We start from the raw sequence: 72,089 nt of genomic DNA on the forward strand, positions 1-72,089 counted from the left end.
CGTGAGTTCTTCTTGTTTTAAAGCACAGATCTTGGCCATGTCCTTTAGATGTACTCATTTGATGAGTTTAAGATCTATAGAGTTTAAGAGATATCTGAGATTTCTAAAATTTGCTTCACTATAAATAAAAGTACGAAAGTAAAAATCTTTCCTCACTTCAGCCCATTCGGTGAACGTTTTTACCTCTTAAGAAACACATGCACTGTTTGCCAACCTGCTGGAAGAACAAGATTATCAACACACAGCACAATTCAAACATGAATTCTTGTTTTAAAAGGAAAAGCTGGTAAATTTAAGTGGCTGTATGTAAAGGGTCAGCCTGAGCTGCCGGCTGCCAGCAGAGGGCGACGGCGGCGATTCACTGTTACTCCAGGAGACTCAAAATCCCAGAATACCAAGGGGTAATCAGTGCCAACCAGGCTCACCTGTTGGTAACGGCATTTAAGGCCGTGGCAGACAGGTTGCCCTCGTCACACCTTTGTAGAGGGGTGACTGGTATGGTACAGAGCTGAGAAGAGCTGAAAAGAGCTGAAAACAGAGCACTGCTCTAAGCTAGGTGACAAGAAAAGAGAAAGTGGAAAAAAGGAGAAAGAAACATTGTTTAGATTTAAGACAAGAAAAAAGAGAGGGAAGAAAAAGTAAAGGCTGAAGTTTGGTCACCTCCCCATCTCTCCTTAGAGAGGTGTTTTGGTTTGGGCATTTATTTGGTTTCTTGAATTTTTCCCACCACTTTCCCCCTCTATTCTGAGTGGTGTAATTCCATCTGTCACCTGTGCTCCCTGGTGGCGCAGTGGTAGGATGCTGGGCTTGCAAGGTTCGAATCCAGCTGAGAGTTACTCCCCTCCAACAGTACACAACACTCTCTCTGTCCCCACATCACTATTTATTACCATCCGTCCCACTATAGAAATGCCAAGAAGGTGAATAAAAAAGTCTATTTTCTATTTTTTCATTTCAGTTTTAAGACAGTCCTCTCAGATTTTCCTCTCTGCGCTTGGGTCCGCTCCCTGACCGTCCTGTGACACTGTAGTTCATTCACAAACCCAATCTGACCATCAAGCGATCAAATCTTCAGCTTCCTTTGTTCTGCTTCCATCAGGGAGAAGAGGAACATGGGCATCATGAACACTGTAAGATATACATAAACTTGAAGGGCAATTCCACAGAATTTTCAAAGTTTTTGCATAATTTAGTATTTGAGATGATTCCTGAGGTACAGAAATGCTTTGACTCCCTTCAGAAAGGAATGAGGTCATCCAGACTGCGGCTCTTCCTTATTTCCCTGATCTCTTCATCTTTCCTCTCCTTACATCCAGCAGCCTCTTTTACACTGGCTGAGGAAGAAATACACATCAACAGACACATCAAAAAACATTTTATTAAACATCAAACATGTTTAAAGCATCCATATCTTACATTCAGTACGGTTCACTCATGACATTTGTGTGGTTTGTGTACCAAAAACAGTCCTAATTCATCCTAAAACAATTAAAACAAAGGAAAATAAACCAAAAACTAGAAAATAAATCAAAATAAAACAATTCCCAACAGGAGTTAACTTATTTTCATTTAGAAAATATGTCAAAGTTCAGAGTTTGTGCTGCAGTAACAGTCTCTAATCTTCTTGGAAGGCTTTAAACTAGATGTTTGAACATTGCTGTGAGGATTTGATTTAGCATAGTGAGGTCAGGTACTGATGTTGGATGGTCAGTTCTGGGTCACTTCAACTCAGCCCAAAGGTACTGGATAGAACACAGTTCCACTGCTCCACAGCCCAATGTTTAGCCCACGCTTGGTATTGAGCATGGTGTCCTTAGGCTCATGTGCAGCTGCTCCAGAGCGTCCCACACTAGTAATTAGTAAGGAGGCTTTACAGTATGTGGAAGTTTGTTAACCTCGTCCTTCACCAGGTTTTGACTTGACTTCTCTTAGAATACTCTTTCAACACACTACCAATCAGATTCATCCCCTCCAAGAAGAGAATCACAACCAACATTACAAAATGTTGTTCCCCATATTGAGTGCAATTACACATTTCCACCAGAGAGGTCTCCAGATCCCCAAAACTTACATGGTGTAGCTTTAACCATGCATGTTAGTCCATATTGTTATCTACAGGGTGTAATTAGACTGGGATTTTACAAGGTTAAAACGGTTCTAAATATACGTCTCATTTCCAAAAATGACTGTTTAAAGGGCCCATATCATGGAAAACTGAATTTTCCTTGCTTTTTTGAAATAAAACAGTTTGATCTTGTATTAAAACATTGCTAAAATTTCAAAACTTGCTGTTCACTTCTCAGGCGCACAGCCCATATAAAGAAACTAAGCTGGAAAAACAGCCTGTTTTTGAATTCATTGTTTCTGTAATGTCACAAAAATCAACACCTTCACATTAATCCACCCATTCAGCTCACATCAGTTTAGCTCCACCCCTTACACTGAAGTTATAAGGAGTGTTTCAGCCAGGACTGTTTTTGAAATGAGACACAATACAATCAGCCAAGCAAGACAGAGGTCATTTCCATATATAGTAACAAAAACAGCCTGTTTCATTCTAAGGGATGAAGAGAGTTTTTGGAAAATGATGTTGTGAAAATGAATTAGGACTGTATTTGTAAAAAATCCATACACAAATGTTCTAAGTGGATAAAACTGTATAAACACTGTGTGAAACAGCCATCCTTTTACAGTGTTTTATGAAAGCAAAACATCTTCTGATATGTTGTCGCTCGAAAGAAGCCCAGAGATGGAAAGTTCAGGTGCAGAAAGTAAAAATCCTCACCAAGATTTTGTCCCAAAATCAGAGAATCCAGGCAGTTGGAACAAGATATTCAGGTGGGTTTTAAATGTCTGGATTTGGATTTTCCATTTAGTCCCATTTTGGGGACCTTTATTTTTAAAAGAGCACAAAATAACTTGTATAGAAAATCTGGAGGCTCCTTCTTGTAAAATAAGTTCAAACACCAAACTCACATATGAAGTTGAGGTACTGAAGCGTACTTGATCTTCTGTGCAGTCTCCCTGTAACCTGCCCCACCCTTTCAGTCGATACATCTTCATTTCTGACACCTGAAAAAGCACAAAGATCTGAGCCGCTGTGATCCACCTGCTCAGAGACATGCACAGTGCAGGTGAGTGTGTGTGTGTGTGTGTGTGTGTGTGAAGCTGTTCTCAGGACTGTCACCAATCAACAACAATTTATTTTATAAAGTTTTTCAGTGTGGTCTCAGGTTTCTGGACCCCACTCTGTGTGTGTGTGTGTGTCATATATATATATATATATACACACACCAATCAGGCATAACATTATGATCACCTCCTTGTTTCTACACTCATTGTCCATTTTATCAGCTCCACTTACTATATAGGAGCACTTTGTAGTTCTACAGTTACAGACTGTAGTCCATCTGTTTCTCTGATACTTTGTTAGCCCCCTTTTACCCTGTTCTTCAGTGGTCAGGACCCCCATGGACCCTCACAGAGCAGGTACTATTTGGGTGGTGGATCATTCTCAGCCCTGCAGTGACACTGACATGTGAAAACCTTGTATCACCATTTTCCCGTTTTTCAGTTTTTGACATCATCTGAAAATGCCCATTGTCCTTTTATATTGTGTGTAAATTTCATGATGAAGCGACCAAAAGAAACAGCCCACAATGACTTGGGAAAAAAGTCTGGTTCCATTGACTTACATTAAAAGTTAAGTATGTTTTTTCCTTCTCCTGTAAAGTTACCATTTTGGAGATACAAAGTTTTATTCCGACAACAGCAATATATGTTTATATGATGTATCATATGACTTCATATGCTGTGTTTATGAATGGACGTGTTTAGGTACAATTGAAATGGATTTGCACATCATATAATTTAGAAGTTGTGAGTATATTAGTGAAAAGTCTTCTTCTTACTCGGCTTCACTTTTTGTATTTAATTTGAGTCTGTTCTGAAAAGTAGAACCTACCAAATTCCACTACTTATGCTGATAGATGCTGGATGAAACTCGGTACTTCTTTCTGGACCTGACATTGTTACTCACGTTGTTTTTTTTGGTTGATTTTGTTTTTTTTCTATTTGAGATTATTTAATTGTAGTATACTTTCATTTCAGTGGTTTACTTCCTTCCATTAAAAAATGATGGTTCAAGGGTTCTTTAGTAAAGAAATTGGTTCTGAATGGTTGATTAAAGGGTTCTTTGCATGGTGAAATGGTTCCATCAAATGGATTGATGGAGAATATGTTGTAGTTGAAAAGCACCAAAAAGGGTTCTTCTATTGTAACGAGCTTGACATTGTAACAGTAGAAGAACCCTTTTGGTGCTATATAGAACCGTTTTCAAAAAGGTTCTATACAGAATTACCTACAACACAATCTGAAGACCCATTTCACCATGCAAAGGGTGTTCATATAGGGTGTTCTATATAAAACCACTTTCTTTACTAAAGAACCCTTGAAGAACCATCAATTTTAAGAGGGTACCGACCATCAAGATACAGCATAAATGTTTGGCTGAAGTTTAAACTTACACCTGAAATCTGTAGAGGCATCTGGAAGTCTCCTCATCTCAGCTGAAAGCAGTGGATGGTTCTTATTCCTTCTTTCTTTCATTATTCTTCCTTTATTTCTTCTGGTATTTCCTCTTCTACATGTTCCTCTGTCAGATGGTGGTGCTCCTCTCAGGCTTCTCACCACAGTAGCTCTCAGAACTCTGTTACTGGACGGTGTCCATCTCAAATTTCCATCTCAAGGTTTTGTACTCAGCCGTAAAGTCTCCAGGAATCAAATCTCGTCTCAAGTCCTCAAAGTCCTCCTTGCCAGCAGGTTTTTCTTCACCTTTACTGAAGAAGATTCCTCTCTGCATAGACTTACTGAACTCAGTACTACGCCTGAAGCCAGATTTCAGTAAACAAGAGCACAGTCCACAGTTTGAGTGATGTCGGAATATCTATGACGTGGTTTGCTGAGCACTGCTCTCATTGGTTCATGGTCTACAACTCGGTGTGTGAATCAAACAAATCCCGACATGTCTTGTCTTGTTATCTTTCATACCATTCATACTGATATGTGCTTTGTGGTAAAGGTCACTAATAAACACAAGGAGTCAGTTTAGCAACAGTTTGTATTTAAAAAAAAATAAATAAATAAATACTCGGAAAGTAGAAATTCATTAAAATACACTGGACTGATGACTATTTATTAATTCATTTCTGATGCACAATGAAAGTGAACTGCAGTGTTACACTCTCCAAGATCACAGCTCATTTATAAATACACCGTATTAAAACCAACCTCAGGTATCAAGCATAGAGTGCTTGAAAGTAGTCTTGGGACGCTCTTTGAATACTCTATATATATATATATATATATATATATATATATGTCGGGTCCAGAAATACTTGGACAGTGACCCAATTTATGTAATTTTTCCTCTGTACTCCTCCACAATGGATTTGAAGTGAAGCAGACAAGATGTGATTGAAGTTTAGACTTTCAGCTTTAATTTAAAGGGTTTAACAAAAATCTTGCATTAGCTATTTAGAAATTACAACCCTTTAAACATAGTCCCTCCATTTTCACAGGCTCAAGTAATTGGACAGTTGAAATAAGCAGTTTTATGGCCAGGTGTGACCCGTTCATTCGTTTTTGGCCATTTGAGATAAATTAAGGAGACAAAACGTCTGGAGTTGATTCCAAATGCTGAATATGCATTTGGTAGCTGTTTATGGGAACTCTCAATATGCTGTCCAAAGAGGTGCCAGTGCAAACAAACCAAACCTGTCAGAGATAGGAGAAATTTTAGGAGTGGCCAAATCAACAATTTAGTTAGTCTTTAAAAGACGGGATGCACTGGCGAGCTCAGCAACACCAAAAGGCCTGAAAGACCACAGAAGACAACTAAAGTGGATTATTGCAGAATTTTTTTATTGTAGTGAATAAAAAACCCTTCACAACATCCGGTCAAGTCAAGGACATTCTAGAAGAGGCAGGCGTATCATTATCAAAGTCTACAATCAAGAGACGCCTTTATGAATGTACCGGTAATGCACAAGAACAGAAAGGCCAGATTAGATGCGGCCAGTTCTGGAACAAGATTCACTGGACAGACGAAACCAAGATTAACTTGTACCAAAAAATATGGGAAGAGGAGAGTACAGAGAAAGAAAGCAAGGACTCATGATCTGAAGCATATCACATCTATCAAACATGATGGAGGTAGTTTTATGGCATGGACATAAGGCTGCCAGTGGAACTGGGTCACCGGTGCTTATTGTTGGTGAGTGCTGATAGATGTAGCAGGAATTATTGATCAAATTTTTTTTCTATTTTTATTAGAATAGGTCAATTGCTCCAAAATTACTTGGAATCAAATCTCTTTCATTAACTTGCATGCGAAGTAAAGAACTTTTTCGCCTCCTCCTGTAAAGTTACTATTCTGGAGATACTTGGTTTGTTTGGACAGCGATGAAATATTAAGAAAAGGAATGGGACTAAAGACAGATCCCTGAGGCACACCTTGAGTAACTGGGGCATTAGAAGATTTGTGTTTACCTATAGTAATAAAGTGCTGTCGATCAGTGAGGATCTAAACTGCTGGAGGGCTGTGCCAGGAATGCCGACTGAAGAGACGGAACAGAACTTGGAAGCGGTGCAAAGCGTGAGATGGAGAAGAATGATATCACCTGTGTCCCACATTCTTCTACCAAGGTAAAAAGCATATTAATGGTTGTAAACAGGGCTTTGGTGTTTTTGCTGCCCTTACTAGCTGAGTAGTAAGAATAGCGGGCAGCATTAAAGGCATCCCGTGTAGTTGCAAACGCTCAGTATAAGCTTCCTAATGGACAGTGAGCCCAGTTTTCTTGTAGTGGTGTTTGAAATGCCAGCTTATGGTCTCGATCTGCCTGAGTTCAGAGGTGTATCATGAGGAGGAATGAGCTGCCAGTACTGGCCTGTTCATTAAGGGGGCATGACCATTTAAGGTTTAGGAAATGCTAGAATTATAGAGAGGAACCATGTTATCAGGATGTCTAGTGATACAGCGATTACATTCAATGAGTTGATGGTCAGAGATACCAAGCAGCTGCAATCAGTGATATTATCAAGGCCAGAAGAGCAGATCAAATCCATGGTGTGTCCATGAGTGTTACTGGCAAAGTTTACATACTGAGTTCATTAGAAGCACTGAAGAGTATGCGGGAATTCTGTGGTAAGACAGCAGCTAGTATAAACATCATAGTAGCGTAACAAAACTGAGGACAATGTGAGCAGCTTCAGTTGACACGTGGATCTGGGAGGGTGATAAACTGCCCTGCTGAAACACTGAAGTCATTAAGTTTGTGATATCAACCAATGTAAAGGATCCTAATGACTTAACAGGTGACCACTGGCTGATTCTAAATGCATTTGATTGTTTCCTAATGAAATCTAAAGAATTTGATGCTAATGACACATTCCAAAAAAGTTGGGACGGGGTCCTGTTTACCACTGTGTTTCCTCACCTCTTCTTTTAACAAACTCCTGTAAGCGTTTGGGAACTGAGGAGACACTGCTGTAGTTTAGAAAGTGAAATGTTTTCACCATTCTTGTTTGATATAGGATTTCAGCTGCTCAACAGTTCGGGGTCTCCTTTGTCGTATTTTTCATTTCATAATGCACCAAATGTTTTCAGTGGTGACAGATCTGGACTGCAGACAGGCCAGTTCAGTACCCGGACTCTTTTAGTCCAGAGCAATGCTGCTGTAATACATGCAGAATGTTGTTTGGTGTTGTCTTACTTGAAATAATCAAGGCCTTCCCTGACAAAGACGCAGTCTGGATGGCAGCATATCTCAAGGATCCTGTTTATATTTGGTTTCTTCTTTGTGTTTTAGAGTTTTAACTTGCACTTGTGGATGCAGTGATGAACTGTTTTCACAGACAGTGGTTTTCAGAAGTGTTTCTGAGCCCAGGCAGTGATTTCCACTACAGAATCATGTCTGTTTTTAATGCAGGGCTGCCTGAGGGCCCAAAGATCATGGCCAGCAAATACTGGTTTTTGGCCTCGTCCCTTACATACAGAGATTTCTCCAGATTCTCTTTATGTTTTAATGTTATTATGTACCGTAGATGAAGTAGAAGTTCTTTGCTATTTTATGTGGAGAAACGTTGTTATTGAATTGCTGCACTATTTGATCGTGCAGTCTTTCACAGAGTGATGAACCCCTCCTCATCTTTACTTCTGAAAGACTCCGCCTCTCTGAGATGCTCTTTTTATACCCAATCATGTTACTGTCCTGTTGCCAATCAACCACCAGGTATTTTTTAGCATTACACAACTTTACCAGCTTTTTGTTGCCCCATCCCAACTTTTTTGGAACGTGTTGCTTGCATCAAATTCAAAATGGGCAAATTTGTTTTAAAAAAAAACAAATTTCTCAGTTTCAGTGTTTTGATGTCTTCATACTATTTTAAATGAAATATAGGGTTTAAATCATTTGCATATCGTTGCATTTTGTTATTATTTACATTTTTGCACGGCGTCCAAACTTTTTTGGAAATGGGGTTGTAGTATGTGAACTCCCAGGCTTTCAGGAGTTAGCAAACCTGTAGAAAATCAATGAAATGAGAGTGAAGGTGTGGCTTAGAGCTACTTTGACTTTTAAAACACTCAAATATTTTGGTTTGCCATTACAAGAAGCATCTGCTGATGTGATCTACTGACAAGATCTCTCAGAACAGCTACATGAGCTAAATGTTGTTTTGTATAAAGCTGGAAAGGATTACAAAGTAATCTTAGAGTTTTGATATTCGTCAGTCTACAGTTGGACAAACTGTCTATAAATGGGGTTTAATGCTGTGTCTACTGGCCCTAAAACTGGGCGTCCAGCCAAGATCACTCCAAAGGCACAATGCAGAACGCTCAGTGAAATAAAGAACGTTAGAGTAGCTGGAGGCTTGAAGGAGTCACTGGAACTGGTTAACACTTCAGTTCCTGCATCATACAAAAAAAACAGGAATGGTGTCCATGGCAGGACACCATGGAGGAAGCTGCTGCCAAAAAGAACACAAAGAGCATCTTGACAGTCCAAAATGCTTCTAAACAGAAAATGTTTTATGAACTGATGAAGCAAAGGTTGAGTTGTTCACAAAGAAACACACAAGTGGTTGTTAGAGAAGGAGGTTTGACCGGTTATTCAATCAAAGGGTTCACTTATTTTTTCCACCAGCACTGGATTCAAAGGATTTAAAGTTTTACTATTATATGTAGAAGTACTAAGTACAAAGAAGTTCTTACTTGAATGCTTCTCCATAAACTAGGCAATTAACATTAAACCGGTGCAACATTACAGTAAAATGAATGCTAAGTGTCTATAAATGTCTAAAATAAATATTACAAAGAAATATTAAGTGTCAAATTAATACTGCATATGTCTAGCAACATGTCGCTGTTGTCAGAACCTCCATTTTTTTGTCATTTTCCAGTTTTTGACATTTGAAAATACCTGTTGTCCTTTACATTGTGTGTAAACTGCATGATGAATGGACTAAAGGAGACGGCCCAAAATGCTTGGAAAAAAGGTCTGGTTACATTGACTTACGTTAAAAGTAAGATGTTTTTTCCTTAAAGTAAAGTTCTCATTTTGGAGATATGAGGATGTTCAACAGCGAAAGACAACAACAGTTAACATGAAGCAGAAAAACTGATGACAGAGCTAGCAGCAGTATAAAGTGTTGCAATGGTAGAATACGGTTATTGCAAAATAGCGATACCAATTAAAGTGACAGTACAAAGTGATGAGCATGGGAGAGAAAAGTACGTAAAATAGTAAATAATAGTGTAAATTCTGATTTTATATTTATATTAATATATTATATTAATATTAGGGGCGGCACGGCAGCCTGTGACAGGTCACACTGTGAATTTATACCCAGTATATTAGATGTAAACAATCATCCAGCTTTTATCAGGTCTCGGTTAACAGATATGTGTATGTTATAAAGTTAATGAGGAGCAATGCTTTATTCATAAGGGAGCAACAGTTTGATCCTTCAAAGTTTAACAGCTGCAGTGAATCCCAGAGCAGGACAGGCCTCAGATTTCCAAAGGAGATGAAAGAGGCTATGAGTGGTGACTAGTGATGATCACTGTAGCACATCTGGACCAAGAACTGGACCAGATTGAGGGAATAGCTGTCACCCAGGGATTCCCAATCCCAGTCCTGGCACTTTTTTCTATTTTCCCTGCACTACCCAACCATTGAAGAGCTCTTTAATTCATTAAGTGGGTTGAATTTAAGTGTGGCAGATGAGACAAAGCACAAAAATGTGCATAGTGTGGGGTCAGCAGGGCTGGAAACCCCTGATATAGCTGAAGTGCAGTGTATGTGTAGGTAGTGCCTGAATGACAGTGGTGGACGAAGTACACAGATCATGTACTTGAGTTAAAGTAGAGATACCCAAGGTAAAATATTACTCCAGTAAAAGTAGAAGATCCTCCCTTTAGACCTCCACTGGAGTAAAAGTACAAAAGTATTTGCCTTCAAATGTACTTAAGTATCGAAAGTGAAAGTACTAAAAGTTTAATTATGGCTTTAATGTCCTATTATCATTTTTGTAAGAAGACTCTGCTTCATTAACTCATTTTAGGTGAAAATACTCCAGTGTCTCTCTTGGTAAACCAGTCTTTTAATAGAATTTCATGAAGTAGTTTGACGCTGATGTCTATTAAAATGATCATAATCACAAAACACTGAAGGCAGACAGTTTCCATTAGGTAGAACCGAGTGGCCATGAAATAACATTTTACAAACAAGCAAAGTTTCAGTTTAGGATTCATTTGCAACTTAGTTACAAGTTTAAGTTTAATAAAAACTTGCTTTAAACTCAGATTCACAAATGAGTTTTCTTTACTAAACTGCATCTGTAGGTCTCTGTTCATAAACATAAACTAGAAAAAACAAACTTACTATAAAATGAAATAGTGTTTGTATAAATTCAGAAAAAAGACACGTCAGTCACAACTGCATATGGGTACATATTTCTATGTTGTGGTCTGTTTACTCAAAGTTAGGTTAGTTCATCATTTATGTTGAATAGACTCTCCCAATATTTTACGCTGCTGCACTGACGTTGAACCGTGTGCTGCACTGGGTCGGTATGACCAACAGGTCAAAACAAGCTCAAAACAAAGTGACCGCTGTGCCCTGATTGGTGTTTTTGCTTTGCGCTTCTTTCGTTTTGACGTTACATTTTTATACATACATAAAACAAAAGGAGCGACAGATTTCTCATAATGTAGTGGAGTAAAAAGTGAGATATTTGACTTTGAAATGTGGTGGAGTGAAAGTAAAAAGTCACCCAAAATGGAAAAACTTCAGTAAAGTACAGATACACAAAAAACTACTTAAGTACAGTGAAGAATTACATTTACTTAGTTAGTGTCCACCACTGCTAAAGGAACGGTGAATGTAGCATCACCGACTATTTCAGGCAAAATATGAAGGACGTAAATTGCAGAGGCTCGACGTGAGAGTTTAGTTCTTGAATCTGTGAAGTTTGCCATATCAAGGATGAAACAAGAAAGCAGTCCTAAAGCTAACACTTCAACAAAGCCTCGGGCCTCTTCTTTACATCCCATACAGTTCTCAGTGAGTCTGTTGCAGAGCATCTAAACTACACTGCGTTAAGTAGATTACAAGGCAACTGCATCAGTCAAGAATAGCAAACACTACAGCATTGCTGACACCACATTGGCACACAAACTAACCCTACACCCACAGGTAACTGAGAGGATGGGGAAACTGATCAGATGACTAACTGATGGACACAGCTAACCGAGGGAGTGGAAACTCATTCATCAACCACGCTGTAAAGGTGCCAGCGCAGCTAAAGAGGACTTGTGGCAGGCAGGCCAATGTTAAGGAATAGCAGGAACGACAACAGTCAGCTTCCCAAAGGACTCAACAGTCCAGTGAATCCTGTGTGGATTCAAAGTCACAACCATTGAACTTATTTCAGGTTATAGTTTATTCCTGACAAATTAAAAACAGATCAGAAAAGACAAAGCGGCGACAAACGGTTCAGAGCCGGTGAAAAACGGCAGCCAACACGCCAGAAACCCTCTCAACAGCAATGATAATCCACATAGGAAGAGGTTTGGGGTCATGGTGGGAGTTGAATGCACAAAATCTGTGGACCCTCTGTCAGCACTGGAAGTACACAGCTCCATGGTCAGCAGAGCAAAGTCTTGGGCATGACCGTCTGGCAGGTTCTCAAATGGGACAGACACAGCACTGCAGTTATACTGAAGGCTTAGAAGCACCTGCTTTTCTGCAACAGCTCAAAAAATACCGCCTCCATAATCAATCATCATCTCTGTCTGTTTTGTTCTGGGAAGGCTTCACGTCAGATGCTGGAACATTGCTGTGAGGATTTGATTGCATTCAGCCACAAGAACCCCATATTGACTGATATGTGTGTGTGTGTGTGTGTGTGTATGTGTATGTGTGTGTGTATATATATATATATATATATATATATATATATATATCAGTTCTACCTAATGGAAACTGTCTGCCTTCAGTGTTTTGTGCTTATGATCATTTTAATAGATCATCAGCATCACTAATTAATGACTAATTAATGAATTACCAAGAGAGACTCTGGAGTATTTTCACCTAAAATTAGTTAATGAAGCAGAGTCTTGTTACAAAGATGATAATAGGACATTAAAGACATAATTCATCTTTTAGTACTTTTACTTTCGATACTTAAGTACATTTGAAGGCAAATACTTTAGTACTTTTACTCAAGTGGAGGTCTAACGGGAGGAACTTCTACTTTTACTGGAGTAATATTTTACCTTGGGTATCTCTACTTTAACTCAAGTACATGATCTGTGTACTTCGTCCACCACTGTCATTCAGGCACTACCTGCACATACACTGTACTTCAGCTATATATAAAATATAATTTGTGTGTGTGTGAAGTGCATTAGACAGGATTTGGATGATTTGACATTTTCTATACATGTATTTGATAAATACTTTAACATACATTTATTTTTGTATTTCACATTTCTATGTGCAATATTTTCCCATGCATTTTAAAATATATTTGGTTAATATGGCAATATATTGTTTGGAATGTATTTAGGCATGGACTGCAATGTATTTAAAATATATAAAAATACATGTCTATATTTTTTTCTCCATATGGAGCATTAGTGAGGCCAGGTACGGATGTTGGGTGGTCATTCCTGGATCACTCCAGCTTATCCCAAAGATATTGGATGAAGCTCAATTGCTCCAGAGAACACAGTTCCACTGGTCCACAGCTCAGCGCTGGGGTGTTTTATATCACTCTTGGCATTTTCTGTGGTGACCTTGAGCTCAGGTGCAGCTGCTCCAGAGCATCCCTTTGTTTTGACAGTGCTTTTCTATGAAGATTTTTCAAGCCGTGTGTGTGTGTGTGTGTGTATCAGCAGTGGACGCACCTTCAGGTTGCTGAATTCACTAATAAGAAGGGGTATCTGGATTCTTTTGGACATAACTGGTTTCGTCCATGGGGATTAATTTTAATTCTAGGCTACAATTAATTTTAAAGGTGACTCTCCTTTCAAAATGCTATTCAGTTCAGGACTTGGTCTAATTCCTTCCCGGGAAATTGACCCACGGTGTACAGTGAGGGGAAACGAGTATTCACGTTCTTAGATTTTGAATATACTCCCAGTGCACATATCCACTTCAAATGTACACATAATATATTTTGACTTTTACTTAATAAAAAAATATGAACAAGCATGTTTTTATTAGCAAAAACAAACCTCTTATTCTCCAGGGTATATTTTGGTTTGTCCATCTGAATTTTCATGACTAAATCGTAAGGCAAATTATTCAGTAACTGCATGAAAATAAATACAAATTTTTATTTTATTTATTTATTTTTTTTTTTTTTGTAAAAGTTCCCCTCAAATGAACAGAACATGTTTTATGATCACACATATTGCTATATGCTTACAATGTACTGCTGAAAGCCAAAAATCTTAGACGCTCTTTGTATTATTTTCTAAAAATACTTTTTACAGAGCAGATCACTGAAGAGACACCGTCTGTTTATAGTTTATAGCCCAGATTTCTGGAAAAATGGGTCGACTTTCAGTAGAAAAAAAAATTCAGCTTCTTTTATTATAAGGGTTTAAAATTACATCACCCATCTATTTGACTGGAAAGAAGACAGTTACAGCCTCATATGGCCCCACCTTTTGAATGTAGCTTATGAAATATGAAAGTTATGAAGAATATGACAAAGTGTGTTTTGGAACCACCGGTGGTCTCAAGGAGCTGAGAAGGTTAAAATTTAATTGACAGGTAAAAAATTATTCAGGCATCACAAGTTAATAACATTTGTACTTTGTGGCAAAGCTGTTGATGGCAGCTTTGAGACGTCTACAGTAATAAGTAATGTCAAAGTTCTCAAGGTTACAAGGGTCACTCTGATGGACTCAAATTTCAAAATCCTACCTAAATTTTTTCATGGAAAAAACACCTTCACCTTTTTTTTTTTTAGAATCCAGCACGGAGTTATTTTGTTATTTTTGTCTTAGTCTTTGTCATGGAAACATCCGTCATCTCCCCAGATTCATTTCTTGCCGGTAAGATAAAATTCTCCCCTAATATGTTGTAGTACATTTCTCCATCTGATGACATGTAACCCCAGTACTGTTTGCAGTATAAGCATCCACATATCATGATGCTCCCACCTTCATGCTTCACTGTGCATGTTCTGGGGATCATACATGTAACCCTTTTATTTCTAAACATGATGAGTGAATTATTTCCAAAGACTTCTGTTTTTGTTTTGCCTGACTAGAGTACAGTTTTTCAAATCAGTTCTGATTTGTCTAAATGCTTGTGTGCAAATATTAAATTTGCTCTTTTAGCAGAAGAGTTTTATTTATATACGTACAAAGTCAAAAGACATTATGGAATTATTGGAATTTATATAAAAAATTATCACTGTCTGAACACTCACTACTTTCTCATGAAAAATGAGTTTAATGTCTAAATACTTCTCATCTTCTATGGCATTTTAGCTTTTGGCAAAAAGTCCAACTCAGATTCCAAAGGAAGGAATATAAATCAAGCTGAGAATGAAAAACAGTGGTTTTATTGGATAACAAAACTATAAAATTGCTCTTTATTCTCAAGGCACCTCATGGTTTTCTATTAGACAGTTCATGCACTTTCCAAAGCTAAAAGCTAACACAGTGCATTCCAAAAAATACTATTAAAATGGTAAAATTATAAGGCAATAATACTATCTACAACTATCTAATATGTGATGGTAATATGATATACAGGATATGATAAATATATGATATGATATATAGAATGTGATAAATAAGATGTGAATATGACAAATAGAAAGGCAGCAACATAAGTACTGCAGTGCAGTTTACTATTGATTTTTGAGGCAGTAGCTCAGATGCAAAATGGCAGCATGTTGTCTTTGTTTTCCTTTGGCCAGTAGGTGTCAGCAAAGTGCATTAAGAGACGTTTTAAATGACAGTTTAAAATGGCAGTAGGTTTGTTCACAGACTTCTTCTCAAGCACAGTCTTAAAAAACAAATAATGAAGAAACATTGACTGTAGCAAATTAGAGTCCATCACAATGCAGCCATTCACACCAAACACACTGAGATCCAACCATCAGATGAGCTTCCTTCATCAAGGATGCTTGCACTGAGGGAGGCCTGGTAGAAACATGAAAATGGTATGTGTTATTAGATAAAATTGTGAAGAGCAGGGCCTTCAAAAACTCGACAGATCAGTAATTAAATTTATACACAGGTTCTGTTGAACTATTTAGACAACTGTGCTGTCAGATTGGGAGATGTTGTTAAATTGCATGAAAACAGAAATGGAAAAACCTTCAACACTGAAGCAACTCAACCACATTTATGATTTAAATCAGTGAGATGTAAACAGTCATTCGGAGTGGTTTGATGTGAAATAATTCATTGTAGAGAAACGTATCAACTTGCGGTCCCTAACACAAATGTGCAGTATCTTCTATGTATATGTAGTGAATGTGTGGATCTGAGTAGAAATACAAGACTTACAGCTGAGCTCAATAAATCGTTCTAGGCTCTTGGCTCTTCTGATCTTTCTGATGCTTCTCTCGTTTCTCATATCCTTTTCCCTGAGACCTTGAGAAGAAAACACTGGTTGAAAAGCACAACAAACCTTTTCACTAAGAAATTAGTGTGGTCTGGTGTTCTGGAGTGCTAAAATAGTTTACGCTCCTGACAGAGCAAACCCTGAAAACATGCAAGAGCCTTTCTTCATTTAAAAGAAGTTCACCGTAAAACTCACAGCTTAGTGTAACGATGCGTTCCAAACTCTGACTTCGTCTGGCTTTTCTTTCTGTCCTAAATTCCTCTCTTTTCACAAGGAATTGTTCATCACAGTTCTGGTCACCTGTAACATCACCAAGATTCATTCTCACATGCTGTTGCCATATTAAGTATTATTGATTATGAAGAGAAAGGCAAGGAAACTAACACTGAAAGTCTGTTTGCATAGAAATGAGATCACAGCTTAAGTGTCCACACTGACTCCCTCCAAAACCTCCTTCAGGATTTGTTCCATCATCTGTGTCTCCTACAATGAACAGAAGAGACTGAATTGTTGATTGTCTGCTTGGAAAACGAAGAAAATGGAGAAAAACAAAGAGCTTTTGTGCAGCTTCCGTAAACGAATATCAGATATTTTAAAATTCTTAAGTATAAATTCTAATATTTATTTATATTAGAATATATTATTTATATTGCTCATTTTCAACAAACAGTGTCTAGTTTTGCACTAGAGTTGCTAACAAGTAAAGAAAGCTTAGACCTGGTCAGCATGGAGCTAACTGCATGTCTAAATTCTCATATATTTGGCTTTGTGTAGTTGTTCAGTAATTTCAAAATGACTTGCTTATGTGGTTTCTGACACTGTATGGCATACTGTTGTCAATAGACCTGAACAAAAAGTATAGACAACATTTTGGCCATTTTGCCAGTGCAAAACTTAAAAAATAGCAAACCTTGGACAGGAAATATGTAATGACTAATCAACTGCGTGTGGGGTAAAAAGAGGCTCTTTTCATTTAGTTTATTCCTTTAAAACATTCCTTTAAAAAAGTATTTTACCAATTCTTAACATAATGGGACAGTGACATCATCAGCTAAAGCTTCATAATCTAACCCTAGACAGACCTTGATGATTCAGTTTGTTCCAGGAGGACGCTCTCTCTTCTGAAGCAGGTGGACATCTTTCTTTTGGAGCTTTTCCCTCTTCTTTCATAGCTCCTACAGTGGAGGAAGATAACACCTTCAGCAAACATCAACTCACACACCAGTAATATCAAATAATTAAGCAAGCAACTCAGAGTTGTGAGAAAAATGACGCTCACCTGTAGGACTGTTCACCTTCCTGTTGTGTTGGGGTATCCCTCTGTCACTATTCTTCTTGCTGTGCTGCACTATCCCTTCATCCTTCTTCTCGATAAGTTTGGGTGTTCCTTGATAATTCCCCTTCCTGCTGTGTTGGGGTATCCCTCCTTCATTGCATTCCCTGCTGTGTTGGGGTATCCCTCCATCATTGCCCTTCCTGCTGTGTTGGGGTATTCCTCCATCTTTGCCCTTCCTGCTGTGTTGGGGTATTCCTCCATCTTTGCCCTTCCTGCTGTGTTGGGATATCCCTCCATCTTTGCCCTTCCTGCTGTATTGGGATATCCCTTCATCATTACCCTTCTTGCTGTGTTGGGATACCCCTCCATCTTTGCCCTTCCTGCTATGTTGGGGTGTCTCTCCATCATTATCCTTCTTGCTGTGTTGGGGTATCCCTCCATCTTTGCCCTTCCTGCTGTGTTGGGGTATCCCTCCATCTTTGCCATTCCTGCTGTGTTGGGGTATCCCTCCATCATTTACCTTTCTGTGGTGTTGGTGTGTCTCTCCATCATTTCCCTTCTTGCTGTGCTGGGGTGTCTCTCCATCTTTACCGCTCTCGCTGTGTTGGGCTGTCTCTCCATCATTTCCTTTTTTTCTGTGTTTGGGTGTCTCTCCATCATTACCCCTCTTGCTGTGTTGGGGTGTCTCTCCATCATCACCCTTCTTGCTGTGTTGGAGTGTCTCTCCATCATTTCCTTTTTTGCTGTGTTTGGGTGTCTCTCCATCTTTACCCCTCTCGCTGTGTTGGGGTGTCTCTCCATCATTTCCTTTTTTGCTGTGTTTGGGTGTCTCTCCATCTTTACCCCTCTCGCTGTGTTGGAGTGTCTCTCCATCATTTCCTTTTTTGCTGTGTTTGGGTGTCTCTCCATCTTTACCCCTCTCGCTGTGTTGGGGTGTCTCTCCATCATTTCCTTTTTTGCTGTGTTTGGGTGTCTCTCCATCATTACCCTTCTTGCTGTTTTGGGGTGTCTCTCCATCATTACCCTTCTTGCTGTTTTGGGGTGTCTCTACATCATTACCCTTCTTGCTGTGTTGGGGTGTCTCTCCATTTCCTTTTTTGCTGTGTTTGGGTGTCTCTCCATCATTTCCTTTTTTGCTGTGTTTGGGTGTCTCTCCATCATTTCCTTTTTTGCTGTGTTTGGGTGTCTCTCCATCATTACCCTTCTTGCTGTTTTGGAGTGTCTCTCCATCATTTCCTTTTTTGCTGTTTTGGGGTGTCTCTCCATCATTACCCTTCTTGCTGTGTTGGGGCGTCTCTCCATCATTTTCCTTCTTGCTATGTTGGGGTGTCTCTACATCATTTCCCTTCCTGCGGTGTTGTGGTGTCCCATCATTACCCTTCTTGCTGTCATCTCTGTATTGGGATATCTTTTCATCTCCTCTCAAGTTGTGTTGTGGTATCCCTTCATCATCTTCTGTCTTGCTAGGCTGGTGCATCTCTCCATCCAAATCCTCAGTCCAGTCAACACCATCCAGCAGTACTGGGTCTTCCTGATGCTCCCATTGGTGCCTTTCCTTGGCTGGTTGCTGCTGGTGCCCAGGAAACACCAATGTGTTCTCATTTTGATCGCCTGTCTTTGGCTGTTTTGAGAATAAAATTCTCTTCAGGCTCTTATTTATGAGATATAACCATGTCACAAACAGGAACTGGATTATGAACAGTGCCCAGTCGATGCTGACACAGCATATGATGAAATAAATTGATGATGTTCGAAAGGAAGGGTTCGGGTTTCTCCAGCAGATAAAAACCTGAAGAACATCAATCCTGACTGCACCTGTAAAAAAAAAGAAAACATTTTTTTGTTATACTGATACAAGACTAATTGGTCATTAATTGAAGGCTGTATCTACATGATTTCTAAAAACTAAAAATGTGTATATCAACGATTTTTAATATTCACTCACCTTGTTGATGGCTGTCGATTTGACTATAAACGACTATGAAACTCTCTGTCCCATTCCTTAGGTGGCCCCAATTTTGAGTAGCGTTCAACACAGTAGACGACTGCAGCTGGTTGTTTTCCTCTTTTTTAATCAGTTCTGCCTCCTGGGCAGCTTCATCCACATGTGTTTCCTCTACCTGTCTGAAGGCATCCTCATAAGCATCCCTCACTGCAGCCCCACTGCAGTCTGTCTTGTTTGCTGTCTGCTCTTCTTTGACATCAATCGGCTTCTCTGTTTTCGATGGCTTCGGGATGATCCTTGTCTTCTGGGTCAGCATATTTCTCATCACCATTTTGCAGGTCAGACCCCTGCAGATTAGGTTGTTCCATCACAGTGAGCCCTTCAGCTCTGTTTGTGTCATTTGAATCACTTTCATTTTGTGTGTGCAGTTCTTCTTCATCATTGCTGGTCATGGATAGATTTCTGCTTGAGGCATGGCTCAGACATTCATCCTCTGACTGGCTTCCCAGTCTGTCCTCACATGCCTGTTTGACAGTGGGCTCCTTCTCAGACCACTCATACTCTCCTACATGCTCTTTCTGCTCTACTGATTGCTGGTTCTGCATTTCCTCCCTGTTTATTTGTGATATTTCAGCCTCGAATTCAGCATAACGTTCCTCATATATTCTTGTCGCTAAGCCATCAGAAGGCATTTCTTCATCACTAGAAAAGTTACAGTCAGTTGTTGTGACCTTTTCCTCCTCAAACTCTGCTTCTTGTACGCCCAGTTCACTGTACACATCTGGTATTTCAGCTCTGTCCTCTGGGTAAAACCCAGGTAAAGCCTCATTCCCTTCATCTTCCATGTAGATGTTTTCAAGTGAAGGATCCTGCATGTCCACCTGAGGCTCCATCTCATTTTGTAAAGGTTGATTGCACTGGAGAGTATTTTGCTCAGGCAAAAAGTCTGGGTATTCCTCCTCTTGTCTCAGTGATTTGACCATATATTTCTCTGGCCTGAGACAGATTTCTCTCTCTCTCCGTTCACATAGCTCCTCCTCCAGCTGTGCCAGTCGTTCCATCATCTCTTTCAGCTGTTCTTCCAGCACATTCATTTTAAGGGCCTCTGTCTTATGCTCTACCATTGCTTTCTCTTCCCAACCGCTGTCAACCATCTGGAAAGTCTTCCCACCATTTTCTACAAGCATCTGATCAATCTTGTCCAGCAGCTCCCTGACCTGCTTTCGGTTGTCAATTTTCCGGTTGTTGAGGGCATGGTACCTCTGCTCACACTTTTCCACCAGGGCCTGGAGGGGCCTCCCACTACCTTCCAGGTATCTCTCCAAACTCATCAAACCTAGCAGGTCAGCTTTGGAAAACAGAAGTATGGTGTGTCTCCATATGTTGTCATCAAACAGCTTCAGCAGCCTTTTTGCAACCTTCTGGTTCCATTCCATGTCAAGGAAGATGGGAACAGTCAGCAGAAGGGCGTGGGGGCCCTGGCCTGTATCCCAAGACACACGGCCACATCCTCTCTCCAGGATTCGGAGTGGCACCTTTGGGTGGCACCCTGGCTCCCAACCAGGGGTGTTCACTACAGTCACTCTTCTGCCCTCGACATCTCCTGACCCCACCGTTAACGGCTCTGGAGAGGTTCCATCAACCTGGAATTCTGATCTGCCCAGAATGGTGTTTCCAGTTGAGCTCCTTCCTGACCAATCCTCTCCAAGGAGAATGATGGACAGGCGTGAAAGAGTGCTTCTCTGCTTCGACAGCGTCATGACTGGATTATTATGATTTCCCTGAAATATCGTTAAATGATGCTTTAAACAGTGCATGGAAAAACACTTTGAAACAATCCAGCAGAAAACCTTCTATTACAGTACTGACATATGTACAGAGAGAATGTTTTCTTTAAACATAGCTCACATAAACTGAAAAATGCCACAAATTAATAATAACAGAAAACCCCAATTTGCTCCTTGACAGAACCATGAACAAGTAAATAAATATTTAGTTAAATAAATAAGGTTGTTGCATAAATATACACATTTTACTGCCAAACCTGGAATATCCAAAAAAATTATAATGGGATTGGCTGGAACAATACAGTGCATCATATTGTACTGAATTATATTATACATATTGCAGTGTATCATATTGTACTGTTGTATTGTGATTAGCTTGTGGCCAGTGTGTTAGCCTGGAGCTAACATATTAGCTTGTGGCCACAGCTTTAGATTGGGATACTATAAATCACAGGTTTTGTTTCAAAAGCTAAAAATTGGACCATCACCATATTAACATACGGCACATTTTCAACAACTCCTTATTTTTGCTGTAGCAAAACATATATTGAATCAAGACCCCACTGTAATACTCTGAATTTAGTGTATTGTTACAATACTTATCACTGTTTTAATGTTATTAATTCTTTCTTAGTGTATGTGTCTCATTAAAACTGTAGTAAATGTCCCTGTAACAGTAAGACAGATTTATCTTCCATGCTAAACTGCAGTTTGAATACAGAAACAACACACAGCATGATATGGATAAAAACATTGGCCTCAAGAAAGATGGACCAAACCTACAGCCAGGCTACAATTCTTTTTATAGTCTGACTTCCTCAATAATGTATTTTACAGCATAAGGATCCACAAAAGTAAAGCGGAGGGCAGACTGACTGAGCACTTATATGGTCTTGATTCAACGGTCTATGGTCAACGTCAGAAACAAAGCATGTTATAAACAGGGGTGGACAAGGTACAATGTTTCTGCACTAAAGAGGAAGCAGAAATGCTCTTGGTTAAGTATAACTTGAGTAAAAGTAGAAATCTCCTGTTTATATTTCTCTCCTGCTTATATTTATTGTAAAAGTACAGAAGTAAAAAATAGTTTAAATGTACTTAAATATCGAAACCAAAAGCACCATGAGTTATTTCAGTCATTATATTATTTTGATTGTCACTTTCTCCTGTACAAAACTCCTCAAAACCTCAGGCTTAAGACATACTAAGGCTTATTATTAGGTCATAGAAGTGTGTAATAAGACTTTGGGCCTGCTGGCCATGTAAGGGGTTAAGTATCAAAACTTATATTCATCTGATTTTTCAACATTTCTATGTAAGTAAAGGGTTGAGATGTTAACAAGGACATTCAGAGTGATTTTAATGAGAAATGCTTACTGACTCACAGAGAATTGTTCACAGTGGTGGTGACAAGAACCAAACGTCTGAAGGTTTTAAGGTCTCTAGAAGCTCCCTCACGGAAAGTTATTCCATCAAATGTAATAACTTTGTTAAAGAAAACAACAGCCACACTAGCTGCTGGAATCGGGAACCACATTGTGCATCACTGACAGCACAAACAATCCTTTTTAGTCCTGTCTGGTGGTTTTAAACACAGCTGTCTACCTTCCAAGCTGACTTTGATCTGTATTTCGCTTCAATATTGTAAATAATTGCATAAATGTTGGAGTTAGCGGCGGTAGTCCAGGTTGGTGGATTTTTGGGCCTACTCTGCCTCGGACATAGAGGCCTGACCGGATATCAACCTCTCCAACCTCTCTCACTTCCTTATACATCATGCTAAACATGCTAAAACAGCCCCTTGTGAACATATTTCAGTGGTCACAGTGATTGTACTCTCCCAGTTACTGGAGCAGCAGAGAGAGTTTTACAAAGAGATTTTACCTCAGCAGCAAGATGACTTTAAGTGCTTCATTCAGCTGATTGTAGAGGGAACAAACAAGACTGGATGGAGTTATTAGGGATGTACAGGAGCTGAAGGTCAGCTTAGAATTAGCCCAAGACCAATGCTGTCAAGCAATCTGGGATCTTAAAGATCTTCAATTTTTTCTGTAAAGACAGTAGTTCTATAGAGAACCATGAACATTGAGCTCTTTGCATGGTGAAAACGTTCTTCATATTGATGGAGAACGTGTTGTACATGGTTCTATATAGAACCTATTTGAAAATGGTTCTATATAGCACCTAAAAGGGTTCTTCTACAGTAACAATGTCAAGCTTGTAATGATGGAAGAACCATTTTTTGCTGCTATACAGAAATGAATTTTAAAAAGAATTCAGTTTTTCTGTTAATTCACATTTTCTGACTGGCATTTAGTTCTAATTTCTATCGGTATAATCTCCATGCCTTTGGAGTTAGATATGGTCAGCAGAATAATCTACTGGCCATAAAAAGTCACTGTATGTTTGTACTTTGACACACACAGAGCATTTCTCACAGTGGTGGACGAAGTACATAAACCATGTACTTGAGTTAAAGTAGAGATGCCCAATGTAAAATATTACTCCAGTAAAAGTAAAAGTTCCTCCCTTTAGACCTCCACTTGAGTAAAAGTACAAAAGTATTTGCCTTCAAATGTACTTAAGTATGGAAAGTAAACGTACTAAAAGTTTAATTATGGCTTTAATGTTCTATTATCATCTTTGTAACAAGACTCTGCTTCATTAACTCATTTTAGGTGAAAATACTCCAGTGTCGCTCTTGGTAAACCAGTCTTTTAATCATTAATTAGTGACACTGATGTCTATTAAAATTATCATAATCACAAAACACTGAAGTTTCCATCAGGTAGAACTGAGCAGCTCTGAAATAACATTTTATAAACAAGCAAAGTTTCAGTTTAAGATTTATTTGCAACTTAGTTACAAGTTTAAGTTTAATAAAAACTTGGTGTGCTGCTTCACGCTTCTTTCGTTTTGACATGTTACGTTTTTATGCACACACAAACCAAAAGGAGCGACAGATTTCTCATTATGTAGTGGAGTGAAAAGTGAGATATTTGACTTTGAAATGTGGTGGAGTGAAAGTAAAAAGTCACCCATAATGGAAAAACTTCAGTAAAGTACAGATACACGAAAAAACTACTTAAGCACAGTAAAGAATTACATGTACTTAGTTACTGTCCACCACTGATGTCTCTTTCTCTTAAGCACAGTCTGAATGAACGAGGACTGAAATATGGGATAATGGAGAAGCTGCTCTGTGTGGGTGAACAGGTAAAACAAGCCTGATTTGTGCACTGTGAGACTTCCTGTCCACCTCCCTTTACCACTGGCGGTGTCACATTCACCAAATCCAAAATGAAATTTACCAACAAATATAACTTTTTTAAGTCTTTGCTGGAGGTGACACTTCAGTTCACCCATTAAAGCTGCATGCGCCTGTATGTGGGCCCAGAACTACAGCACTGTGTAAAATCTCTACTCAGAACAGCCTCAGCAACTAAATATAAAAGCAGATGTTTCAGTGTTTAGCGTGTTTTCTTAACTTTATTACCACTTCTACTCTTTTCCGGAGACAAAGAAATCTGCAGTGATATTGTTTTACACCTACAAAGTTCAGTATTAGGAGTTGGTTTAGCATTTTATGCTTCTTAGGAAGGAAGTAATGCCAAACACATTCACACTGACATTGACTGGAAATGAAATAAATGCAGGGTGATCTCTGACTTCTGCACATAACTGACATATTAGTCAGTAGTTAGTAGTTGTTGTTAAGTAATATATTGTAAGTCTAAAAAAAAAAAAAATCGTAATAGGTTTTATTGAATACTACTACTATTAATAATAATAAGGTTTATTGAAGACGACTACTACTACTACTACTACTACTACTACTACTAATAATAATAATAATAATAATAATAATAAAGTTTATTGAATACTACTACTACTACTAATAATAATAATAATAATAATAATAAAGTTTATTGAATACTACTACTACTAATAATAATAATAATAATAAAGTTTATTGAATACTACTACTACTACTACTACTACTACTACTACTAATAATAATAATAATAATAATAATAAAGTTTATTGAATACTACTACTACTAATAATAATAATAATAATAATAAAGTTTATTGAATACTACTACTACTACTACTACTACTACTACTACTACTACTAATAATAATAATAAGGTTTATTGAATACTACTACTACTACTACTAATAATAATAATAATAATAATAATAATAATAATAATAATAATAATAATAAGGTTTATTGAATATTACTACTACTACTACTACTAATAATAATAATAATAATAATAATAATAATAATAATAATAAGGTTTATTGAATACTACTACTACTACTACTACTAATAATAATAATAATAATAATAATAATAATAATAATAATAAGGTTTATTGAATATTACTACTACTACTACGTATTATTATTATTATTATTATTATTATTATTATTATTATTATTAGTAGTAGTAGAAGAAGAAGAAGAAGAAGAAGAAGAAGAAGAACAACAACAACAACAACAGGCCTGCTGTTTAACCCTTTAAATGGCCAGGACAGGCCCAAAGCCCAAAATGTGTGTACATATATATATGAGTGTATATGTGTGTGTGTGTGTGTAAGAACAGTTCAGTCAGTTTGCACTGAAGGCCCTGTAGGTACTGAGTAAAAAGCCTTAGTGTGCAATGGGCCTGAGATTTAGGGGTTAGGGGGTTAACTCACTCTGAAGTCTGTGGTTGATATTATAAAGTAGCCTGAGCTTCTCTAAAAGCCAAACTTTCCTCCTCCAGTCCACATGAAATCAGCCCACATTCACTGAAGCGCTACAAACATAACATTCGCTGCAGTTTCTGGTAAAGTTGTGAAGTTTCTCACCTGTTCGGAGCCGTTTTTCCACACTTCAGTCGACGGCCAGCTCCTGAAAATTCAGAACTCCGGTAAGGTTTTAGTTTCGTTCTGAGTGGCGGCGGCGCTGACGTCGTTCCGCCTGTTACACAGCGGATATAAATAGGTTCCTCACATGAAGAGTAAAAAGCCTTGTGTTTCAAAGAGCAGCAGGATCAGGATGTTTCTGCACAGCTGAGCTCTGGACTCGTTATTCATTCACTATTAAAACAGCGCTCAAACAGCACAAATACTGATCAAAAACATTGAACTGTTATAGCATATACATTGCCATTTTATCAGCTCCACTTACTATATAGGTGCACTTTGTAGTTCTACAGTTACAGACTGTAGTCCATCTGTTTCTCTGATACTTTGTTAGCCCCCTTTTACCCTGTTCTTCAGTGGTCAAGACCCCCATGGACCCTCACAGAGCAGGTACTATTTGGGTGGTGGATCATTCTCAGCACTGCAGTAACACTGACGTGGTGGTGGTGTGTTGGTGTGTGTTGTGCTGGTACGAGTGGATCAGACACAGCAGTGCTGCTGGAGTTTTAAACACTGTGTCCACTCACTGTCCACTCTATCAGACACTCCTACCTTGTCGGTCCACCTTGTAGATGTAAAGTCAGAGACGATAGCTCATCTGCTGCTGCACAGTTTGTGTTGGTCATCCTCTAGTCCTTGATCAGTGGTCACAGGACGCTGCCCACAGGACGCTGTTGGCTGGACAGTTTTGGTTGGTGGACTATTCTCAGTCCAGCAGTGACACTGAGGTGTTTAAAAACTCCAGCAGCACTGCTGTGTCTGATCCACTCAGACCAGCGCAACACACACTAACACACCACCACCACATCTGTCTCACTGCAGTGCTGAGAATGATCCACCACCCAAATAGTACCTGCACTGTCAGGGTCCATGGGGGTCCTGACCACTGAAGAACAGGGTAAAAGGGGGCTAACAAAGTATCAGAGAAACAGATGGACTACAGTCTGTAACTGTAGAACTACAAAGTGCACCTATATAGTAAGTGGAGCTGACAATGAGCGTAGAAACAAGGAGGTGGTCAGAATGTTCTGCCTGATCGGTGTAAATATACACCAGAAGCATAGTTAACATTATTGTAATATCTTGTCTTCAGTGTTTAAGCCATGTGCTCTTTGTTTACATTTTTCTGTGTGCTTTTGTTGTTATTTTGGTTCAGTCTCCTCTCTGGTCCTGCCCCCTTGTAATTGTGTTCATCTGTCTGTAGTCTGTAGCTCCGCCCTCTCGTTCTTCCCAGGTGTTCCTTGTTTTCCCTCTGTGAGTTTAAACCCCCTTGTTTGGTTTAGTCTTTGTCTTGCATTTTCTCCCTGGTTTCTGTTTTTGTTACTTCATTGATTTGTTTCTTTTGTGAACCTTTATTATTCTGTTTTTTGTTTGTGGACTTTAAGTTTTGATTTTGTAATAAAAGCAACTCTCATGGGCGTCCAGCCTCTGTGCCTCTAACATCGCAATTATAATCAGAATTTCAGATATTTTAATTTTTAAAATGTATATACACGGTGTCCCAAAAAAAATGACATTTCTTAGTCTAATAACGCAGCCACTTCTCCCTCAAATGATCTCAAATTTTAACAAAATGTGTAAAAACTAACCAAGTTTAATTTTTATTTTTTTCAGGTTGAAGAATGATGTTCACTAGAAACGAAAAGGCAGTTTGTGTGTTAGAATATGCTCAAACACGGTCAAACAAGAGTGTCCAGCGCGCATTTTCGAGAAAATTCAATACAAATGCACCAACTGGAAAGCAGATTTGGACACAGCACAAAACATTCAAAGAGGAAGGCTGTCTGTGCAGCGCAAAGGGGTCTGGACGACCACCAGTATCGGGAGACATTACATTTGTGAAGCTGTGAAATCGGTTATTAAATCTACATCCCTCTGAATTTCTGCTCGAATTTTGATAAATAAATCTTGTTTTGTTCAACATGAAGCCTGTTTAATTCGTTTGTCTGGACATGTAGTTACTCAGATACTCACATCTCAAATGAGGCCAGTTTTTTTGGGACACCCTGTATAAGGGTCACAGTTCTAAATAACCATCTTCTTTACTAAAGAACCCTTGAAGAACCATCTTTTATAAGTCAGTACTTATTTACACTCCCATGCAAATCAAATAAGTCAAGCCTAAAACGCATTTTTTTCCTAGTGTTTTTACTGGTGGTTTTGTGCTGGTCAGAGTCCAGATTTAGACTCTACAGTGAATATTTTGTCTCACGTTAAACACAAACTAGCTTGGCGATGTTTTTCAGCTGTTTGAAGCCATCAATGCTGGATCGATACTGACTCTTCTTTCTGTAAAAGTACTTAATTTAATAATTTTACACACAAAACCTCAACATTTAAAGGAAGTAAAGGGAAAACTCTCCCACGCTGACTTGCTGCATCTGTTTGTTTAACTCTTTCTAATTTGCTGGCGAATAATTTGTTGTCCAATGACAAATGTTGTTTTCTCAAGATCACAACTTAATTGTTTTGTGAACTCAAAATAACAGCCATTGTTTTCTCAAGATAACTTGATAATCTGGATGATCACAAGAAAAATAAGTTGCAATCTTGAGAAAACTACGGAGCCCTGCTTGTGACATCCTGTAGAAATAAAAATAATGTGTGGTCACGACTTAGTAAGACGTGGGAGTATTTTCCCACGCCTCACTAAGTCGTGGCCACGCATTATGATCTCGTTCCGTCGCATTAATAAGGCATGCCCATGCATTATTTTTTATTTACATAGGATATCACCAGCAGGGCTCCATTGAAAACAACTTTTGTTGTCTTGAGATCACAAAAGACATTAAACCATAATCTCGAGATAACAATCCAGAAGATTATCACTACCTCTCTGGACTTCCATACTGATCAATGAAACACTGTGCAGACTGCTTGAAGTCAAGTGGACAATGTGTACAGCAGCTGAACGCATATACGTGCTGGATGCCTGCGCGCGCTGCTGTGTACGTACGTGCGTGCACGTGAAGGTATGTGGCGGGGGCAAGGGTGCCGACAGACGGGGTCAGATGAATGAAGTTAGAAGTCGAGTCCGAGAAAAGCTCCAGCTCGGGTGTGTCCCGAATGAACTCGAGCACACTTCACACAACTCAGACTTTATCAGCTTTATGCGCATAAAAAAAATGTTCTACTAAACGACACGCCTGTTAAAAACAAGCACTTAATAATAACGCACGGGCGCAGTCAGTGGGCGACGAAATGGCTCCACTCGCACTAGGTAGGCGCCCTAGCTAGGGCGCAAGTGCGCAGATTGGAGCGTTCACGCGTCTCGTCTTATCGACGTCATCAGCAGGCAGCGGAGCGGCAGCAAAACAAAACAGCCGCCGCAGCTGCGGTGTCAGTCCGGGTGAAACGCGCCGTATTCCGGGAAGGTTTTCTGTTTTTACATGAAGCTGTGGCTGTTTAGGTGTAGCTGCAGTGGCGGACAGGCTGACGGGTCTGGGACTGAGGTGCTTTTCTGGTTTCTGGTCCTAAACTCTGCTAGTCTGCTGCGGTTCAGCCGTTGGAGTGGCGGAGCGGCGCTGCGGCGTTCAGAGCTTATTAAAAACCTTTTTTTAGTTTTATTAGATAATCATCGCGCCTGGGAGGCTTCAGGTTACTCACAGTCAGAGTGAGGGGAAAAATGATGCTTAGACTGCGGCTGGATGGCGTTACAGTGTAATATGATGGAGATATATGTCTGAATATTTATATATAACTCCAGTTAGAGTGTTGCTTTGCTTCAACAAGCTCACCAAGTGGGAGAAGATCATCCAGAAGATCCTGCAGGACGGTTCGACAGTTCCCACTGCGCTGAGCACAGAGGTGAGTGTTGTTACTGCAACTTGACTAGAAGTACAAAAGTAACGTTAGCAGCTCCGAAAGCTACTTAAAGTGCAATCTTTAAAAGATGGTTCTTCAGGGGTTCTTTAACAGTTCTGTTTAGAACCGTTTAGAGATCTGTGGGTCATTCTACAGAAACGTCCATTTTTTTGTGTCCCTAGGGTTTAGATAGGGAGATATATTACACTTAAACATGTTAGGGTTACAATTTATTTATATTTTAAAATAAAATAAAAGTTATTTTAACGATTTCACCTTCTTGAGCCTCAATTTAGCAATACTGGTTTTTAAATCAATTATCTAGAATTCCAAGCACCACGGAAGAGCTCGTCCTCACAGTCATGTGTGAAGGCTGAGGCCATATTTTGAGGTAAAAACTTGTTTTTCTGCAATTTTAACTGCAATAATCTATACATGACTATGAAATATATGATTTAAATGGCACGAAGAAAATAAATGATAAATAAATATTATAAAATACTCAAAGTTCCCCAGGAGTCGTGTCACTGCGTAACAAAAAAATCTCTTATTTTGAAATAAAAGTCACACTGATGACATCACTTGACTTTTTTACCTGTTTTCTGAGGGTCTGTGAAGAAAAGCACATGGTGAGTCCGCTGTGTCTTTCAGTTATCAGAGATTTTCTCATTTAGCTCATGATTTCATATGAAGCGTTTAGCTGAAGTCACTGGTGTGACCGACTTTATTCTGAGGTAAGTGTGGAAAAAATAGAATACAAATGGATAAAATTACGTATTTTAGTGGATATTCCATGATTGACAACATGTGGTTTGATTTTTAATTAAAGTGTCTCTGGTGTTACCTTTGTCATGTGTAACACCAATGACGATCGGTAACACCAATGGCGATCGGTAACACCAGTGGCTTCTATGGAGAGGTAGAAAAGCTTCTGTAGAACGACCCCCATATAGAATCATTTGCAGGCTTAAATGGTTCTTTGTATAGTGAAATGGTTCTTCAGATGGATGGAGAATGTGTTGAATATGGTTCTGTATAGCATCAGAAAGTGGTTCTTAAATTGTTACAAGCTTGACATTGGAACAACAGAACGCTTTTTGGTGCTACGTAGAACCATTTTCAAAAAGGTTCTGTATAGAACCATGTACAGCGCATTCTCCATCAATCTGAAGAACTGTTTCACCACGCAAAGAGCCGTTTATGCATAAAATGGCTCTATGTAGAAATTAAACAGAACTATTCCCTTTACTAAAGAACCTTTGAAGAACCATCCTTTTTAAAAGTGTGGAATTCATTCTTTAAGATGTAAACAGTCATTCAGAGTGATCTGGTGTGAAACGCTCCGTTCTAGAGTCAGAATTGTTCACAGTGGTGGTGATAGGAACCAGACGTCCACCTCTAAAGGCTCCCTCACATAAAGTTACTACATGAAATGGTTATGAATTCACTGCCTGATGTCTGAGACACTGTTTGAAGGTAGATTTTGGCCTAAAATATTTTTTTACATAAGGTTGGGAAGGGTGTTGTGAGGCAAAACAGTCCCAAAAAATCGTATTTTTTCAGATTTACCACTATTTTACCATCATCAACATTCCATATAAAACTCAGAAGACTCCTGTAGGTTCACTGGTGGTTTTGGATAGTAAATAAAATGGTTATATCTGTGTTGTAGTCATGGTGACCCCTGGTTCCTATCACCACCACTGTAAAGACATCAGACTCGATACATTTCTCTGTAATAAAGCATTTCACATCAAACCACAATTATGCAGACATTTTGAAAAATTACTTATATAATTGCATTGGAAGTGAATCCAGCAGATATCACAGGAGTCAGGAGCTGAATGTTAATGACAGAAATTCGACAGAGTGAAAAATTGACTTCTTTCCCCACAAATATATTTAAGTAGAAGTGAGTTATGAATTCTATATGCTTCTTTTTTCTCAGGCATCTAATTTAGTTTCTTTCACTGAAACAGCAGACATGGTTCTGTCCCTGGTCAGCCTGTGTGCCCGGGAGGTTGTGAGTGATCACAGTTCTTCACCCTCTTGGCTGAGCTGTTTGCCCCGGGAGCTCTACCGCCCCCTTCTGGAGGCAGCTTTTGCTCACTGCCGCCCCCTGGCTGTAGGTGAGCTGGTCCAGCGCTGGCCTGAGCGGACGCTGAGCGTAGGCGGGCAGAGAAAGCACGGCCAGATCCCTCCGAATCGCCTGTGCATCCAGGCTCTGCTCCTGGCGGCGGTCAGGGGTTTGACGGACAAAAGGTACGGAGCTACGTACATTTATGTTTTAGTCAAATATCTACCAGTTTGATTGTAACGTGTTTCAGGTGTAGTTCCAGAGGAGATGTTGCGAATAGAGTTGAGTCAAGTTGAGCCGGTACAATGGTGTGGAAAAGCGGCTGAAGAAAACCTATGTTAGTTTCAGAGATTTTGCACTAATATCTGGCCTCTTTTTGAAAATCCACACTTGTGTTTTTTGTGTACTCGTGTGCTCCTCCTGCACAGCTAAATATTTACCAATTACAGAATCGTATGGCTAAATATCCACTAATTGGAGAACATCATGGTTAAATATCTACAACCCCATTTCCAAAAAGACTGGGACACTGCGCAAAATGTACATAAAAACAAAATGCAATGATGTGCAAATAATTTAAACCCTATATTTAATTGAAAATAGTACAAAGACTACAAATCAAATGTTGTAACTTAGAAATTTTATTGTTTTTTGAAAAAATATTTGCCCATTTTGAATTTGATGCCAACAACATGTTCCAAAATAGTTGGGACGGGGGCAACAAAAGGGCTGGTAAAGTTGTGTAATTCTAAAAAAAACAAAACAAAAAAAAAACACCTGCTGGTTAATGATATGGGAATAAAAAGCATCTCAGAGAGGCGGAGTCTTTCAGAAGTAAAGATGAGGAGGGGTTCACCACTCTGTGAAAGACTGCATGATCAAATAGTGCAGCAGTTCAAGAATAACGTTTATCAACGTAAAACAGCAAAGAACTTCTGCTTTTCATCATCTACAGTACATAATATCTTTAAAAGATTCAGAGAATCTGGAGAAATCTCTGTATGTAAGGGACAAGGCTTTGGGCCCTCAGGCAGCACTGCATTAAAAACAGACATGATTCTGTAGTGGAAATCACTGCATGGGCTCAGAAACACTTCTGAAAAACACTGTCTGTGAAAACAGTTCGTCGCTGCATCCACAAATGCAAGTTAAAAGTCTAAAATGCAAAGAAGAAACTGTACATAAACAGGATCCAGAAACACTGCCACCTTCTCTGGGCCCGAGCTCATTTAAAATGGACTGAGGTGAAGTGGAAAAGTGTCCTGTGGTTCAACAAATCAACATTTGAAATTCTTTTTGGAAATCATGGACACTGTGTGCTCCAGGCTAAAGACCACTCAGCCTGTTATCAGTGCACAGGTCAAAAGCCATTATTCATGATCGTACAGAGGTGCATTAGTGCACACGGCATGGGTGATGTGCACATCTGTCAAAGCACCATTAATGCTGAACAACATATACATGTTTTGGCAACATATGCTGCCATCCAGACGACGTCTTTTTCAGGGAAGGCCTTGATTATTTCAGTAAGACAGTGTCAAACCACATTCTGCACGTATCACAACAGCATTGCTCCATATTAAAAGAGTCCAGGCACTAAACTGACCTCCCTGCAGTCCAGATCTGTCACCCACTGCTAACATTTGGTGCATTATGAAATGAAAAACACGACAAAGGAGACCCCGAACTGTTGAGCAGCTGAAATCCCATATCAAGCAAGAACAGGAAAACATTTCGCTTTCAAAACTACAGCAGTGTCTCCTCAGTTTCCATATGCTTACAGAGTGTTGGTAAATGAAGAGGTGATGAAACGCGGGTAAACAGGCCCCCCGTCCCAACTTTTTTTGGAATGTGTTGTTGGCATCAAATTCAAAATGGGCAAATATTTTTCAAAAAACTATAAAATTTCTCAGTTTCAAAATTTTGTATGTTGTCTTTGTACTATTTTGCTTTTGATTTACATGATTTGCACATCAGTGCATTCTATTTTTATTTACATTCTGCACAGCGTCCCAACTTTTTGGGAAATGGGGTTGTACCAACTGGAGAAAAGTATGGCTAAATATCCACCAGTTGGAAAACAGTATGGTAAATATGGCACAGCTCACACCAACTACTTTCTTTCCTTCTTTCTTTCTTTCTTTCTTTCTTTCTTTCTTTCTTTCTTTCTCTCTCTCTCTCTCTCTCTCTCTCTCTCTCTCTCTCTCTCTCTCTCTCTCTCTCTCTCTCTGTCTGTCTCAGGTGTGCTCTGCAGGTGTTGGATCTGTGTGGTCTGCAGTGTGATGAGGGCCGGCTGGAGGACTCGATGGGTGGATGGTCTCTGACTGTGGCTCTGTGCTCCACCCTGCTGCAGGCGCGAGCCGCCGCCTCCAGGGGGCATCGCCGAGACGGAGAGCGAGAGAGGAAGAGAGGACTGCACACGGAGAGAGAGAGAGACGGCATGGTCAAACGAGACCGAGGACTGGAGAGCAGGAAAAGGGGGATGGAGGGAGAAGAGGGAGAGAAGGTGGACTGCAGGGACAACAGAGGAGAGGAGGTGCGAGAGCAAAGGGATTTACCACCACCGTTACTCTTATTACTATTTTTTTATTATTACTATTGTTATGATCATTATTATATGTCTTGTTCAATTTGATTACAGTTCTTTAGACAATCAATCAGTGCATCATCTCAAATTTCACCACAATCCGATTCAGCTTTGGTGAGGTTTAAACGTTTTTTTATCTATACAGAATACACAAATGTGACTGGAGGAATGATTTACACAGTGGTCAAAGTTAGAAATCATTTATTTTTAAGGGGCAGTTTTTTCACCATCAGAATAACATTTTAACCTAATCAGAATATGTTAAGTCAAATACTGTCAGCTATAAAATTGTGTAAATACAGTAAATAAATGTACATACAGTACTGTGCAAAAGTCAGAGGCCACCCTTCATTTATTTAATTTTTGAAGAGATATTTCTGATATTGAGATAAACGATAATCCACTTGCTTAATGAAGGAGAAAGTTAAAGGAAAATAAGTGGAAAAGAAATGACCTGGAACAACCACCTGGAACAGGACTGAAACTAATGATGGCAGCACAAAAGCAACACAAACAACCGTGGAACGTTCTTTAACTTCAAGAAGCCATTTGCCAGTAAAACCCCACATACTGTGAAAAAGTCAGAGACCACGTTGATTTCATTTTCATTCAAAACGGCAAAAAAAGTTAAAATACGTGGAAAATAATTCAAAAACTGATTAAAAGCTACAGAGGCATCGATGAGTAATCGGGATTATTTGGATGGTGAGAAGCAGAAAATGCTAAACCAACTTCTAAGACTGAACTTTGGAGGTGTGGAAAAAAATCATTGTATATTTATTTGAAAAAAATGAAAGCGAGTCTACTGAAAAAAAGGGTGGCCTCTGACTTTCGCATGGTACTGTATTAAGAAGCAATTAATATGATACTTTATTGAAAATTATTGTAATCAACTCTAAGATTGATGCAGGTGACAGTTTGGCTAAATATTCATAAGTATTTTACATCCCTAATAGAGTCTTATATTTACTGGGTTATCAAAAGTTAAGGATTAGAATAAGACAAAGTGGCAAACATTGCAAATATACAAGAAACAAGCATGAAATGAACAACGCAAAATTATAATTACATTATGATTACATTATTATTATAACAACACAATAACAGTAATAAAAAAAATAAATGTTGGTCTTTCAGAGTATAATTCAGACGAGAGTGTTCTCAGAGGAGGAGACGGTGCGTAGTGTGAGGAGGAGGATGGAGCTTCAGAGGAGAAATGACCCCCAGCAGAACGTCTCCAGCTCCGGCTCCTCCAGCCCAGACTGGGACCAGACAGTGGTGGTACGCGTTCGAGCCGATCTGTTCATAAACGCCCGCTCGTGGGAGAGGGTCCGAGGAGCGCTGAGCCTGCCTGGCCCGATGAGGCTTTACTGCCGATATTTGCGGGTCGAGGAGCTTCCGGCACCTTCAGTGGCCTCTCTTCTGGAGCTACTTCCCAAAGATGGTCTCCTGGGGCTGGATATCCGCTACTCCAGCCTGGGCGTGTCTGGCCTGGCACTGCTGCTGCCTCTGTTAGAGCCGTTTCCACTGCTCCACTCACTCAGACTGCACTACTGCAACCTGGACCTGCAGCGCACTCAGCCGGGGCAGCAGGGGGCGCTGCAGGACATGTGTCGTGGGCTCAGCGCTTTGAAGAGGCTCCGCAGGCTCAGCCTGACCGCACTGAGGCTGCCCGGACATCTGCGACTGCTGCTCAGGTACAGACACAAATACACAAATACGGGACGGGTGTGGGATCCAGAAAAGTCAGTGTAGGAGAGTGTATTTGAGATCCAGGGGATCTTTCACAAAACAGGATTCCTCAGTGAAGCTGGATGTATGATGTATGTCTCTTCAGTCTCTCCTCTCTCGGCATTTCAGGAATAGCCATTGACTGGTTCAGTTAATACTTTGCAGACAGACAGCAATTTATCACTATTGGTAAACAGAGATCGTCTGAAGCACCTGTTACCCAAGGGGTTCCTCAGGGGTCCGTTCTTGGCCCCCTTCTTTTTAAAGATTATGTGTTACTCCTCTGACAATTTATCCGCAACCACAGTTTCAGTTTCCATTGCTATACTGATGATGTCCAGACATGTCTCAGCACGAACACCTCCTCCCCCCACCAGGCTCTGGTATCATGTATCCATCCGTGAATTGAAACTGTAAATGAATAACAAATTTTATAAAATATATACAGAAAATTTTTATTGGTAGGTTCCAAATCTCTGGTTTCTGCATTGTCCAGCTACACTATTGACACATATTGCAGTGAGACACTGGGTCCCCAATATCTTGGAATAATGTTCGATTCCTCGCTCGCAATTAATGACCATAGGAAGTCCCTATCCCAGTTATCCCAGTCTCCACAATATTGTCCATCTTTGGCCGTTACTCACAAGCAGTGTGCTTTCTAAATAATTTTGGTTCTGAGTATCCAAATAATTTCGATGTTTGAGTATTTTTGTCTCTCTTCTCTCTCCTATCTCTCGTTTATTTTCTCTCTCCTTCTCTTTCCCCGTCTTTCTTTCTTTCTTCTGTCTTGTTCTTTTGCTCAATCTTTATTCTATCTTATCTCTCTCTGTCTCTCTCTGCAGTTCCCTCTCTCAGCCTCTAGAGGTGCTGGAGCTGCCGTATCTCAGCCTGACTCCGGCGGACCTGTCCTACCTCTCCTGCAGCCCTCATGCCTCGTCCCTCAGAGAGCTGGACCTGAGTGAGAACAGGCTGGACGACTCGTCCGTCCCATCACTGCGACGGCTCTTTTCTCAGGCTGAATCCTGCCTGGCTCAGCTCTCTCTGTGTGGCTGCGGTCTCTCAGACGTCCTGCTGGGGGCGCTACTGCCCTCTCTGTCATGCTGCAGGACCCTCCGGACCCTCAGGCTGGCCCTGAACCCCCTGACCCGGAATGGCCTAGTGTCTTTAGCGTGGATGGCTGCAGGGATCCCCTCGCTGCGGTTGCTCCTGTACCCCTACCCGCTGGAGGACTATGAGCCTGGCCTGCCTCCGCTGCCCTCCAGCGCCCAGCTTCTGGACTGGCCACTGCTGGAAAAGTCAGAGGTCAGGGAGCTGACGCTGACGCAGCTGGAGGAGGTTCTGACGGCCAAAGGCCGCCAGCATGACCTCCTGTTGACCTCAGACTTACTTAAATATAGCACTGACCTGGCAGGGGAAGACTAGAGTCTGAAAATGGAGCACGTCTTCATTATGTGTCTATTTCCTGCTCTAAATCGATGAGTGTCAACTCTGGCCTGCATATTGTTTATCCTGCTCTAACATACATGATGAATTATTAACAAGCCCTTCCAGAGCATTTCTGCATAATTCAGTGGTTAAGATGTAAACAAAGTCATTCTGAGTGGTTTGGTGTGAAACGCTCTGTTCTAGAGAACCTTATCGAGTCAGAACTGTTCACAGTGGTGGTGATAGGAACCAGACGTCCACCTCTAATAGCTCCCTCACAGAATGCTATTACATGAAATTATTATGAATATGTTTCTAAAACACTGATTTATAAAAGGTTTGGGGGGGTTTTGGGCCTGAAACGTGTTTTTAAATGCTATTAACCGTGGAAGGGTACTTGCAGGGCGTTGTGAGGCAAAATAGTCTCCAAAGAAAACTAATTTTTCAGATTTAACATTATTTTCCCATCATCAATATTCCATATGAAACTCAGAAGACTCGTGTAGGTTCACTGGTGGTTGTGAATAGTAAATAAAATGTCTATATTTGTGTTGTAGTCATGGGGACCCCTGGTTCCTATCACCACCACTGTAAAGACATCTGAACCATTTCACACCAAACCACTCTGAATCACTGTTTACATCTCAATGAGAATTATGCAGAAATTAAAAAAAAATCAGTGGACTTCCCCTGTATGTAGGTGCACTGAAAAAATGAATGCATCAAATTCACTTGCATACGTCATTTCCACATTATTAAAACATATAATAAACACTAGGGATGCACGATCGGCTAAGATTGGAATCAGCTCATATTTTCAGTAATCGGGAAATTTATTGTTTTTATTTTGGCAGATTTGCGTTGCAGTTTTATGAGGTGAATAACATGAGGCAGGAAAGAGCACTGGCGCCAATATAGCATATATATAGCAATATAGCATAATTATACAATACAGCATAGTTATACATGACTCATTGTGCCAAATAGCCAGTAACTACTTACATACGCACTCCTAATCAACATATCGCCGTTGTCGGAAGAAAACCTTGTATCTCCAAAATGGTAACTTTACAGGAGAAGCAAAAAACGTACTTTACTTTTAATGTAAGTCAATGGAACCAGACTTTTTTTCCAAGTCATTTTGGGCCGTTTCTTTCGGTCCATTCATCATAAAATTTACACACAATGTAAAGGGCAACAGGCATTTTCAAATCATGTCAAAAACTGAAAAATGAGGTTTTGTTCTGATAACAGCGATATAGTCCTTATCACAACATAGCATTGGCCATAATTGTGTGCATAAATATGTTGAATATACACTCTTAAAAAAGATGGTTCCTCAAGGGTTCTTTAGTAAGGAAAATGGTTCTATATAGAACCATGAACATGCCAAGAACCGTTTGCTGGATTAAAGGGTTCTTTGCACCATGAAATGGTTCTTCAGACTGATGGAGAATGTGCTGTAGATGGTTTTATATGGCACCCAAAAGGGTTCTTCTATTGTTACAATGTCAAGCTTGTAACAATAAAAGAATGCTTTTGGGTGCTATATAGAACCCTTTTCCAAAAGGTTCTATATAGAACTATCTACAGCGTATTCGTGCACATTTTCCATCAATCTGAAGAACCATTTCATGATGCAAAGAACGCTTTAATCTTGCGAATGGTTCTTATGATTCTATATAGAACCGTTTTCTTTACTAAAGAACTCTTGAAGAACCATCTTTCAAGAAGAACAGGACCAGGGCCCACACTCAGATGGCTGCTCGGGGTAGGTGTGCTGGTCTAGGATCTGTTCGTGTCAGTAAAGTTATCGTAAATAAGAGAGGAAACTGATCCTAGATCGGCTTTCATACTCGGAGAACCTTTGTGAGTGTCGGGAACTCCTGATTCAGTGTGTTAGAACAGAGAAAACATGAAACCATGCAGTCCAAGAGTGGGAATGAGCCACATGGTGCTGGTGGATTTGCTGTCTTTATTACTGGGTTCTGAGCAATAAGTGCTCCTCCGTTCTGTTAATGCGCTGCTCCACAGTTCCTCTAACTCTGAATGTAGCTGATCAGTCCAGACATGCTTGGTGGCTGTAGGTTCCTTCTGTAGTCTTGCACGAGGCTAATGTCGCTAACAAGTAATGGAAGCTTATACCAAAACAGCGTCATGCTAACTGCTTGTTTACATCATCACTCACTCACCTCAGTGTGGAGCTGTTCAGTATCTCTAATTGACTCAGTTATGTGGATTCATACACTGTAAGACACACCGTTCACTATAAACATGGACAAAATTACGCTTAATTACAGTTAGCACCATGCTAATCGGTGGAATATAAGCTTCCATTACTTGTAAGCTACATTAGCATGGTGCTAACTATATACCTGAGTCATCACACATACAGTTAGCACCATGCTAATCGGTGGAATATAAGCTTCCATTACTTGTAAGCTACATTAGCATGGTGCTAACTGTATGCTTGAGTCATCACACATACAGTTAGCTTGTTAGCTGCAGTGGAGGCTTATATCCCAGTGGAAAAACTAAAGAAGCAAACTTCAGACACCAAACACGTCTCGGCTGATCAGCTCCGTTTAGGATAAGAGGGAAAATGTTAAAACTGTCGCTTTAACCGTCTCTCAGGTTCCACACAGGAGGTGCTTGACAGACTTGAAAAATGAAGCTTTCAGTGTAGCTGTTTATCCACCTTCAGCTCCAAGAAAAACACACCGCACTTTCTTTTAATAGCTGGGGTCAAACTCAGCGCTTTTTCCTTCATTCGTAACTTGTCAGATGGAGATTCAGTGCAGTTCCCACCAGTAATTAGGTGTCCAGCTACGCTGCCGTATGTAGGAGCTGCCGTTTGATTTGCTGTTGACACGTCCCAGTTTTACACCTGCTCCTGTCAGACGTTTGTGGCCTTCGCTGCTCCTCCGCAGTGGCTGAGCGGCGTGTGTTCTCAGGTGTTGAGTTAAAGGAATGTATTATGGAGCAGCTCAGAGGTTTCAGCACTGTGGACTGATCCTGGAGTCAGCAGTGCGTCTGTACATCGTCAGCACTGTGACTAACAGAGATTACTGACTGTTTATATACTAGAACTCCAGTCCCAGTGATGTGTTCTGTATATGATGTATTTTCTGTGTAAGCCCTGCTGGTGACCTCCCTACCTTTTAAAGATAACGAGTGGCCACGACTTACTGAATGACTTAATTATCTAGATTCTGTGCCTTAATAAGTTATGTCCACAATTTATTTATCTCATTCCCACACATTACTAAGCTCTGTCTGACTTAATTACCTCGTTCCTACACATTACTAAGTTGTTCATAACTTAATATCTCATTAATAATGAAATAATCAAGTGTCATAATGTCTATGACTTAATTATCTCATTAAGTCGTAGACATTAATTATGAGACTTAATTATCTCATTCTCACACATTAAGTTCTGTCTATGGCGTAATTATCTCATTCCCACACATTACCAAGTTCTGGTTACAGCTTAATTATCTCATTACCACACATTACTAAGTTCTGTCTATGACTGAATTATCTCATTCCCACACATTACTAAGTCCTGTCTATGACTTAATTATCTCAATAAGTTAATAATGAGATAATTAAGTCTCATAAGTAATGTCTATGACTTAATTATCTTGTTCCCACATATATATATATATATTAAGTTTTGGCTAGGACTTAATTCTCATTCTCACACATTACTAAGTTCTGTCTACAACTTTATCACATTCCCACACATTACTAAATAATTAAGTTAATAATGAGATAATTGTCATAGTTAATGTCAACGACTTAATTATCTCATTCCCACATATTACTAAGTTCTGTCTACGACTTCATTATCTCATTCCTGCACATTACTAAGTCCTGGCCATGACTTAATTATCTCATTCCCACACATTACAAAGTTATAATAATGAGATACTTAAGTCTCGTAATTAATGTGAACAACTAAATTATCTCATTCCCACACCTTGCTAAGTTGCGGCTACAGCTTAATTATCTTATTCCCACACATTACTAAGTCCCAGCTAGGGCTTAATTATCTCGTTCCTATGCCTTACTAAGTTCTGGCTATGACTTAATTATCTTGTTCCTATGCCTTACCAAGTCATGGCTATGATTTATCTTGTTCCCACATCTTACTTAGTCATGGCTACACCTCAGTACAGACATGTCAAACTGGAGACCTTCCAGGCCAAAATACTGTGGAGATCGGCGTTTACCCTCATCCAGCGCTCTGAATTCAGTGAATGAAGGCTTTGCTGATTGGCTGATGAGCTGAATCAGGTGTGTTTAATGAGGCTGAAGTCTGCAGTGTTTTGGCCTGCGAGGACTCGAGCCCGACACATGCGCCTTAGTAAGTTCTGGCGATGCACTGTTCTTATTAAGAAGGGATGTCGCCAGCTGGGATTCCTAAGAGTCATGTGGAGGAATTGTTTGCAAATACAACAAACATACAACATAAAGCTACAGAGTTCAGACTGTACTCAGTGTAGATCTGTCAGCTGTATGAATCTTCACCTTTTCATGCTCCGAGTCTGAAACAGAGTGTAAAAATGAGCTGAAGACGACGCGACAATCTTTGAGATGATATGAATTTACCAAACTGATCAGCTGACATTGGTTGAGATTGCAGACGTTCACACAGGAGCAAAGTAGATCATATAGTTTCATAACAATCAGTGCCAACATCTCGTTTCATGCTGTAAAAATGAATGTAAAACCATATATTGTGTTCCTTACCAATGATTTGTAGTTTTTGGTGTTGTTCCTCTTCTGGCAGCCGAGCCTCAAACTGCTCCATTCTGATTTAGCGCTATTTAGCATGGTGAGAACTTTGCATATTGTGGCCTCTGTGACCCTCTGCAAACTACGCTTACCCATAAACCCCTTCTCTGCGAATACATTTACATGCATCATCACAGTTAACCTATGAAAAATAACAGACTCCCAAATTCAACCCATGCAGCTAATATGAAGCACATTGGGCAGTCCAGGCAAACAACACATGTATATGTGTGTGTGTATATATATATATATATATATATATATATATATATATATATATATATATATATAATTTTTTTGCAGTAAGCTTTCGGTTTATAATGTATACAGTCTGAATGTGATGAGGTGTTTTATACTTTACACAATCAGCAGTGTCTGTTTAGACTACAGAGGAGGCAGAACATGGGTTACAAAGCAAGACTGACTTGCTTAGCTGGACGACTTAAACCAAAGAGTCATATTTTACCTACGAAGTGTTTTTCTTCTTTACTGCACCATATAATTTAACCCCTTACTTCTGAAGGGCCCCTATTTAGGCCTGCGTTTCTCATCACTCTCATAACTACGTATTTGGGTCATTCTACAGAAACGTCCACTTTTTATCTATCCGAACAAGTCATTGGTGTTACTGATCTTCATTGGTGTTGCACATAAGAAAGGTAACACCAGTGATATTTTTAATTAAAAATCAAACCACATGTTGTCAATCATGGAATATCCACTAAAATACGTAATTTAATCCATTTGTATTCTGTTTTTTCCACACTTACCTCAGAATAAAGTCGGTCACACCAGTGACTTCAGCTGAAAGCTTCATATGAAATCATGAGCTAAATGAGAAAATCTCTGATAACTGAAAGAGTCAGTGGACTCACCATGAGCTTTTCTTCATAGATCCTCAGAAAATAGGCAAAAGGAAGTCAAGTGATGTCATCAGTGTGATTTTTATTTCAAAATAAGAGATTTTTTTGTTACGCAGTAACACCAGTGACACGACTCCTGGGGACAACAACTTTCATTATATATTTTATATTATTTATTTGACATTTGTTTTCTTTGTCATTTAATTCATATATTTCATAGTCATGTTTAGATTATTGCAGTTAAAATTGCAGAAAAACATGTTTTTTAAAATATGGCCTCAGCCTTCACACATGACTGTGAGGACGAGCTCTTCTGTGGTGCTTGGAATTCTATATGATTGATTTAAAAACCAATATTGCTAAATTGAGGCTCAAGAAGGTGTAATAGTTAAAATAACAGTTAGTTTTATTTTAAAATATAAATAATTTTTAACATTTTTTTTCAAGTCTAATGTATCTGTAAACACTAGGGACACAAAAATGGACGTTTCCATAGAATGACTCATTTACTAAATAACTCACAGTAGTTCATACAAAAGTTTTTAGAGAACTTGGGATGACAGAATTAGAGTTAAAGGGGTTTATTCAGCCGATAAAAAGCTGATGAATTCATCCAGGTGCATTAAATCAGAAAACTGTGACTCAGGTTGTTCTGGCTGATTTCACCTCATGTCTGTTATATATGTGCACATGTTGCCAAAGCATTAATAAAATGTACCTGTGTGCAGTTTATACTGCTGTACAATCACCTGCCTGCTGTAAATGTAGCACATCTCAGCCAATGGGTGCTAAAATATCGAACATGTCCTCTGTATCCATGCTTTCCAATAAACACAAACCAAAGTGTTTCATATCAGAAAATGTGTGATTGTCTTTTGTCACTGGGGTGTTTATTTAGGTTGAACCTGAAAGCTGTACCCTGTAAATATTTTAATGTGTTGAAATTTTGAAGTAAAAATGTTTAAGGTGTTAAAATGATGTCATTGTGTTGCAGAGCTACATTGTTTTGGATAATGTCATATTGAAGTAACAAAAATGGGCCTTCATCGTTCCTTCATCGCTCTTGTATCTTGATTTGTTCCCTAAGATCTACCTTGTTTTTATTTACAAAAATCAGTCAGAAATCATGTTTAAATGACCATTTCCAAACTCTGCTTATCCCTTAGAATTAAACAGTGTATTTTGGTTACTTTTAACATGTTTAGTCGCTGTCCAACAAAAAACATGCATCTCCATTTTTGTCGATTTTCAGTTTTCTACTTCATTTAAACACACAAGCTGTCCTTTACGTTATGTGATGAATGGACCAATAGAAATGCTCGAAAATCACTTGGAATAAAATCTCTTCACATTAACCTACATTGAAAGGTAGGAGTGTTTCTGCCTTCTCCCGGAAAGTTACTATTTTGGAGATACTTGTTTTTCTGTGGACAGAGACGATCTTTATTTTTCCTGTTCTCATTTGGGTTTAAATGCTGTAGTAAACTCTTTTGATAATACATTTGTTTTTCTATGACGTGGATCCTAAATGCTTTTAGCAAAAACTAATGACGTATAGGCAGCTGAACCCTGTATGCTGTCACTCACCTTCCATTTCATTAAAACAACATGTAAGTACAACATATTACTACTATTATTAGACCAGTTTTTAAGTAGATTTTACTCAGAAGTATTGGTGGTTCAGTGTTTAAGCAGAGAAAACTATAATTTCCAGCAGATTTTGATCAGTGAAGATTGACTTTGGGTTAGAAAACTGAAAGCCGTTGAATGTTTAGAAATATCTGAGTGTATTATTTTATTAAAGATTAGTTAGGATACTCCAGTGTAGTTCTGAGGAAAGAGATACAGATTCCTGACAGTCCCTTGAGTTTCTTCCTCGGTTGTCTAGTTTAGAAGGAGTGACTATCTGTAGTACTGGACGTAGGATCGCTCCAGCAGGAAGTAGCGTCGTGGTGAAGGTTCCTTCAAGCAGTGTGAGTCCAGAGAGAGAGGGAACGGAGAGAGAGAGATACGAGCAAGTGGAAGAGACAACAGCCGAGTGAAGCCCATCAGCAGCGGCCTGGAAGGAAGGGGTGGCAACCAAAGCTCTGAGGAGGGCAATAAAGACTTGAGTAAGATCTGAGGTAGTAACACCATTAAAGATGAATTAAACCATTCAGTTTTGAACCAAACTCGACTGTAGCCCACAAAATTCTGTCTGAACTCGACTGTAGCCCACAAAATTCTGTCTGAAGTCGACTGTAGCCCACAAAATTCTGTCTGAACTCGACTGTAGCCCACAAAATTCTGTCTGAACTCGACTGTAGCCCACAAAATTCTGTCTGAACTCGACTGTAGCTCACAAAATTCTGTCTGAACTCGACTGTAGCCCACAAAATTCTGTCTGAACTCGACTGTAGCCCACAAAATTCTGTCTGAACCGACCGTAGCCCACAAAATTCTGTCTGAACCGACCGTAGCCCACAAAATTCTGTCTGAACTCGACTGTAGCTCACAAAATTCTGTCTGAACTCGACTGTAGCCCACAAAATTCTGTCTGAACCGACTGTAGCCCACAAAATTCTGTCTGAACTCGACTGTAGCCCACAAAATTCTGTCTGAACCGACTGTAGCCCACAAAATTCTGTCTGAACCGACTGTAGCCCACAAAATTCTGTCTGAACTCGACTGTAGCCCACAAAATTCTGTCTGAACTCGACTGTAGCTCACAAAATTCTGTCTGAACTCGACTGTAGCCCACAAAATTCTGTCTGAACTCGACTGTAGCTCACATAATTCTGTCTGAACCGACTGTAGCCCCACAAAATTCTGTCTGAACTCGACTGTAGCCCACAAAATTCTGTCTGAACTCGACTGTAGCTCACATAATTCTGTCTGAACCGACTGTAGCTCACAAAATTCTGTCTGAAACTGAATGTAGCTAGTAATTCAGAACAGCACCTAACCCCCAGTTGCTCCCTGGGTGCTGTGGATAGGGCTGCCCACCGCTCTGAGGAAGTGTGCTCACTGCCCCTAGTGTGTGTGTTCACTAGCGTACATGTATGTGGGTGTTTCACTGCATGGATGGGTTAAATGCGGAGGTCTAACTCCTCTGTGAGCAAAACACAGTTGGATCATGGTTCTGAATTCAATTCAATCTTTGCTGTGCTGTCTAAACTCACCGCGTGGTTCTCGAATCCGAGACATGCTGTATGTCTCTCCCAGGCGCTGCACTGCCTTCCATCTAAAAGAGCCAGATACAGGGACTTAGCTCAGCTTCTTAATCTAAGAGTTGTAATCTTTGTTAGTGGATTCTTTACCACAGGATGTAGAGATAGTCATAGTCTTTCATAGCAGTCTCTGTTTTTATGAGGCCAGTGTGTTTTTAAGGATATTAGATGCAACATTTTATTGTAAATTCATGCTTTGTACAACAGAAGCTTCACAGAAATGTGGGTGCGGCGCTCAGTGAGCATCACTGAGTGGGACAGTGTTATAAAAACTTCCTAAGAGCATAAAGAGGCACAGAGAGAAGCCAAGACACAAAAGGGGAAGCTCTCTAAAAGCAAAAAGCATCTGGGGATCACAGATTGTGTCAAAAATATCTAATTTGAGCAACGTTCCCCCGTCATACTGTTATTTAAAAATGAGCACGTGAACATGTTGCACCGGTAAAATCATTAGGCAGTGTTACTTGTAATAACAGTGTTTCTTTGTAATAAGCGAGATAGATTTATTTATAGTTGACAATTTTGCTGAGTCTGTACTTTCTTCTTTTCATATTGTACCACACTTATCTATCTATCTATCTATCTATCTATCTATCTTTCTATCTGTCTGTCTGTCTGTCTGTCTGTCTGTCTGTCTGTCTAACATCAGCCTCTAGCTCCAGTGTAAAATTACAGAAGAAACTTGACTGACTGATTACACAAACCGGCAGAACTACAAGTGGAAAGGTTATAAACAAACTTTTAAATATGTTTTTAACAAGTTAAAGCAGTTGTCCTCCTCCTACGTCGGTATGCCAGGTGGTTGCTAAAGTGTTGCTAGCATAATTGAATGATGGTGACATAAGAGAAGTGTCTAGAAACATCTGGCCGCAGAGTTTATGCTGACTGTGGTGGAATAAGAGGGAGAGATATAGACGTTATATAAGTGGTTTCAGGAAGTTGAGCATTCCCCCATTCATTCCTATGAAAAAAAAAACTAGTTTTTGAATGAACGCTGTATAAACACCGTAAGGTAAATCGGTTAAAAACACAGAAGCAACCTATACGGTTATAGGCTCTACGATCCTGCCAGGTTTTGTGGTTCTAGCTCAAATGCTACAGGAGGAGAAGCGTTGAAAATTTTTTGAACAACATTGAGAAGAAAATAAAGAACGGTAAGTTGGCTTTTTCATGACAACACACTTAAAAAAGATGGTTCTTCAAGGGTTCTTTATTAAAGAAAATGGTTCTACATAGAACCATGAATAGTCAAAGAACACTTTGCTTGATTACAGGGTTCTTTGCATGGTGAAATGTTCTTCTATTGTTACAAGCTTGACATCATAACGGTAGAAGCACCCTTTTGGTGCTATATAGAACTCAAAAAGGTTCTAGATAGCACGAATTACAGGACATTCTCCATCACTCTGAAGAACCCTTTCATGATGCAAAGAACCCCTTAAAGCATGCAAATGGTTCTTTGAGTGTTCATGGTTCTATACAGAACCACTGTTGTTACTAAAGAACCTGTGAAGAACCATTTGTGTAGTGAAGATAATAATAATAATAATAATAAGGTTATGAAGAGCACTGTTGGCTTTGTCAAGCCAATTTAATGGTAAATTCCAGTAACAGTGACCGTGTGGTTACATGCGTACCTGTATGCCTGCGTGTCCAGCAGCACCGTGTCTCTCCTGCCCTCTGGTGGTGTTTTCTTAGGTTGCACCTGCCCTTCTCTCTGCAGGCAGCAGAAATAGCGCAGAACCTCCACAGGGGAGACCGCACTCTTGCCTCCGGAGCTTTGAGGAAGTTCCAGATGTTTGTGCACCTGGAAAACACAGCAAACACACCTGAACACAAGGCAGAACACAACACACCCACAGGTCAGCCGCCGGTCAGTCTGTCATCCAGACTGATCAGTAACTAAAACACATTATTTAGGAGCTTGTCCCGGTTTGAGGACATCTGAAGGTAGAAGGTGGTATTAATGACCGTCTGCTTGTGTTTCTGTTGTTGAGAATCCAAAGTCCTGCCTTTATTTTTCTGTGGTTGCTCTTCTGTTTTTTCGTTCTCTTATCTCTTGTAACGTGGTGAGTAAAGGTCAGTTATTTGCTGTTTCCTGTCTCTCTCGAGCTTGTACTGTACATCAGCGCTAACAACAACAACAACAACAACAAATCAAACAGGACATACAGGAAACACTAATTTGTTTGCCACGTTGACAGACTGTGTTCCAGATTGAGCTTTAAGATCATCTAGTGCTGCTTCTCCATGTTCCACGTATGAACGTTGTAAAGAGCAGAGAGGCAGTGTTTTGTTTTTATGCCCCAAAGATCTGGAACACATTACCGTTAAACGTCTGTCAGCCTCCCTCTGTCAATGTTTATAAGGAACAGTTCAACATGTTTATTTACTTTTGTGTTTAACTAGTTTTTTATTGTTTCCTTTGTTTTTACTGGAATTTACTGGAAAATACTTGTATTTTCTCATTAGCAACAATTTTATTGTATATTGTTTCCTTATTTATTTATCTGTACATCTTGTGTTTTTTATTATTTAAATTATATATATATATATATATATATATATATATATATATATATATATATATATATATATGTGTATGTATTGTGTAATTATGAATATACCCCCTTTTCTGCTATTTATTATTAGTTTATTTTATTTTTGATTATGTTTTCTCTTCTTCTGTTGTTTTTACTTTGTATTGTGAAGCACTTTGAGCTGCATTTTTAATGTAAGAAAGGTGCTATATAAATACACTTTATTATTATTATTATTATTATTATTATTATTATTATTTTGTGTTATATGTTTTTAATGCAAGCTGAATGTAAATGTTATTTATTACATAAATCCTTACTTACATCCTAAGGCTGATTATTACTGTTCCTGATGTTTAACTACATGGACTGCAATGCAGCTTATTTATTCTAAGGCTATAGAAATTTAGAATATTTCTAGGAATGTGTGTTTTATTGTTTTGTGATTTGTGTTGATTTTTGTGTTCAGTCTTCTTCTGCAAAAATATTTTGGCTAATTTTCTGAGCGCATACTCTACAAAAGTATCCCCTACAGGGAACAAACTGGCATTTTCTGCACAATTTAGTGCACAATTTTTATTTATTTGCTGAACAAATTGGGAAAAACATACATACATCATCTAAACCACTTATCCTTCTGAGTTGCGGTGGGGTGCTGGAGCCTATCCCAGCTGTCATTGGGCGGAAGGCAGGAAACACCCTGGACAGGTCGCCAGTCCATCGCAGGGCAGACAGACAGACAGACATACACATTCACACCTAGGAAACCAGAGTACCCGGAGGAAACCCATGCAGACACGGGGAGAACAGGCAAACTCCACACAGAAATTACCCTGGTCGCCCGGCCAGGAATTGAACCCAGGCCATTCTTGCTGTGAGGCGACAGCGCTACCCACTGCTCCACCGTGCCGCCCTTATATAAAATATAAATGTAAATATATTTTTCCTCCAGTGTGTTAAATTCAGCAAATAAACAGTAGGATTCCCTTCATATTAGTGAAAAGACTCTCCAGAGTGTGGCAGCAGCGAGTTTGAACTTTAAAAATACTTATTTTCAATTTAGTTTTACTACGAAAGTGATGTTTATATCACAAGCAAGTCTCTAAATGAGACTAAACTAAACGCAGCAAACATAACAAACCGACCGCCAAGAAAAGTTTACAGCCTCTTCCTCACTCTGCACTGGGGTAAATCTCTGACCTCACGACCACTTGATTCGATTACGATTCTTAAGGAAATTCAAGGCTCCAGAAATTTTAAATTGTGATACGATTCAGTTATTTGAAATAATTCAGGATTATTTTCAAAAATGAGCCAAATAAACAAATGTAACTGGTGGTGGTAAATGATTTAAACCGCTCTGGGTCAGTAATGTGGAAGCGGTCAGTATCTCTGCTTTTCTCACTCTGTATTCCTCGGTCCAGCTGTGGAGCCACTGACCGACTGCCTCCCGCAGCGCGTCCTGAGGGTTCGGCTGCTTTCGAGCCTCAGAGTCCAAGAGCTCCAGCTGTGGAGGCAACCACTGCTGAGTATCGTCCACTCCCAGAACCTGCAGCATACACGCTGCCAGACCCCTGAAGAGAAGGAGAGAGAGGGACAGAGAGGGGTGAAAGAGAGAGAAGAGTCACATGAAAGTGACAGATAAACAAACATAGTCGTATTCAAAACTTTTGGCACCCCTGGTAAAATGTTTTTGTTGATTTTATGAGTGTAAATAAGAGATACATCCTCTACAGAGACACACTTCACACACAGTTATTGTTTATTTGCTGAATTTAACATAAAAAATAAAATAAAACACAAAATAATACATAAAATGTAGCCAGTGCAAAAGTTGACCATTACTGTCCAAAAAAGTCATAATGCTAACTTTACAGAATAAGGCAAAAACATTTATTTTTAATGTAAGTCAATGTAAAATGTAATGAGATATTTCTATTTGTCTATTCAACATTTGACACTATATATATATATATATCGCTGTTCTTGGAAGAAAAGCTCTTATCTCCAAAATGGTAACTTTACAGGAGAAGGAAAAAACATACTTTACTTTTAATTAAGTCAGTGGAATCAGACTTTTTTCCAAGTCATTTTGGGTCGTTTGTTTCGGTCCATTCTTCATGAAATTCACACACAATGTAAAGAACAACAGGCATTTTCTAATTATGCCAAAAACTGAAAAATGACAAAAATGGAGATAGGAGGTTTTCTTCTAACAGCGATATATATAAACTTACATGAGCCAAAACAAATAGGAACTGCAGATGCTTCTATACAAAGACCAGCACACTGCATGACACAATTAACCCTGTGTGGTGTTCAGTCTGTGGGACCCATTATCATGTTTATCAAAAGAAAAAAATGTGTGATTTATTCTCATTTCAACCTCAGATTCTTGGCCTTTGCTCAACTTCTGTGAGGAACATATAAAATAACCCATTTTCAGGGTCTTCACACTGTTCACCCCCCACACATTTACATTACACATGTGGTGTTGGGCTGAACCTGCAGGGAGTAAAAGTGTGGAGGTGCTATGTTCTTCACTCTGTTCTCCTCCTACATGGCCTGCTGTTAGTGTGTGTGTGTATGTGTTTGTATATATGTGTGTGTGGACAACATGGACAGGCTGCTGACTGGCTACAGCTGCTAAAGGAGAACCCTACGCTGGACACTTGGGATATTTTAAACGTTTGGTATTTTTACATAAATTGTTATGGCTGTATTGATTTAATAAACAATAATGTGGTGGGTCCAGCAGACCACTGAGTAACAAACACATCAACACCACACCAGGGTTAAACAGTTAACATCATCCTACCATGCATGTGTGCTCTGTGGCAGGTATGAAATTGCTGAGCAGGCCCAGCTGACCTTGATTTTGGAGTAAATAATTTTTAGGATTTCAATTCCTGTTTAAGTGTAAATCCAGCAGTTTAAGAGGTTAATTCAGAGACGTTCTGAAGGCTTTGTGTTTGATTTTATAGAGTATGTATATGTGTTTTTTCTTACTGTAATCCGAGCTGTTTGTCTGCCAGCAGGCTGAGCAGCTCCACCATGAGCTCAAAGCTGTGTGGATTCACACACACCAGGAAATTCAGCAGCTCCTCCACGAAACGCTGCTCCTCATCTGACTGCAAACACAAACACACACACACACACACACACACACATGACTGACTACAGCATAGCGTGACTGTGACTGGCACAGAGATGTGTGAGATACCGCAGCAATGGCCTAGCAACACCTTAACAGCCCTCTGGGATACCATAGCAACGGCTTTGTCAACCCGACCTGAAGTTCGTTCACAAACTTTCCCCTTCTAGTTATGCAGAGTGTTCTCTATTAAATCGAATGTGTCTCTGATGCTGAAAAGTGGTTCAAAATGATTGCTGTGAATAAAAGTGGTAAACTTTCTGGACACTCTATCAATGGCTTTATTTTCAGCTGAGCTCAGTGGACGGGTAGCTATGGCCACAGTGCAGTCTAAGGTAAACAGATTCAGACCCTAATCCTCTCAGTGATCATGTTGTCGTGCTGCCTAGTGCCTAAAAACAGTGCACCCATCTGAAACGTTGAGGATAGTCTGAACCAATCAAACCTGTTTTTTTTAAGGTAAATAGTTTGATTGGATAAAACTTCAGTAACGCTTTATGTGGAGTGGTCCTTTGTAGATGATTAAGAAACTCAGATTATCAGTAACACATCAATAACATATCAGTGAAGTAGCAGTAGTGAAGCATCTGAATACAGTGAAGTAAATGTCTTGTAGATGTTCTGTTGGCTCTAATCCTAACTTTAACCTCAACCCACAACCTAATCCTAACCCTCACCCTGGCCCTAATCCTCATCCCCAACCTTAACCTCAACCCAAAACCTAATCCTAGCAAGCCTAGGTATTGTAGTGAGTCAATAACTAAGTTTGCATTGGCAGTTTTCACTGTACAAATCACACATTTCCCCTCTTTTACATGCTCCAAAAGACTTTTAAACACAGAGAGCGTTTACATGCACTCAATAATCCGATCATAATCAGATTTCTGCAGTTATCTGATTATTCAAATGGTCATGTGAACGCCATATTCCCATCTAGAAATCTGATTGGAAAGTCCGATAAAGAGAGCTGGATTTTAGCTCAGTAATCAGATTTCTCAGTGTGTGTAAACTCTTACTCTGATTTCTTTCAGATATCTTAGTTTGTGCATGTGTGAGATCAGACCGCGGTTCCAGAAATGGATAAGCAGTGTTGCTGCGAGATGCAGCAAAACACTTTTGGAGTGATGCTGAAACCGACATTTACATCACGTCTTCTTCTGTGAGTACAAATCTGCAGATATCCGATTACTGCCTGACTCATGTAGACCCGGAGTTTTCCCATTATCTGATTACCCAAGAGCATATAAATGCGCTGATAGGATTACTGACAAAATCTGATTTTCTGCAGTTATTGGATTATTAAGTGTATGTAAACACACTCAATGATACTGAAGATTAGCTCTGGTATTAGTATTAGACTCACAGAGAATCAGTGGTGCTGCCCATCTCTAGTGTGGTTACCATGTTACGGTGCAGGCAGGCGTGTAGTGATGTCAGCAGGCCGTGTGTGATGAGCTGTGTGTTCAGCAGGTTTTCTCCATGCAAAGTGATGATGGCTTTGAGCACTCTCAGCTTCTGATCCACACTGCAGCACTTCAGGAAGTCCAGCAACTGACCACAGAACTCAGCTGGACTCAGAGACTCAGGAATACACTGTGTAAACAAAGGCTTATTTTATTACTGTTATTTATTATTATGGCATTGCAACATTTGTTCCTCCATCCAATCAGTGTTTTTAAAGCATGCTGTGAGTATTCAGATGATTCATTCAGATGAAATGAGTGTTTCAGTGGGTTTTCTAGAAGAATCAAGATATAAATAAAAAAATAAATAAATATTTTTCTTCATAATAATGCAGGCCAATCTTACCACAAACCTGAATTCCAAAGAAGTTGGGAAAGTATGTGAAATGCAAATAAAAGCAGTTGAGACAGAGGCAGTTTAAGACTAGGAACGTTGTGAAAAAAAAAGCTCATTCTTAATCCACTAGTTCAAGAACAATGTACCTCAACGAGCAGAGATTTTTGATATTTCACCCTCTGCGGTGCATAATATCATCAAAAGATTCAGGAAACCTGGAGAAATCTATGTGCGTAAAGGGCAAGGCCAAAAACCACAACTGAATGCCTGTGACCTTTAACCTCTCTGACAGCACTGCATTAAAAACAGGCATGCTTCTGTGATGGACATCACCACGTGGGCTCAGGAATACTTTGACAAGCTGTCGTCAATAAACACTGTCTGTTGCTGCATCCACAAATACAATGCACAGTGGAAGCCTTATATGAAAAACAATCAGAAACACCGCCAACTTCTCTGGGCTCGAGCTCATCTGAAATGGACTGATGCGTAGTGGAAACATTTATTGTCGTCTAATGAGTCAACCTTTCAGATTGTTTGTGGAAATAATGGATGTCATTCTCTGAGCTAAAGAAAGAAGGACCATCCAGATTCTTACCAGCATAAAGTTCAAAAGCCAAAAAGTTTAAAAAAGGGAGGATATTAGTGGGTAACTTGTCTGTGAAGGGACTATTGAGGCAAAAACATACAGTATTTGACAACATAATGCTGCCTTCTAGACCAGTGGTCCTCAAGGACCCCAGATGGTCCACATTTTTGCTCTCTCTCAATGTTGCAAGTTAAGCTTGAGCAAAAATGGAAACACTGGTCCCCAAGGACAGGTCTGAGAACCACTGTTCTAGATGATTTCTTTTCAGGAAAGTCCAGGGTGATTTCAATATGACAACACTTTGCATGAGGGTGAGAGTGCCAGGCGGGCCTGCCTGCAGTTCAGACCTGTTTCCCACTCAAAACATGTAATATATAATAAAAGAATGGCAAAAATATTCTGTGCTTCAGTCCCCAAATGATTATTACGTGTTGTTAAAAGGAAAGGTGATGTAACACAGTGGTAAACATGCTCCTGTCCCGACTTATTTGAAACATGCTGCAGGCATCAAATTTGTAATGAGTGTATATTTATTCGTTATTATATATTTATTATTTATTTGAAAAACAATCATAAAGGTAAAAAATTGAATACAGTTTTAAGCTGAATAGAGGTCAAACAGAACATCAAATCAAGTTCTTTAATATAGCAATGTAAGTATTTTGTCCATGATGTGCAGGCCCAGTACACACATGTCCATTTGTCTGTGTGTGTGTGTGTGTGTGTGTGTGTGTGTGTGTGCGTGTGTGTGCGTTCTTGTAGTGCTATACTTGTGAGGACCCTATGTCCTCAATATGATAGGACTATATGACATTATGTGTTGTTATCACCGCAATTACTTTCTTTATTTGAAAACTAAAAGAGCAGAAAAACTGCCTTTTGGATACTGAGGTTAAGGCTAGGGTCAGGTTTAGGTGTAGTGTTATTTTGCTACAGTAACAGAAACATTAATGGAAGTCTGTGGATGTCCTCATTTGTATAGCAAGACAAACAAGTGTGTGTGTGTGTGTGTGTGTGTAAAACTCACCCTCTGGTCTGAGTATATGCCGTGAAACCACGGCTCCCCCAGAAACCGCTGCAGGAAAAAGGGCAGCTGTGGAGAAGGAGTGCGGGGGGGTGGAGGAGTGGCTGGTTTGGGTGGAGATGGGAGTGGAGTTGGAGTTTTAGGTGGAGACGGGAGTTTTGGAGGTGGAGCTTGTTTAATGGGAGGGAGGGGCTTTCGTGAATGGGAGAACAAAAAAAAGAGGAGACAAAGATTACATAATCATAAAACAAACATATATACACTGTCCAAAAGTATCAGGACAACTATTTCCCCCAGAGACAAGGATATTCATACGAATTTGACTCTTCTGTTCTGGGAATAAAAATATAGGCTACATGTCAGAAGATTTTAGCTGGGATTTGATTCCTTTCAGCTAAGAACATTAGTCTCGGTCCATTAGGTCTGGATCACAAACGGTCGAAGGTGTTCAATGCAGTTTTATCACTCCAACTCAGCCCAAAAGCGTTTAATGGAGAACTTCTTTACTTCATTTAACTCCATGCATGAAGCTTTGGCACTCCAACACATCTCAGACATGTTAAACAGAGAACATGGCTCCACTGTTGCGAGCCCAATGGAAGGGAGCTTTACATCCATAGCTGATGTTTGGCGTTGGGCATGGTGACCTTAGGCTTGTGTGTAGCTCTAGAGAATCCCATTCTACTGGCGGTGCTTTTCGATGGAGACTGCAGGCTGTGTTTGTACATTTCTACATCAGTAGCAGCCTTAAATATCCAAATCTAATGTAGACGCGGTGTCTGGATACTTTTGGACCTTTCCCTTTCTATGCCTAACCCCAAACACAAGCATCTAAGACACACCTTCAGTGTATATTTGACCTTCTCTCGTGGGGGCCGAGGTGGGAGTGGACTTGGCGGTTTCTGGTGGCGTCTCAACACGTTCGGCAGGGCGCATAACAAATTCCTCCTCTTCCTCATAGATGAAGCACTGCACCTCATCCACCTCACTCTGTCCAACATTAACAAACAGCAGCAGGTTATAAAAAGGCGATGTGACCATCACAAGCATAACTACTATGTTTTGTATGGTAAATCAATGTAGTCAGAATGTAAATTGTGTCTGCTGGTTCAGTATGTAGTTTGGTTGGGTTTTGCACTGAGAGATACAAGGTTAATGTAGCTAATAATGGAGGCTCATAATCTACCAGTTAGCATGGTGCTGACTGCATGCCTAAATCATCACATCCTTGTCGAGTTGTTCAGTATCTCTAATAGACCTGCTTGGATTCTGACACTGTATGGACAAAATTACAGAGAATATTCAGTCTTTAAGGTGGCTAACACTGCTGGTTTTAGCAGTGATGTACTTTTGTGCATTTTTGTGAATAAAAACACGACCTGGCTGACATTTAGAGTGAGGGAAAATGGTGTAAATTGGAGTTTTTACTGAACTACTGCTTTAACTGTCTCTCAGATCCTCACATGAAGCCTGAGAGTTATAGTCATGCAAACATACAGACGTCCATTACAAAAGATTTGTATTCATCTGTGGTCGTGAATCCTCACTTTCTCTGGGTGGGTAGGATGGCCATGTAGACTGTAGTCCATCTGTTTCTCTGCATACTTTGTTAGCCCCCTTTTGCCCTGTTCTTCAGTGGTCAGGACCCCCATGGACCCTCACAGAGCAGGTACTATTTGGGTGGTGGATCATTCTCAGCACTGCAGTAACACTGACGTGGTGGTGGTGTGTTAGTGTGTGTTGTGCTGGTACGAGTGGATCAGACACTGCAGTGCTGCTGGAGTTTTTAAACACTGTGTCCGCTCACTGTCCACTCTATTAGACACTCCTACCTTGTCAGTCCCACCTTGTAGATGTAAAGTCAGAGACGATAGCTCATCTGCTGCTGCACAGTTTGTGTTGGTCATCCTCTAGTCCTTCATCAGTGGTCACAGGACGCTGCCCACAGGACGCTGTCGGCTGGATATTTTTGGTTGGTGGACTATTCTCAGTCCAGCAGTGACACTGAGGTGTTAAAAACTCCAGCAGCACTGCTGTGTCTGATCCACTCATACCAGCGCAACACACACTAACACACCACCACCACGTCAGTGTTACTGCAGTCCTGAGAATGATCCACCACCCAAATAGTACCAAATAAGTTAAATACAGTATGTATATTTTAGCACACCATTTTTATTGTTTTGCTGAGTTTAACATATTGGAAAACAATAAAACATAACGTACAAAATGTGCATTAATAACAGTAACTGTGCATTAAAATGTGCAGATGTGTGTCTCTGTAGAGGATGTGTTCACTTATTTACACTTAGAAAATCAACAGAAACAGGTAATATGACCAGGGGTGTTCAACCTTTTGCGTAAGACAGTGTATTATGTAATGGACCCGTTTAAATCCTCACACATTCGTCTCAGACTGTACTGAGTACTTAAGCACTGACAGCTATGCTGCTGAGACTGGTTGAATTGTGTGCTGAGCGACACTGTAAAATGAGAACAGAGTTGTATCTGATGATGGTTTAAGCAGTGAAGCCTTCACCCCTCACCTCCTCAGACTCGAGGCCGAGGTCGTCCCGTAGCTTCCACAGTTTAGGGGGCACAGTGTTCTCCACTACCACGTCTGGCCACAGCTTTCCCACCAGCACAGAGTTGGGGATGAAGCCCGGCGGGGCCTGGGGACGAGGGTCCGGTCCGCTTTCCTACAGGAACAAAAAATGAATGAATAAATGAATGAACGAATGAATGAATGAATAGACAGGAGATATATTGTATGTAGGACATGCTGTTTATGAATATGAATAGATATGTTAATAAGGACACATGGTAAGCAGTGCACCTACCGCAGAAATAATTTCCAAAATACACAGCTGTATGCAAAAGTATGGGCACCCCTGGTTAAATTACATGTATTTGTTGATTTTCTAAGTGTGAATAAATGAACACTTCCTCTACAGAGACACACCTCTGCACACTTTAATACACCATTACTGTTTATTTACTGAATTTAACAAATTAAAGGAAAATAAAATATAAAATGTGGCCTATGCAAAAGTTATGGAACATTTTATATTTTATGCTTTGTTTCCAACATGTAAATTCAGCAAATACATAATATTTTGCAGAAGAAAATGATATATTATTTTTTATATATTTTAATTTCTCTGTAGAGGATGTGTTAGCTTATTTAAACTCAAAAAATGAATATAAAAAATATGCATTTAAGTGCTGGTTGTTATGAATATTGTATAGGTTATGCTTCGATGCTTTTGTATGAACATATGTCACATTTTGGTCCTGGAATTCCTAATATTTCTAACATGTATGATTTAATATAATATGGAATTTAAAAAATAAACGCAAATAATGTATTTTGTGTGTGTGTGTGTGTGTGTGTGTGTGTGTGTGTGTGTGTGTGTGTGTGTGTGTGTTTCACCGGTGTCTGTGTCCTGTCTAATTTCTTGACCAGGCTGCGGTTGGGGAAGAAGCCCTCTCGGAGTGTGGGAGGGGTCAGAGGTCGTAGTTTAGGTGGTTTGGGTGGAAAGAGAGCAGCATCCAAGTCAAACGGGTCATCGTCCGGAATCTACACACAAACACACCCTAATGACTTAAAGCCTTTTGGACACTTTCACTCAAAAAATCTGCACCATTCAGTGATTTAGTGATAGGATAAGACTCAAAAACCATCTGACCTGTTTATACAAAGGCTTTAAAGAGAAAGTCCACTTATTTTTTCAAAATGACAGTATAATTCAGTGTGTGAGATGTAAACAGAGTGATTCAGAGTGGTTTGGTGTGAAATGGTTCAGATGTCTTTACAGTGGTGGTGACGGGAACCAGGGGTCACCATGACTACAACACAAATATAGACACTTTATTTCATATCCAAAACGAGTCTTCTGAGTTTCTGAGCTTCTTTATGAATGATGATGATGGTAAAATAGTGCTAAATCTGAAATAATGGGGATCTCGTACTTCTCTGCCATGAATTCAGAGCATTTGTGACTGTTTTGTGTAAGAACCTTCCTTGTGAGGGAGCTTTAAAAGGGCTTAAATACTTCAGACGTCTGGTTCCTATCACCACCACTGTGAAGAGTTCTGACTGTAAGTTTCTCTAGAACAGAGCGTTTCAGACCAAACCGCTCTAAATGACCCTGTTTACATCTTAACCACTTAATAATGAAGAACTTTTTCAAACGTGTCTTTAACATGTCACAAATTTGAATAGTGACCTAGAATCTTTAATATTTCCATTTTAGTTGTCATAACTTTTCTTTGCTTTAATTCTTTTTTAAATCCTACTTTCCGTTGTTTGTTTCCAGGTTTAAATGGAAAAAATCCCATATTTTCCACATGGTCTTATCCTGTCGATCCCCACCGTATTCATCTGCATGTGTGCGTGTTATCCTACATTAATGTGTACAGGCTGGTTGTACAGTAGCTGCATGTAGCGAGTGAAGGCCTCTCTCCTGGTCTGAGCAGTGCTGGCAGTTTTTTTCGTCTTGCTGAGTGTTTCTCCGCTCTGCAGCGAGCGCAGGTCTCTATTCCTCAATAACAAACACTCCAGCTCCTACACACACAAGCAGATGTAGACGAATGCAAGTGTGGAGTACATTAGTAAAGTCAGAAACCACCCTTTTGTTACGTAATTTACAGTCTAAACAGCCATTAAGTACAAGTTATTCATTTTTTCAGGAGACGTTTGTGAGGAGATTAGATATAACATAATCCACTTGCTTAACTACTGCAAACATTATGAGAGTAATTTTTTTAAAAAAGGTATTCGATTCACTTTTCTTCCATAAAGTGGATCTGTTTTTTAATTAAAAAAGATTTTTTAAATAATAATGTGTGCAGGGGTCTTTTTGGAGTATGTTGCCTTGAGGCAACGTTGTGAGACAATAGGAAGAAATGATATAGATCTGTGTTCCCTGAAGTGGTGCGTGGCTAAATCTATTCCACTGTTGCACAATGTTGCCTCTAGGCAACAAACATATTTCTGCAAATTCCTATAACAATATAATAAATTGATATTGAATGTTTAAAAAGAGATTTAAAAGCATAGATACTATGACAATGTACATGCTTTTTATTGACTTAAACTGTTCCCTTTACTGTCAACCCTGTCATTGCCGTTAAATATGTATAATGTTATTGTAATGTGAGGAAAATGGGTTTGTTGCCCTGGGGCAACATAATGCAATAGAGGATTAAGGAAGGAGAAAGTCAAAGGAAAAAGTTTCCAAAACTGGAGTTAAGAAACTGATTAAAAGCTACAGAGAAAATGTGCCTCCTAACAACCACCTGGAAGACCTGGTAGACACCAAAACTGCCCCCATCAGATAAACAGCACTTAAAGCTTTCATCTCTGAGAGAGAGGAGAAAATCAAGCTGCTTCAGATCTGAAAACATCCACAGGTGTTTCTGTCCATCCTTCCACTGTGAGAAGACGACTCAGCGCTGTGGGTCTGAAAGGATGTGTAGCTGTTCAAGAAGAACCTCACTGAGAAAAAGAGACGGACACATCAAACAAAGAAGCTGAACGATGGACTGACCACCCCAGAGTCCAGACCTCAACACCACTGAATGGGTTTGATTACTTCAGAAAATGATCAACCAACTTCTGAGACCGAACTTTGGAGGTGTGTCTGCAGATTCTTTGAGGAACTGAAAGTGAGTCTCCTGAACAGAATGGAAGCTGTAATAAAGGTGAAGAGTGACTCACTGAACACTCAGATATCTGATATTGTGTTTAGTTATTGTTGTTGTTTATATTGTAGCTAAAATATGTTTTCCGCTTTTTTCCTGACACTATAACTTATTAGCTGTTTTGACAGTAAACACATACAAATACACACACACCACACACACACACACACACCACACACACACACACACACACACACGCACACACACCCACACACACACACACCACACACACACACAGTCTAAAATGACAGGATCTCTTTCTGCTTTTCCACACAGACACACACACAAATATAGCTGTGTGCCAAAGTTTGAGCTCTCCAGGTCAAATTACACGTTGTTGATTTTCTAAGTGTAAATAAATGAATAATAATAATAATAATAACAATAATAATAATAATAATAATAATAATTTTATTTATATAGCACTTTTCATGCCTGTGGCAGCTCACAGTGATTTACAGACAGGTGATAAAAAACAGTTATACAAGAAATTCTAAGTATTACCTGAGTTTTAATTAAACACTAAGTTAAAGTGATAAGTTTTTAGATGCTTCTTTAAAGTGAGCTCTGAGCTTGACTGTCTAATAAACGGTGAACTGAGCTCCACAGCTTAGAAGCAGAATAACTGAACGAGTCTCTGTTTTCTGTATTTGACTGAAGGTGTTCAGAAGGTCAGAATCTGCAGATCTAAGATCATAAACAGACAGACACTCTTTGATGTAAGCGGAGCTTTAAGGTCATTTAGAGCTTTAAAAACTAGTAGCAGATCTTTAAAATCTATTCTGAGTGATACAGACAGCCAGTGCAGCTCTTTTAAAACAGGACTGATCTGATCTCTCTGTGTTGTTTTTGTTAGGGTGCTGATGCATTTTGTACGAGCTGTAAAGGATGTACTGTTTTCTGAGGAAGTCCAGTAAGAAAATCATTACAGTGATCAACGTTTCTCTGCGTCGCTCTGAGAGAGAAAAGGCCAAACTATTTCTCATTACTTTAGTGACTTTATGTTTACATGCAGATAAAACAGAGCTCAGAGTCTAAGATCACACCCAGGTTTAATACTGCAGGTTTGGAATATGAAGGTAAAGAACCAGGTTTCTCATAAATCATCTCTCTCTCTGAGTTTCTGTACCAATAATCATTATTTCCGTTTTTTCGTGATTTAATTGTAGAAAATTTTGCGACATCCACTGAGAAATATCTGACACACAGCTGGTCAGTCTGTCTACAGAGTCTTGATCACCAGACGGAATGGAAATGTATAACTGGGTGTCGTCAGCATAGCTATGAAAATTTATATTATGCTTCCTAATAACATCACCTAGAGGGAGCATGTCCAACACATCCTCTACAGAGAACACACTGCTGCACATTTTAATGCACACTCACTGTTTATTCGAGTTTAACATATTAGGAAAACATATTGGGAAAACGTTTGTACAGGCCACGTTAAATTCAGCGACTGAAAGGTAACTGTGTATTAGAATGTGCAGCAGTGTGTCTCTGTAGAGGATGTGTAACTTACTTACACTCAGAAAATCAACAGAACATGCCCATTTGACTAGGGGCGCCCAAAGGTTTGCATACGACTGTATACAGATGCATGTATGTATGCATGCAAATACTCTCTCACACACAGACTCGCACTCACTGGATCTTTGGTCACGTCCTGTTTTTCAGGACAGTCCACTTCACTGACAGGAGGGCTGCAGAAGAGAGCAGTGCACATGTTTATTGTTACCTTGAATAATTATCTCACATTCCATCCCAATCTTGTTTCCTGAGCATCTTGTGGGAATCGTCAGTATTAAAGAACACTGAACAACTACCTGTTTCCTTACTGAGAGCATAATTAGTTCTATTTAACCGAATTTAGTGCAGTACGGTGTGTAAACACACATCGCCCACCTCTGCTGTGTACGCCAGAGGGGAACCCTCAGGGCCTTCTAGGCCTTCAGAGAACGCCCTATGATGTATGAGAACCAAAAAATCCATGCTTGTTCATATTTATTCCATAGAATCAAGCTTGTATTTAAACTCAGTAAGTATTGCAAAAATGATCTTATTTCATTGTTACATTTTGGTGAGAGACAAAAACGAAATTCTTGAACTGCCCAATGAAAAATTGTCCAATCAGGATTTTTCTCTCCATGCTATCCAGATAGATAAGTAAGCTCCCACTGGTTAGGACTTCTTAAGCTGGACTGAAGGCCTCACACATTAAAAACTTCAGATAAAACATACAGGATGTTTTTTTCAAGAATCAAATGTCAGAATTTAACCTAGAACAGTTAAAAATGTGCTAACAAAATACTACAGGGAGATTCGCTCGAAAGAGGCCCTGAATATTCTGTAATAACTCTCTCTAGGACGAATCAATCTGAACGAAACAACATGCAATGAGCCCCTCATTATATGGAGGTTGAACAAGCCGGGAAGCCCCTGCGTCGGAGTGACGAGGTAGGTGCTGGACAGCCGTTGCGACGTTTAACCTCCGTTTGCAACTTCCGGATGCATATCCCCGTACCCCTTCATGGCAGAAAACGGAGATCACTTCCAGTATCGCACGTAATGCAATCTATTACACACATGTCAAGGTATGTAGAGTATTTGTTTGGTTCAGTTTGCTTCATCCTAACGGGAGTTACAACAGAATATTAGGGGCCTCTTTCGAGTGAATCTCCCTGTAGAACTCAATAGGTACACTAGCAGAAGTTTGCATTATCATAGACCGAGTTTTGACACTTATGGCCCGAATTGAAGGCCTTGTTCTAACAGTCATGGTTCCCCACTGGAGTCTGTTTATATGGAAAATCTACATCAATACTTTTGAGTCCTTTTCTTTAAAATCTAATCATCACGCAGGTTCTATCTCTCTCTCTCTCTCTGTGTCTGTGTGTGTATTTACATGTGTGTGTGTGTGTGTGTGTGTGTTTTTACCGGTGTTGACAGGTGGGGCTGCAGGACAGGAGTGGATCAGGAACTGAATCAGACAGATTCTCATTATACAGCAACTAGAGAGAGAGAGAGAGAGAGAGAGGGAGAGAGATTTGCATAGTTTGTTACATACTGAGTTGCTAAAAGCCTCATAATTACGTCTGAATGAAGGCTGGGGGTTCAAACACTTCAGCTGCTTCAGTGAAGTGACTCTGTGGCCCTGCAGATCTCCTCCCGCGCTGTTACTGAGCTGTTCCTGATTTACAGGAATACTTCAGCAAAGTACATCAGTTTCCCCAGAGGATTTCTAGTGAAGAAAACTGCCACTCAATGATGCCTCCCAAGTTTGTCAGACACCAGGGGGCGCTCCTGAGAGAGTCTGAACTGTATGGGTTCCTAAGGAGCTTGTGTATAAAATCCTAACTTTAAATGGTGAATCGTTCGTACAGAAAAATGCACCTGAGTTCTCAACATAGAATAAGATAAAACATTCCAGCCCTGCTGTTATATTTTTAGATTTAGAAGCTTTAGATTTCCAGTTATAGAACTTTCTTTACTCAGCCAATGAACTTAGCTCTCTAACAAATCGGCACTTAATATCAGCAGTGTCGACCAATCAGCACTCAGTTGCAGTAATGCTAGCTAATCAGCACTCAGTAGCAGTAATGCTAGCAACCTACTGCCCAAAACCTGTTTTTGCTGTAAAAAAAATGGAAAGATACTAATAAGTTCTCAATGATTTTTTAATACAATACATCCTTCTACCTTTTTTTAGCTATTTAGCTCCATTCAGCTCCATTTACTGTAGACTCGCCTGTAATATTTTGCAGTGCTGTTTTTTGGTATAATGGGAGGTATACCGACTTCCCCCGGACGTAACTGATGATCAGCCAAGATAAGTCTGGTGTATGAAGTTTGCTTCTTTAGTTTTAGCTCTGGAGCTATGAGGCTAATGTATCTAACAAGTGATGGAAGCTTATATAGCATCCCGGACAGCAAGAAGATAGCTGGCCACTTTTGGCCCATTTATGTCAAAGCTGGCGTCCCACTGGCTTATTGCTCAGTGTTTTCCAGGCGGCCCACTGGTGGTTAAGCAAAGTGTTAGATAAAGTGCCACTTTTCAGTACTCATTTTCCACCCACAGTCCAATTCACTTATTTTCCCTTCATGATTTTATTACATTATACTTTGTAAATTAATTTAGTAAATGATTTTAATGTAGCATTTAATGTAGCAGCATTATGCAAACTGCGTGCACAGCTGTCTCAAACTGGGTGGAGGTGTTCACTGATCTCAAATATCCGTGTTTTGAGGTGGTTTATGAGTGTATTTTACCTGTAGCTGTAAGTGGTGAGGCAGTGCGTGTGTGTAGGGTATTCTGTACAGATCTCCTCTGATCCCCACCAGCAGCTCCCCTCTCTCTCCACTGAACTCAACACAGTCTGGTTCAGCATTCAGCTCCAGAGTCCTGACACAAACACAAACACATAAACTTACTCATAGAGACGACACAGTACCACGTTATATGTTCCAGCACCAGTAATGATATTACAACCCTGAGTATCAACTAAGATATAAATAAAGTCATTCAGAGTGGTTTGGTGTGAAATGGTTGATTGTAGAGACTCAGATGTCTTTACAGTGGTGGTGATAGGAACCAGGGGTCACCATGACTACAACACAAATATAGACATTTTATATATTTTTTTTAATTCATTCATGGAAGGTATATGCATTGTAAGGGAAAAGATATATATATACATAATCTGAGGTAAAACAGTGTTTCAAACATCAGTGAATTCATAACCATTTCATGTTATAACTTTCGGTGAGGGAGATTTTAGAGGTGGACGTCTGGTTCCTATCACCACCACTGTAAACAATTCTGACTCTGATTCTGCCATTCTCAAAAATACACTCACTGTTTGTGTTGGAGACATTTCAATACTCAACTTAAAAGCCAGTCAAAAGGAAACAGTAATGGCTTCACTGACAGCTACAAACAAAGCAATTTTGAGATTTCGTGCAGAGCCGAGCACCTAAGATCTACATTCTTGCTCTATTTTATGGAAGTCATGGTACCGGAGGGGCCGCTGCCAGACTGAGTCGAGTAGAAGGCTGATACTGTGGTCGCTTGGTCTGTGGCAAGTAGCTCTGTTAAAGTTTGGGACAGAACCGGGTCTAACTGAAGTTATCTTCATTAACTGTGGGTCTGTTTTTGTACTGAAAATGTTTAATAAAAATACTTACACAAAAAAAAAATACACTCACTGAGCACTTTATTAGGAACACCTGTACACCTACTCACTCATGCGGTTGTCTAATCGGCCAATCGTGTAGCAGCAGTGCAGTGAATAAGATCATGCAGCTTCAGGCAACGTTCACATCAAGCATCAGAATGGGGAAAATTGTGATCTCATTGATTTTCACCGTGGTATGATTGTTGGTGCCAGATGGGCTGGTTTGAGTATTTCTGTAACTGCTGATCAGGCTGGTGGAGGTGGTGTAATGGTAATGGTGAGGAATGTTTTCTTGGCACACTTTGGGCCCATTAATACCAATCAGTCATCGCTTGAATGCCACAGCCTGTTGGAGTATTGTTGCTGACCGTGTTCAACCCTTTGTGGCCACAGTTTACTGTCTTCTAATGGCTACTTCCAGCATGATAAAGCATCAAGTTACAAAGCAAAAGTTGTCTCAAACTGGTTTCACGAACATGACAATGAGTTCAGTGTTCCTCAGTCGCCTTCCCAGTCATCAGATCTGAATCCAATAGAACAGAAAAGTGCACCTGAAGAATCTGCAGGAATTGCATGATGCAATCGTGTCAGCAGGAACCGGAATATCTTGTGGAATCTGTGCCACAAAGAATTAAGACTGTTTTGAAGCAAATGGAGGCTCCACCCAGTATTAGTACAGTGGTCCTAATACAGTGCTCGGTGAGTTTATGTCATCAATAACATTGGATGTACCTTTTATGACCATCACCCTGGGATGAACTAAATATATCTTACATAATTTCAAAAAGTGGAGGGGACATATAGCAAAAACCCAAAATGAGGATAAACGCAGATACTACTAGCCACCTTTACATGTACGCTAATAATCCATTAATAATCCGACTAATAGCTCAATCAGAATAGAACACGTCCAAGTATACACCTCAAATCGGAATAGTCTAGTCTGATTGAGGCCATTCGGATTGAATGAGATGGGCAATCCTGTAAATAATCCGTTAAATAGAAAAATAATATCAGTGTAAACGCCTGTATCTGATTACATTCCCTATCGGAAAGTTTAAGTACGTTCTGATCATGTTCGTCACGTCATAGTGAAAGTTCATACCGTTCAGCATGGCGGAGCAGAAACTGGTCTGCAGAGGAGACGAAGTTTATGCTCTGATCTTTAAAAGACGGCGGTGGGACGGACGTCCAGCTTATGTGTCTCAGAACACGACGACTTCCTCTCGGCCTTCTTTAATAAGTACATGTGAGGTACATTTTCCTGAGCCTGACATCATTTTAAAGTGATTAGAAACACAAGCGCACCAGCTAATAACTCGTCTCACTCTGACTGGACCTCATGTGATGTTCGCTGTCATGGTAACGTTTACTCTAAGTGGTTCTCCACGCATGCATGTTACTTTGGATTTTGGATTACTTGTAGTGAGCATGTAAACTGAGATTTTCCATCAGATTGTTGAATAGAGTGAGAATAAACACTTCAGTCTAAATCTGTAATCAGAATGTATTCAGTTGGATTGGTAAAAATCTTTGCATGTAAACACAGACGCTGTGAGAGCCGGAGGATACTTCACTACAAGCTGGCAGCTGACTTGAAACTGTAAAGAAAATGACTTGATGTCACGACTCAAACTCTGCAACACACATGCATATACACACACATACCAGTGCTGACCTTACCAGCCGGTTCTCTTCGTCCCAGATGCGCACCGTCCCGTCCCGACTGCAGGAGGCAAACACACGTAGCTTCTGACACGCACACAACCCTGAACACACACAGACACACACTTAGTTATGGACTTGTGTCTCCTGGACAATCCATTTGCAGAAATCCGCTAAAACTGCTGCTAAAGCAACATCATCAGACAGCTCAACACGCTTGGAGGAGAACACTACCTGCTAATTCTATTACATCATCTAAACACACTTTTCACTCTTAACATTTTGTTTTAGACCTTCCAAGTATTCTTTTATTAGCCTCAAAAGCCAGGAGATGTTTTTATAAAAACATCCAACAAAATTCATATCTGTGTAAAATGACTTATATAATTTATCTATTTAAATATTTACTTTTTACTTTTATGCACTTAATCATGTTTAAATGTAAACATCACTGTGTAAAAGTCAAGATCACAGAGAGTATAAGATATTCATTGTTTTAGCTTCAAGAAAAAAACAGAAAATTATACAAAAGTCTCAACAACTAAATCTAATCTCAGCTGTCTGAGTGTTCAGTGAGTCTCTCTTTCCCTTTATTCCAGCTTCCATTCTTTTCAGGAGACTCACTTTCAGTTCCTCAAAGAATCTGCAGACACACCTCCAAAGTTCAGTCTTAGAAGCTGGTTGATCATTTTCTGAAGTAATCAAACACATTCAGTGGTGTTGAGTTCTGGACTCTGGGGTGGTCAGTCCATTGTTCAGCTTCTTTGTTTGATGTGTCCGTCTCCTTTTCTCAGTGAGGTTCTTCTTGATCAGCTACACATCCTTTCAGACCCACAGCGCTGAGTCGTCTTCTCACAGTGGAAGGATGGACAGAAACACCTGTGGATGTTTTCAGATCTGAAGCAGCTTGATTTTCTCCTCTCTCTCAAAGATGAAAGCTTTACGTGCTGTTTATCTGATGGGGGCAGTTTTGGGGTCTACCAGGTCTTCCAGGTGGTTGTTAGGAGCCCCATTTTCTCTCTAGCTTTTAATCAGTTTTTGAACTCCAGTTTTGGAAACTCCTGTTTTTTGCGTAGTTTTCTTTGATTTTCTCCTTCCTTGTGCAAGCAGAGTATCTTATATCTGTTCTACTCATAAACATGTCCTAAATATTTCATACAGTTTCTCTGTATTTTACATTCCTGTGCTTTGCTGCTCATGGTCAGTGAGTGAGTGTTGTACCTGTGATGGTGCTGCGGTGGTCATGTACTGGAGAATGGTCAGTGCGAGTGTGGGTTTTCAGGTCGTACTGCACCAGGCTGTAGGTGGCGCTGTTTGGCTGCTGAAGGCCGATGGTCAGCAGGGAGTCCAGCAGAGCCACACGCACTGGAGTGTGAGCGCAAAACACACTCATGTGCAGACTCACACACTCCTGCGCATGTGGGAACACCTTCCACAGCAGGACGGAGTTATCTTCACCTGCAGAACACACAGTCATCGTCATCAACACGATCATCATCACCATCATCATCATCACCATCATTATCCTTTTCATCATCATCATCTCCATCATCATTAGCACCATCAAATTATCATCATCATCATCCTTTTCATCATCACCTCCATCACCATTATCACATTAGCACTATCATCATGATCAAAATCATCACCATCATTATCCTTTTCATCATCATCTCCATCATCAGCACCATCATCATTATTGTGAACACCATCAGCGGCACCATCATCACTATCACCATTATCATCACCATCATCATCCTTTTCATCATCTCCATCACCATCTTTAGCATCAGCACCATCAGCACCATCATTACCCTTGTCATCATCATCTCCATTACCACATCACCAATATCGTCATCGCCATCATCAGCATTTTCTCCATCACCATCACTATTATCATCACCATCATCACATCTCCATTATCATCACCATCAATATCTCAGTCATCATCATCACCATCCATATAAACCTGATGACCATAATCAGCACTATCATAGTGATCATCACCATTATGATCACTATTACCATCAATATCATCACCGTCATCACCATTTTCATTAATTTCATCATTTTTATTATAATTTATCATCATCATCATCATCCATACCATCACTATCACTACCATTATCATCTTCACCATTATCAATATCATCACCACTCATCACTATTACCATTACCATCATCACAATCGCCACTTTTATCATTACTATTACCATCAACACCATCACATCACCATTATCATCACCATTAATATCTCAGTCATCATCATGACCATCATCACCATCCATATAAACCTGATGACCATAATCAATACTTTCATGATCATCTCCACCATTATGATCACTATTATCATCAATATCATTACCATCATTATCACCATCATCACCATTAATTTCATCTATTATGTCATCATTTATATCATCATCATCATCATCATCATCATCATCATCATCCATACCATCACTATCATCACTAAGGTTATTATCTTCATCATTATCAATATCATCACCAATCATCACCAACATTATCATCTTTACGATCATCACCATTCATCACTGTTAGCATTACCATCATCACAATCGCCACTTTTATCATCACCATTACCATCAACATCATGAAGATGTTAAATGTCTGCAATAAGTGTCCACCTGACAAACACATCTGAATGATAATGAAAATGAGAAAAAATGATTATAAATGTTTAATTCTTTTTGTTTTCTACTTTCTCCTGTGCTGGTCAGTGTAGACACGTTCAAACAGTTTGAGCAGCAGCAGATCAACAGTGGAAAAAATCTATTTTATGTAAACGTTTTTTATTGTCAGCACAGTTTTGTCCTACTGAAAGCTGATTTTACTTTCTTTATTACCCTGCAGTTTTCTCTGTTTAGCACATTATTTCAAAAGCATAAATAAAACGGCAATTTACAAAAAACCTTCAGTTTTTCAGTTTTCAATTTTCAGTTCCAGTTTAACTTTCTCAGGTGCCGACACTTTCGCACAGTACTGCAGATGGTAAAGGTATGTGTGTGTGTGTGTGTGTGTGTGTGTTTTTGTACCAGCAGTGAGGACGCAGCTGGTGTCCGGGTGAGCCTGTATGCTGCAGACGTCCTGGCCGTTGTGGGCGGAGACTCCGTACTGGATTTTCCCAGAATGCATCTGCATCACACTGATCCACCCACCGTGATGACCCAGCATGATCAAAAACCTGAGAGACGCACACGACAGAGAGAGAGATTCACTGACGACTGCTGTGACCTGATACAGACTGATTAAAGAGACTATCAGGAAACAGTCCTACGCCAGTCCACACAACTGACCACACCAGCTTTCACAGCCCACAAGAGGATTTAACCGGACCAATCATTTCAAATGCAAGAGAAAATATCACTAAATAACGTAGCCTGTCAATTTTCACTCGGCTGTATTATCATGCGACGTAACAAACATCGAAAATCCTTCAATTTTCTATTTGTGGCCATTTTTCCATTATGACTGAATTCCATACAATCAAAAAGAAATGCTGAGGTTGACTTGCACTGAAAGCATAAACATAACTAGGTAGCTATGGTGGTTATGCATTTAACCAGACCAATCACTGAGCTTGACATAAATATGTAGGTATTTAAATAATAATCACAATAATAATATTTGTCATGTTAAAAATTATTAGTTTGGTTAAATGTTTCAAAAAATGTCTAATGTCAAAAACGTGTATCTGCTGTAATCCACCGTATAATCATTAATTAACAAACTAATTATAATAAATACTTATGTAATGTAAATTTTATGTATAGCAAAATGAAAATAATAATCATAATAATAATAATACAAAATGAAAGGAGAATTCCACCA

General features: G+C 39.6%; 2 protein-coding genes and 1 long non-coding RNA gene across 7 annotated transcripts; 1 reads left to right on the plus strand and 2 right to left on the minus strand.

Moving 5' to 3' along the window:
• Window positions 1-15,485: 15,485 nt before the first annotated feature.
• On the minus strand, window positions 15,486-26,138 carry LOC118825944 (collagen alpha chain-like). 3 transcript variants are annotated; one of them, XM_036596816.1, is made up of 9 exons: window positions 26,027-26,138; window positions 19,742-21,159; window positions 19,379-19,699; window positions 17,437-19,248; window positions 17,240-17,332; window positions 16,542-16,640; window positions 16,353-16,457; window positions 16,100-16,186; window positions 15,486-15,730 (listed from the first exon to the last, which is right to left on the minus strand). In XM_036596816.1, exons 3-9 carry the CDS (start codon window positions 19,692-19,694, stop codon window positions 15,705-15,707), a joined length of 2,538 nt encoding a protein of 845 aa, XP_036452709.1. In that variant the 5' UTR covers window positions 19,695-19,699; window positions 19,742-21,159; window positions 26,027-26,138; the 3' UTR covers window positions 15,486-15,704. The 3 variants fall into 3 exon arrangements, with proteins under 3 accessions (XP_036452709.1, XP_036452710.1, XP_036452708.1); XM_036596817.1 differs by having other exon boundaries at window positions 17,437-18,921; window positions 18,952-19,248; window positions 19,379-21,159; XM_036596815.1 differs by having other exon boundaries at window positions 19,379-21,159.
• A 3,243-nt stretch (window positions 26,139-29,381) lies between these two features.
• si:ch73-174h16.4 (leucine-rich repeat-containing protein 14) lies at window positions 29,382-38,202 on the plus strand. 3 transcript variants are annotated; one of them, XM_036596828.1, is made up of 5 exons: window positions 29,382-29,890; window positions 31,836-32,149; window positions 34,206-34,500; window positions 35,689-36,248; window positions 37,128-38,202. In XM_036596828.1, the coding sequence occupies exons 1-5, from the start codon at window positions 29,762-29,764 to the stop codon at window positions 37,705-37,707; spliced, it is 1,878 nt and encodes a 625-aa protein (XP_036452721.1). In that variant the 5' UTR covers window positions 29,382-29,761; the 3' UTR covers window positions 37,708-38,202. The 3 variants fall into 3 exon arrangements, with proteins under 3 accessions (XP_036452721.1, XP_036452722.1, XP_036452723.1); XM_036596829.1 differs by having other exon boundaries at window positions 29,779-29,890; window positions 31,867-32,149; XM_036596830.1 differs by having other exon boundaries at window positions 29,794-29,890; window positions 31,870-32,149.
• A 6,918-nt stretch (window positions 38,203-45,120) lies between these two features.
• LOC118826015 lies at window positions 45,121-48,622 on the minus strand. The gene is made up of 3 exons (XR_005008717.1): window positions 48,223-48,622; window positions 46,538-46,599; window positions 45,121-45,463 (listed from the first exon to the last, which is right to left on the minus strand). It is a non-coding gene; the product is annotated as an uncharacterized LOC118826015 (long non-coding RNA).
• Window positions 48,623-72,089: the final 23,467 nt, after the last annotated feature.

Source organism: Colossoma macropomum, unplaced genomic scaffold (genome assembly GCF_904425465.1).
Source record: "Colossoma macropomum unplaced genomic scaffold, Colossoma_macropomum, whole genome shotgun sequence".
Lineage (NCBI taxonomy): Eukaryota > Metazoa > Chordata > Actinopteri > Characiformes > Serrasalmidae > Colossoma > Colossoma macropomum.

Excerpts from the sequence above, each read along its gene's own strand:
- LOC118825944 (XM_036596815.1), bottom strand. The coding sequence starts at position 19,709 with ATGGTGATGAGAAATATGCTGACCCAGAAGACAAGGATCATCCCGAAG. Across the intron at positions 19,249-19,378 it reads AATCGACAGCCATCAACAAG|GTGCAGTCAGGATTGATGTT; the intron begins GTGAGTGAATAT and ends TTTTTTTTACAG. Across the intron at positions 15,731-16,099 it reads ACGATTTATTGAGCTCAGCT|GCCTCCCTCAGTGCAAGCAT; the intron begins GTAAGTCTTGTA and ends TGTTTCTACCAG.
- si:ch73-174h16.4 (XM_036596828.1), top strand. The coding sequence starts at position 29,762 with ATGTCTGAATATTTATATATAACTCCAGTTAGAGTGTTGCTTTGCTTC. Across the intron at positions 32,150-34,205 it reads AGGGGTTTGACGGACAAAAG|GTGTGCTCTGCAGGTGTTGG; the intron begins GTACGGAGCTAC and ends TGTCTGTCTCAG. Across the intron at positions 36,249-37,127 it reads CATCTGCGACTGCTGCTCAG|TTCCCTCTCTCAGCCTCTAG; the intron begins GTACAGACACAA and ends CTCTCTCTGCAG.